Source organism: Staurois parvus, unplaced genomic scaffold (assembly GCF_062004578.1).
Source record: "Staurois parvus isolate SC_StPar_1 unplaced genomic scaffold, SC_StPar_1.0 ptg000149l, whole genome shotgun sequence".
NCBI classification, from domain to species: Eukaryota; Metazoa; Chordata; class Amphibia; order Anura; family Ranidae; genus Staurois; species Staurois parvus.
This window is the reverse complement of record NW_028317945.1, coordinates 3,048,092-3,120,180: the sequence shown is the minus strand read 5'-3', so window position 1 is coordinate 3,120,180 and position 72,089 is coordinate 3,048,092. Positions and strand designations below refer to the sequence as shown.

Below are 72,089 nucleotides of genomic sequence, written 5' to 3'. Positions count from 1 at the left end.
GATCCATTCAGCATCACGGTATTAACAGGATTAAGGCCTGGGAGCAGTGGGAGCAAGGAGGACAGAGTAAGTACATTAGCACACCCAGGGATTCACAAGAAAGACTGCCACGCGTAGCAAGCTTTCAAAGGATAGCGCTGTGCTTAATCCTTTATCCTTGTTCTGGGAGATCTATAGAGCAGCCAGGAGGGCTGGTAGTGTCTGTAGGCTATGTAGCTGGGAGCAGTTCTACAGGGGAAAGGAGACACCTCTGCATGTAACTAAAAATTCTTCCTGCGCCAATGAAAAAAACTACTACAGGATCTATCCTGCTGCTGTGCAATGTGATGAACACAAAATGTGATAAATATAAATAAACAGCACAAACATAGACCTCTACATCAAATCAATATATAAAGTGCATAATATATAATAAAAATTATATTAGTAGTGAAAGTCCATCATGATAATAGACAGATAGAGTGGAGCGCACGCTGAGCGGTGCGTTCCAGCGGCCATCTTTTGGGATCTGTGCATGTTTGTTCTCTGTGGAGCTTCTGCTGTATCCTGGAGCTGTGATGTGAGATTCCTGAGGAGGTTGTCTGACATTCATTGTCCATCTGGAAGAAGCTTGTTCTAATAAATATGCCTTTTTAAAGTGATTTAAATGTGAGTGGCCTTAATCCTTGATTTTATTTAAAAACGGTAATTTGCAATATCACACTATTTGAGATTTTCTCTCCCCGGTTGTATGGTGGAGCCTATACTGATGGTGAGGATTCCTATAGAGTGGATACGAAAGAGGGTTTAGAATCCCATAAAAATTCCTAAAAGGTGTTTCATTCACCTAAATCTGGTGAGTGTATTTGATGTTGGTTTGCACGGGTGGAAGGTGGAAGTTTCTTTGCATTAGAAGAATTTTTGATCTTTTTGCACAAACTTTTTGTGATTCACGAACTTTTGTTGTCTATTATCATGTTGGACTTTCACTACTAATATAATTTTTATTATATATTATGCACTTTATATATTGATTTGATGTAGAGGTCTATGTTTGCGCTGTTTATTTATATTTATCACCTCTGCATGTAGTTTGCAACAGTCTAAGCTAACTTTCAGAATGGCTGAGAGTCCCTAGCCCATAAGGGGCTTTTGCTACTGATCCCTAAAGACTGGCAGCATTCAAAGAGACAAACAGTCCAGGATCTGCTTCTGTAAATAGGAAGGAAACTGTCCCATTGCATTTATTCAGTTAGGTTGGGCATCCCATAATCCCTATTACCCTATCCAGGTTATTTCCTCTAATAAAATAACCAAAACCAAGCTCATGGACTTTTCACTGACTGTGGATGCAAATATGGAAAATGCATGTTGCCTGGCTGTGCAGAGCTTAGAGGGACCCAGAAACACAGTGGCCCTCAAGAGGGTAGCGCAACCATTGATATCTATTGGGACACATTGGCTGCACAGGCATAGTCCAATATGAAATCCATGTGAGTGTGCGTTCCTGATCGCAAAAAGTGTGTATTTGGGGTGAAACATCCACACTCGCATGGATGTCACATTGGGACACAACAGCTGTGTCTGTGCAGCCACTGTGTCCCAATAGACATCAATGGGATTGCTTGCACAGGGATGCACAGAACACCTGTGCTTCCCCATGCAGGTAAACACAGCCCTTCATGGGCATACAGTATTGTATTCCTTGTTTGAATGAGGCCTTATAGGAAACAACACCAGGGGTAGTTGATCCAGAAATATCCGATTGCCACCTGAGGAGGAGGGATGTTTTTTCCCTGCTGCAGATAATTGAATCATGCTTTACTGCAATTTTTTTGCCTTCCTCTGGATCAACTGTGGGTATAGGATTGTGTTATATGGAAGTTTTCTGTTTGTTTTTTTTCTATTAGTTGCAATAGTTGGACTAGTGTCTTTTTTCATCCTGACTAGCTATGTAATATGAACGCTGTAGGAACCAATCACATCACTCATGTTTACAGATGTACCTCTGAATGAGATAATGCTGCAATATGTCTGTGCAGAGAAGAAGCAACTAGTGTCTCCTCTGTGAGACATTTGAAGTAAAAGAAAGTGAAAAAATATTTGGTGTATAAAAACAGTATGTGTGTGATAGTGGGTATCTATGTTGCTCCATTTAATGTTCCATTAAAAAAGCATACTAACAAGGATGTCACATTCATAATGTTAGGGTTAATGGTCGTCATCTGTCTGTTCATCTATCTGTCAAACTCTCTATTTAAAAAAAATATATACAAATTTTATTTTTTTTAATGTTAGGGTTAAAGCTAGTGTTTGTTCATCAGTTAGCCTGTCCACCCTTCTACCTGTCCATCTGACCATCCATTTATTAGATTGTTTATCTGTCTATATAAAAAAAAAACAAGCTCAATTTTGGTTAATCAATAAAATCAATTAACCGTTGCAAGCAGTCCATAATACAATTGTGTTAAAAATATAAAGTGCAAGTGATTCTAAACCTATGTCTACCTATACATCATATCCCTCTGAGGAAGCCACATGACCCTGTGGCATAACACGTAGGGGAGGGGCTTGATGACGTCATGGCGCTCACAGTACCAGACAGAGAGGGTTCAGTAACACGCTGACAGTATTGTATTGGGAGTTCTAACAGGCTAATATATCTAGTGTGACTGAGCACCAAAAGCATGTGAGTGGCTCATTTGTATTTTTTAAATAAAGGTGTTTTTAGTGATAAAGCACTATATTTTGCATATTTTGATATTTATGCTGAACGGTGGAGTGTGAAGGACAAGATTGTCTACCATTGAGTCAGAAGGAGAAAGATACTTCAGGATACACCTCTACTTAGTCCATTTAAAAGGACACAAGTGATATCTGACCAAACATTGTATATGTGAGGTCAAAAGCTCCGGATGAAAGCACATCGGGTGTATTGGTGATGGTGCACAAATTTTGGGAGAAGATTTGAATCTATGGATGGAATATTCACAGATGTGTCACAAGATGATCTTTTGAAGGACTATGTGAACTGATGTGAATGTACAAAATATATATATGTGTAAAGCGCTGCGTAAATTGACGGCGCTATATAAGTACCTGAAATAAATAAATAATTGCTGGGACATTTGTTTCTAAGCACATCGTTTGTATATATTCAGTTTATATAGTATTATAAGTTTAATCATAGGATGATTATGAATAAATGTTGTAGATGGATATGCAGCATTGTGTTTCAAATTAAATTTGATTTTCATTCACAGTGGTGCATTGCGTTTGCGGTGGGTGTATGTGCAGTTTAGGTTGTGTGTTTTTGCTGCGTTAGGTGTGTTTAGGTTATGTGTTTTTTATGCATTTTCTAAAAGAGCATCAAAAGTCTTGCATGCCACATCTTTGGTGTGCTTTTAGAAAATACAACAAAAATGTACAACCTCATCAATGGAACAGCAGCCAAGACTCAGCGCACCAGTGTGAACTTGACCTTAAAAAGTCTTCCAGTTTTGTTGAGAAAAATAAACAATCCCCTCTGGGTGGTCAGTACACTGTACATTGCAAGGATTTTTAATAAACGTTTTAGTCCTGTTTCTGCTCTGAAGAAATAGCTGTTTGTTCCACTTTGACTTTGGATACTAATTCTGAACGGGAGTGACTTTTTCATTGTCAGTCAGCTGATGTACTTGCCTACTCTAACAAAGAAACTTGCTGTGTCAGCATCTTTTTTAGAAGCAATTAATCCTTTGGGAGTATCTCACCAAAAATGATGTTTTTATTGCAGAGGATGCCTAAAATCTGACTTGTATCTTAGTGCAGATTTTTGGGAACATCATTGAGCCAATCACACAAGCAGGAAATTACATTTTTAAAGGTGTATCAGACACCATCTGTTTAGAGAACGCCTCCAGGTTGCCATTTTGCATTGAATTTTACAGAAAATTAAAAAACCGTTTGTGTGCTGCTCCCCCCATAGACCACCCAATACTTACCTGAGCCTCAGCCCGAACCAGTGCTGTGCACTGAAGTGTCAGCTCTCCCAGGTCTCTCTCTCTTCAATGGCTGAGAAAGAGCAGCAGGAGCCATTGGCTCCCACTGCTGTCAATCACAGTGAGTGAGAAGTGAGCGGGGGATGGAGCTTACAGTCATATAGACACATAGAGTGGGGCTTTGGAATGAACATGCACAAGTGCCTCCAGAGCAAGCAGCTTGCTCTGAGGGCCCTCAGTAGGGGGGAGAGGTCAGGAGCGCCGGCGGGGGACCCAAGAACAGGAGGATCGGGGTTGCTCTGTGCAAAACCATTGCACACAGCAGGTAAGTATGACATGTTTTTTATATGTTTAACTAGTTCACGCCCCACCTATAGACACATTATGGCCAGGCAGGAGCTGTCTTGTTCTGAGTGGATGTCATATGACATGCGCCTTGCGTGGGTCACACTGCAGCGCAATCTGTCACCCGCTGGGTCCACTGATCACAGCCAATGACAAATCACTGTATCAGCCTGTCACGGAGTGCCCGTGCCTTTCCCACCCCCCTTTGCCTGCTGTCCCTCTGCCATATCCCTCCACCCCTCCCTCACCCCCTGCAGATTCCTCCCTCCTGCCAGCTTACATGAAAGGGCTGTGCAGGACGGGAGGAAACGCCCCCTGTGGTGCGTTTAGCACCTCTCCTCTGGCAAAGCAGCCGGAGACAAAGGCCACGCTCCCCAACCCCCCCCCCCGGGGGGGCATGCATCCTTGCCCTGGCAATGTGGTGCTGGGCCAGCCGTTGCTGGGGCAACTCAGCAGCATCCCGCACGGCTTTAAAAAGGCTGGCGCGGGAAGAAGCCGCTCTCTTTGTTCCTGTGCACGCTGCTGGAGTCGCCTACCTCCCTGGAAGCCGCTGGGAGGCCCGGGTGGGGGGACCTCCGCAGCCATCCCCGCTGCGCACTCTGCAGACACCCAAAAGGTCAGGACTGTAGCCCTCTGCAATACCCCAGGGTTGGGAGTACCCGCTGCCCTCTGCTGAATGCCCCAGGGTGGGAGCCTCCGCAGCTCTGCATGAGCCCCCCCTCAAAGGTCAGACCCCCCAACCATGACTCCTGCTGCTGTTCCCAGCCGCTGTGAGGGCCCCTGCCTGCTGATCAATGGGCCCCTGGAGAATCGGGCTGCTGGGAGGGCCCCTGCCTGCTAACCGCTGCTGTCCCCTGAAAAGCTGGCCGCTGTGAAGGCTGCCGTCCATTGCTGAGGGTCCCTGGGAAGCCGTCCTGTCTGCTGATCGCTGGGCCCCTGGGAAGCCGCCCTGTCTGCTGATTGCTGGGCCCCTGGGAAGCCGTCCTGCCTGCTGACCGCTTTGTCCCTGGAAGCCGCCTGCTGCTGAGTGTCCGCAAGTTGTCTACCCCCCTCTGGAAGCCGCCTGCTGCTGAGCACCTGCAAGACGCCTATCGTAAGTGTCCCTAGAAGCCATGAACTGTCCCTATTGTGCGCACAGCCACCCCTGTCATGAACTGTCCCTATTGTGCACACAGACCACCCGTGGCATGAACTGTCCCTATTGTGCGCACAGACCACCCGTGGCATGAACTGTCCCTGTTATGCGCACAGACCACCCGTGTCATGAACTGCCCCTATAGCACGCCCAGACTACCCTTACTTGAACTGCTCCATGGCGTGCCCAGAGTATAGCTACCTGTGATGCCCCTGAGTGCTTGAGCCATCACTACCTGCTGAGTCCCCGTGAGCCTGATGTCGTCCCTAGCACGCTGTGTTGAGGCCAGACTCCACAGCCCAAGTCCCGTTGAGTCCCTGTGAGCCTGATGTCATCCTTAGCACGCTGTGCTGAGGCCAGATTTCACAGCCCAAGTCCCGTTGAGTCCCTGTGAGCCTGATGTCGTCCCTAGCACACTGTGTTGAGGCCAGACTCCACAGCCCAAGTCCCGTTGAGTCCCCGTGAGCCCGATGTCCCTAGAAAGCTGGGTGGGAGCTGTGCTGAGTCCAGACTCCACAGCTAAAGTCCCATTGAGTCCCCGTGAGCCTGTTGTCGTCCCTAGCACGCTGTGTTGAGGCCGGACTCCACAGCCCAAGTCTCGTTGAGTCCCCGTGAGCCCGATGTCCCTAGAAAGCTGGGTGGGAGTTGTGCTGAGGCCAGACTCCACAGCTAAAGTCCCATTGAGTCCCCATGAGCCTGTTGTTGTCCCTAGCACGCTGTGTTGAGGCCAGACTCCACAGCCCAAGTCCCGTTGTGTCCCCGTGAGCCCGATGTCCCTAGAAAGCTGGGTGGGAGCTGTGCTGAGGCCAGACTCCACAGCTAAAGTCCCATTGAGTCCCAGTGAGCCTGATGTCCTCCCTAGAATGCTGTGTCGAGGCCAGACTCCACAGCCAAGGTCCCGTTGAGTCCCTGTGAGCCACCTTACTGTGGGTGTCCCTACAAGCCGCATGTCGCAGAGTGCCTTGAACTGTCCTGATTGAGTATCTTTCATAGTTCAATAAAGCTTTGTGTGTTCCCCATCTTCTTTGCGTGTTCTGTCCTGCCTACGCTTCCGTCACACAGCCCCATGTGATTGGCTGTGATTGGCCCTGTATGTACCATGTGATAACTGTGACCAATCACAGGAGATCACATGACAATATTACACAATGGATGGCTTTAATTCATTCCATCCATTGTGTAATATTGTGTTGCTCGCTGTGATTGGTCACAGTGATCACATGGCACAGACAGGGCAAATAACAGCCCATCTGTACCATGTGATTAGCAGACACAGCCAATCGCAGCTAATGACAACAAAACACACTGAACGATTTCATTCTGTAAAAATTACTGATTATAACAGTGAAATTCATAATGTGTTAAAAAAAATTCTGATCGCCTCCCCAGAGTAGCACAATGTTGCTACGGTAACAATATTTCTCTGGTCATAGTATGCAAAAAAAAAGAAATGTAAGGAAAAAAAATTTTTTTTCTTTTTTTACATACTGTCACTAGTCAGTGACACCACCAGACCAGTCATATGATGACGCTGTACTGCACTGGTGACGGTATGTTAAAAAAAGTGTGCGAAAAACTACTTTTTTGTTATTTCTTCATTTTGCAAAAAATTATGACAAAAATTACAACTTAAAGAAACTCGCTATGCCAATTACTAAATAACATGGACTGTCTACTTTCCAAAAAGGGGTAATTTGGGGGGCATTTGTACTGTCCTGGCATTTCTGGGCCTCAAGAAACGAGATTGGCCACCAGTACATCAGGATTGGTCAATTTTCAGGTATACATACTATAGTTTGTAGACTCTATAACTTTCCTACAGACTAAACAGTGATTTGATTTATTTTTACCAAAGAAATGTAGAATACATTTTGGTCTAAATTAATGAAGAAACATTACTTATTTGCAAAATGTAAAAAAGTTCTTTAAAAATATGTATGTAATTGTTGCCAATTAACTGCATTATGGCACACAGGATATACAGCGCTGTGGAAGCATATGAAAGCATGTGCTTAAAAGAGAAGTATGGGATTTAATTTTTTTTTTTTCCCCAGCCATATTTACCTAGGTGGAGAAGGGTGAGAACTCAGGAATCACATGATTGCTGAACACTGAGTTCTCACAGTCTCTGAGTAGAGAGTGGGACTGTAAGTCATCGCTCTCTGCTCTGATATACCGAATTATGAATTTTTATCAGTTATCTGTAACTGATACAATGAGGAAATCGGTCACCAGAGAATATCTATGCTCAACAGTTTCTGACAGTCTGAATGACTATGGGCAGTCTTGGGAACCCATGACTCTGTCAGAGCTGAAGTTATTTTTGACTTCTACATTTTATATGAGCCTCAATAAAAAGCCTAATGTTGGATTGTACTGGTCTGCAAATCCCATTTATAAAATGCCCATCTATTCGGAACATTTATGCAGTTTTTACTGTGTTTATGAAACTCATCACTGAATTGACGCTTTCTTTCTTTAAAGAATTTGTATTTTAATTTTTTAAAATGTTGTGCCATGTGCATTCTAAATATTTGGGGTTTAAAGTCCAAGGTATACCTCTGTTTTTCTAACTAGTCATGTTAGGGTAGTTTCTGGGGTTCTGCCACTTCTGATCCACTATAAATGCAGTATGGTGCCATAAAAAAACAGATACGACAGGTTTTAGCTATTGACAGCCAGAATGCACTCCCTTGTTTCTAAGCTTTGCCACGTTACCACCAAGTGAAGGTAGCAATGGATTTACAAGCAGTAAGGCCATGTTCGATGGGTACCCAGGGTGTCTTACCCACTAGGTGTAAAAAGATTTGCCATTTGTGTTGGCAGGTCTCATACTGTGTGGTCAAATACCTGAAGGTGAGGTGGTATATTCTGCATAAGTGTAAGCTGAGAGGAACTCCTCTCAAAATGGTCAATTGAGCCCCTGGGTGGAAGAATTACTCCTAAGCAGCAGGTGCAGTGTGCATCGTGGGATCCTCCAGCATGGCAGCACCCAATGTGCGTGATGATATCACACGTCGCCACACTGCCAACATGCATGTATCAGTCATCACGCCCCGAAGTGCGTGATGATGTCACGCAACGCCACACCGCGAAGCTGCGTGATTTTGCAGGTTGAACACAGGAAGACGTCACAAAGGGAGTGATCAAGACCCCCCATCACCAGTGACTGATAAAAAGGTGGTCCCCTCCAAACCATCTCAAGATGAGACAGGAAGGACCTGGGTGTGCTGGGCAGTGAGCGTCAGATCCATGGGCATACCGACATGGCGCTCCCCGGTGGTGGGTCCAGGGACTCATGGCTCAAAAAAACAAATAGGCTGGAAAATAATGAAAATCATACATCTAAATAATCCTTAATACAAATGTGGAAATAAGTAATTAATTCCTAGAACTAGAGCATACTGTATACATACAGTATATAGGGAAAATAGGATGAAAGATGTTACAATGAAATCAGAAACCTTTGCCAAAGCATATGGCTGAAAAATATAGTATTCCTAACATATCAATCAAAAGAGTGCTACAGAGATAGATGATACATAAATACTCCTCATGATTTACATAACATAGAGCTCTAACTATACATAGTCCGCTATCTGATGTATACATATAGGAGCAGACTGTAAACTAATATAATCCCTTCAAAGGTCCAATTCACAACCTCCTGAACTGAACCCTTTTAAGAGGGGTTTGAAATTAAAGGTCTCTGTAACGAACATGATGCCCGAGCCCTGCCCTTCCAAACCAACTCATAACCAAGCACCAGCCAACCTCACACTGTGCTGTCATTAGCATAACAATGCCACTCTGCACAAAGATTTTCCAGCTTGCAGGACCACAGTCTAAGAGCTAGCAACCTGAGATGGATTTCCACTGGGTTAGATTAATTAGCAATTAACCCTTAAAACTTCAAACTGCCACCAGATAGCTTTGGTCCTATCAACCTCTCTCACAATGTTAGCAAGAACAAATGTGAACAATAAATGTCTGTAACACACACTGTCACCACAGACAGGTAAATTCAGAGGATTATTATACACAGTAGCACTCTTCAAGAGACAGGGATTCTTTAGTTTGCATTAAAAGCCTTAGAGATAGTTTTAACACTTTTCAAAATAGGGTTTATTAATGAAAAGGTCAAATGGTGCAATTAAAATATTTACAGAACTCCATAAAGCGTTTAACAGTTTATCTTGGGACTATCTATTTCAGATGTTGGGTAAGTTTGGGTTTGGCCCCTCTTTTATGACTTTAAAGGGGCTCTTTATTCTAATCCTTCAGCTCAGGTTTCCATTCGTGGATACAAATCAGCTCCTCTGTCTATTGAGCGAGGTACTAGACAAGGCTGCACCCTTTCCCCTCTACTTTATGCTTTGGCATTGGAACCACTTGCCATTGCTATCTGCTCTGATCCTACTATTCCTGGCATCTACTGTGGCCAACGAGATCATAAATGTGCCTTATTTGCTGACGATGTCCTTATGTATATATCTACCCCTCGAACATCTTTACCTAGTCTCCTCCACTTATTTCATCATTTTTGTACAGCCTCTGGTCTTACTCTTAATTCCTCTAAAACAATTGCTTTAAATATTTCTCTTCCTGATTTGGAGGTTCAATATCTGCGGGACAACTTTGATTTTCAATGGGCCTCTCGCTCTCTCCCTTATTTGGGGATATATCTCACGAACTCTATTTCGTCGCTATATAAGACCAATTACCCCCCTCTCTTTAAACGACTTAAGACTGACTTACATGATTGGGAGGATCTTCCTTTATCCTGGTTTGGTAGAATTAATTCTGTTAAGATGACCTTTTTTCCGAGACTATTATATTACTTTCGGACTTTGCCGATCATAGTACCGAAACGGGAACTCTTAATTTTACAAGCAGCAGTCTCTAGATTTATATGAAAAGGAAAACGTCCTCGGGTTAACAAGTCAACTTAATTTTCCCTAAAAAAGCATGGCGGTTTGGGACTTCCTAATCTTCTGACTTATTTTCAGGCAGTTCAGATAGCACAGCTCTCTTGTACTACCTCTAAGGGTTATGTTCCCCAGTGGGTTGGCATTGAGGCCTTATCTTGCTGTCCCTATGCTGTTGGTGCTCTCATGTGGTTTCCTAGTCGGTTCCGACCTCCTATCCTTTGTCCTATGTTATCCTATTCTTTAACGGTCTGGGATAGATGGCAGGCACTCAAACCTCTCTATTCTCCACACACCCCTTTAGCTCCAGTCTTTTGAAATCCTGGGTTTACTCCTGGCCTATCATCATCTGTGTTGCAGTGGGGGATCAATAAGTTTTTTGCGTATTGGGGACTATTTAGATGGACTTCGTCCTCGTTCTCTCCAATACTTTTTGACAAATTGCCAGTGGTCCTCCAGTGAACTGTTCCGTTGCCATCAAATTATATCTTTTATCACCAGTAAACTCAAATTACTTGTAGAACCCTGTACACTCACCCCTCTAGAGATCTCCTGTGGGGCTACTGGGATGATGAAAGATCAATTATCCACTATTTATGTTTCCCTTGTCGATCCACTTACTAAGCTATCCTATATGACTCAGTGGGAAAGGGATTTGAACAGCTCTCTAGCTATGGACACTTGGCAGACTATGGCCAATGCTCTATCTAAAATTTTGATTAATACTACTCTTATCGAATCCAATTATAAAACACTTCTTTGCTGGTACCTAGTTCCTACATGTCTTGCTAAAATGTACTCATCTGTGTCACCTAATTGCTTTTGACACTGCCGACAAGAAGGCACTATGCTCCACATATGGTGGAAATGTCCGGTGGTTCATAGGTTTTGGATCCGAATATTTAACTTCATTTATTCAGTAATGGGAATTAATATTCGTTGATCACTGGAAGTAGCCTTATTTCATCTGTTGCCCACTGATATTCCCAAGAAATCAGTTAAATTAATCCTTTATCTTTTGTTGGCAGCACGAATTACTATAGCTAGATGTTGGAGACAGTCATCAATTCCGCTAGACTTGGTCAAACAGAAACTTAATTGGATTATGATAAATTATAAACTTACGGGTATCGTTAATAATAATACTTCTAAATTTGAGGTTACATGGGAACCATGGGTTAAGCATATCTCTATTATCTAATGGACCTATGGCTGGCCCTCTTCTCTTTTCTTTCCTTCCTCCTTCTTTCTTTCTTCTCTTTTGTTTTTTTTCTTCCCATTATATTCTTTATTCTCTTTTTTCACTCTTCTGTTCAATTTTTTCAGTCTCTTCATTTTGTCAGATGGCTATTTGAAACTGCCCATGTTTACTGACGGATGGAATATGTGCTACCCTACTGGGGCTGTGTCCTCTTGTTTACAACATCATTGGTTGATGTACTCTTATGTGCCTACATACTCTATGAATCTGTTTGTTCGCCACAACTCACCATGTAGGTGGGCTGTTTCCTATTTTTCTGTATAATACTTTCTACAGTTTTTCAATAAAAATATTGAAATATAAAATATTTACAGAAAAGGATGTTACAAAGACATAAAGAGAACAATAATGCAACAGAGAAATAAAAGAAGATGAAAATTGAGAATACTTGCAAAGTCCTGGTTTTAGCAGAGTCTAATTGTCCAAGCAAAAATGTTGCAGTGGCTGTCTTGGGAGATCCTTGGTTTATGTTAAAACGAGAGCTTCCTTATTAGGTCCTGTCATTGCATTTTCTGTGACATCAAAGGGGTGTGGACTGAGACCAACTGACCAATCATTCGATTTAAAAGATGGGTGCTGGGAGGTCACCAAGTTTATGAACAAGTCCCAAATATAGTTTAATACTAATATTAATAACTTCCAATATGTGCAGGTGGTATTCTAGAAACTGGCAGATTATTATTCAGAATTATATTTCGTAACCAGGGGTACCAAACACAGCGTACCTTGGACGGATTTGTCACCCAGGAGGGAGGAGACTGCTTTCTCCTCTTTCGTATATATGCTTACATAGTCATGTATGACCTTGAATTGTTCAGTATGATATTCCATATTCAAATATATACCTAACATTAATGTGTACTTTTTTTTTTTTTTTTAAATATTTATAAATTTTTCAGATAAACAAGTTATACAAACATAGTCATTAAAACCTTAACATATTATCAAAACTTTTATCGTTTCATCCCTTCCCCCCCCACCCCCCCCCCACCCCAATCTATATACCACCCATCCCCCCCTCCTTCCAATCCCTAACCCCTTCTGCTCTGCATTTTCTTGTTTATTTCTGGAGATCGTAACATTAATGTGTACTGTTCCTGTTGGATTTTACAAATTGTGTGTGGAATTGTTAAGCTGTGAAATAGACATTTTATGGCATGCTCTGCATTCCTATAGCTTTAATTGTCTTACATGTCATGTGCAACAGATTTAATTGAGTTATTATTGTTTTACGATAGGTCAGAGGGAAGTCTTTTTCATGATTGCTGGAAACAGACATCCTGCAGACCTCAATTAATGTTTTACAGCTCTGACCAGGTCTCTTTGCTGTGTTCTGTTGTCCCTGATGGAGATAAGAGGCTTTCTGAAGTTTGTTAAAAGTACAAATTCCATAGTTTGCAGGAGGAGGGAGGGAGTACGATCACTGCACATGAAAACAAAATGTGTGAGACCTTAACAAGATAGCTGTCTCCTACAGCTTCTATGTCCCTATTAGTCACAATCATTACAGCCTTATTGAGGTCAGGGGGTGCTGTAGCGTTGAGTGTGAATATCCACCTTAGTTCCTTTTGGAGGAGGGATTTATGGAAGTCCCCTCCCCTGGAATCAAAGTAGATCTGGTCCAGTGCTAAAAAAATGCACCCTCGGAGTGGAGGACCCATGAACAAGGGCTGCATGACGGCCTAATGAAAAAATCATGGTCTTCTTCACATATAGAGGCTAGATATCGGTACATATGTCTCCAAAACTCCAATTTGGTTTTTCCAATGTAAAAGCACCCACATTCACAAGTGAGAAGATACACTACCTCTGGGGTTTTACATTTAGTAATCCGTTGGTGAGTTTGATATAAGGCCTTAGGTCCATAAATTCATAGTATGGGCCACACTGAAAAGTTTCCAATCTTTTATAGGGATCTCCTAGGAATTCACTGTGGACAAGTTTGTTTCCTATGGAAGGGACCCTTCTGTATGTGATCGCAGGTTTGTCAGATAAAAAAGTTCCCACTGATTGATCCATGGTAAATAAATACCAATATCTTGTGAAACAGGAAATTATAACAGAAGTCTACTAATCTGTAAGTGACGTCTGATATTTCCTATTAATATTGTAACTGGGATAATGCGTGCTAGCAGGGTGGAAGGTTTTGTGCAGTGCGCAGTGTGCCGCATGTATGCGGCAATGGAGCAATAGCTCCAGAATTGATACCTCTGTGACAGATGTGAGCAGGTTGCCCTTCTGGAAACTCGCGTTAGAGATCTGAAGGAGAAAGTTTCAACACTGGGCAGAACTGGCAACCTTGACAGGGGTCTTCTTCTCCCTGAGCAGGTAGCTAATGGGATTGATGTGGAGGGCGGAGGGGCTAATCAGGATTATCAGGTAGAAAGATGGGTTACTGTAACGAGAGGGAATGGTAGGGGCTCACAGAAAAGGAAGGCTGGCCCTGGGTTTGTGCACCCAAACAGATTTGCCAAGTGGGGTGAAGATGTTGGGGTGGCAAGCTCAGGGGTGGCAGCCCTTTGATGTCACCGCTATCCCTAACAGCAGGGAGAGCAGACCATCTGGGAGTGGTGGTGAGGGTAGTGCAGGAAGGCCTAGACAGCCTGTGGTAGTAAGGGATTCTATAATCAGAAGGACTGATAGAATTATTTGTTGCCAGGATTGCCTCAACCAAATGGTGTGTGATCTCCCTGGTGCCAGTGTTCGGCATGTGGTGGACCGGGTTGATAAATTACTGGGAGGGGCTGGGCATGACCCAGCTGTCTTGGTCCATGTTGGAACCAATGACAGAATACATGGAAGTTGGAGGCTCCTTGAGAATCTATTTAAAGAACTAGGCTGCATGTTGAAGAGAAGGACCTGCAAGGTGATATTCTCTGAAATATTACCCATGCCACGAGCAACTCAGGAAAGACAGGGGGAGATTAAAGAATGGCTAAAGACCGGGTGTAAGAGGGAAGGATTTGGGTTTCTAGAGCACTGGGCTGACTTTTCGTTGGGGTGCAGCCTATATGCTATAGATGGTTTGCACCTAAATGGAAGGAGGTCTGCTGTCATTGAGGAGTACTTCAACTAGGATCAAGGGGGAGGGAGAATTCGATTATAACGGGGTAGACAGATCAGACAGGGGTCAGTACTTATTGGTGGGTGGAATGGGGAAAGATGGGGGGAGGGCTATGGCAGATGATAAGAAGGTTCCCATGTTACAACCAACCAGTGGAATTGGTACCATTTGTAGGAAAATAAAAAAAATAAGCATAATACGTGTAAACAAGGTGTCAATGAATTAAAGTGTTTGTTCACCAATGCCAGAAGTCTGCCTAGCAAAATAGGTAAGTTGGAAGCTTTGGTGCATGAACAGAACTATGATTTAATTGGTATTGCTGAATCTTGGCTTCATTGTTCACATGACTGGGCCATTAATATTCCTGGCTATGTTCTCTTTCGGAGAGACAGGGTAAATAGGAAAGGTGATGGTGTCTGTCTCTATGTGAGAAGTGATCTCAGAGTGAGTGTGAAAGAGGACCTAGTTGATGGAGAGTGTGATGAGGCAGAAGTATTATGGGTGGAACTGCACATGGGGGTGCGTACTACAAAGGTAATCATTGGAGTTTGTTATAGGCCTCCTGTAACAGCGTATTCCCAGAGATGGACGCGGTTCAACCATTTTGGCTTCAACCTCCATCTTGGCAAAGGGATTAACTATCCTGACAAATATATTTCTCCCTCATTCTTCCTCTCTCCCTTTCTGAGAGTCCCAGCGACATTTGGCCAGTGTGTATGTGTGTCACAGAAGGGTCATAGGAGCTATAAAGCCCCCCAAGGGAGCCGGGGCCTCCCAGTCCATAGAACCTGCAAATTGTAACATCTTGTAAGAGATAAGGCAAGCTTTCCCAGGAGTTGAAAGAGATTCCAACCTAATAAACCTAACTCAGCGTATGGGACAGAATCAGATAAACACTTTTCAAATCCATTTTTCCCCTATGTCTCATATCTTGGAATATGAGAGACTTACATAAAAACCAGACATATCGTCAGATTGACTAAGAAAAGACAAACAATTTGATGGGTCACTTGCCTTGTCTCGAATACATAGGAAAGCAGAAAAATAGATCTCGTGAACCGCTCAGTATTGAATTACATATTTCATCTCTAATCAATCCTCAGACGTGTCTGCATAATAATCTACCCGTGGGTGGAATGTCACTTGTGCATAGGAAAAGTTATGAGCCCAAATGTGAACTATACAAGATTTTGGCTCTAGTTTAGGTCGACACCCAGACCTCCACGCCCTACATGGGGTATTGGTCCTTGACGTCAGAGACACCCCCTGCAGGGGAACTACAAATTGGGCTGTCAGGCCTAAGAGAGTTAAGTTGAAGATGTCTCCCATTTTAACATCAATACCACCTGGGGAGACCCGTGCCCTTTTGCTCTGAAACTTGGATCTGCTAATCCAGGACTTTGGCAAGTACCTTAACCCTTTCACCTCTCTCTGATATCTCTTTGCTGTGCTGTTGGTCTCTGTATGTTTATATTATATGTAAATATTTTTATTGCACCCGTTTGACCTTTTAGTAATAAATCTTTCCTTCTGAAAGTGTAGAACTGTTTCTATAGCGCTTTATTGCAATTTACAAATTCCTGCCTCTAAAGAGAACGCTACTGTGTTTGTTTAACCCTCTGTATAACCGTGTTATGCAGACGATTACCTCAACCATTATAGTGTTATTGCTGAGATTGCCAAGTTTCCTCTTTCTCTGTACAAAAAAGGAGGTGGTGGCAGTGTGAAGGGTGAATTGTATAATTAACCTGACCCAGTAACAATCGCTCAGGCTGCCGGTACATCGATTGTGGTCCTATTAGCTGGAAAATCGTTGTGCAGGGTGCAGCTGGGTGTGGCATTGTTACGCACGTGACATCGCGGTTTTAGATCGGCTAGTTCTTTGGTCACGAGTTTGGTGAGAAGGTCTGGGGTCTGACGCCGCGATCGTGACACCTCCCAGTGTTAATGAGGAGGTGGCTCCTTGTACAGATGGAAAAGGCAGCAAGGGCTGGGACAGTGATAATAATGGGGGATTTTAATTTTCCAGAAATTGACTGGAGTAATGGTACTGCAGGAACAGTTAAAGGGAAAACGTTTTTAAACCTACTACAGGACAATTTTTTAGTACAGTTCATAGAGGCCTCAACTAGGAATGATGCTCTGCTGGACCTGGTAATCTCAAACCATGCAGTGTTTATTATGAATGTCCATATAAAAGAACATTTGGGTAGCAGTGGCCATAACATGATTTCATTTATTGTTAGCTGTAAACAGCAAGCACATATGGAAAAAATAAAACTGCTCAATTTTAACCACTTGAGCGCCTGAGGATTTACCCCCCTTAATGACCAGGCCTCTTTTTGCTACTTGGCGCTGCACTAATTCAACTGATAATTGTGCGGTCATGCAATGCTGCACCCAAACGAAATTTACGTCCTTTTTTCACACAAATAGAGCTTTCTTTCAGTGGTATTTGATCATCTGTGCGCTTTTTATTTTTCACGCTATAAACAAAAAAAGGCCAAAAATTTTGAAGAAAAACAATATTTTTTATTTTCAGCTATAAAAAATATATAGTAAACTCAAAGTTGGTTATAAATTTAGGCCAAAATGTATTCTGCTACATGTTTTTGGTAAAAAAAATCCCAATAAATGTATATTGATTGCTTTTTGTGGAAGTTATAGCGTCTACAAACTATGGTATAAATACTGCAATTTATGCCATTTTTCTGTTATACAGCGCTGCGCTAGTTTAATGGACAATTGCGCGGTCATGCAATATGGTACATAAATGAAATTTACATCCTTTTTTTCCCCACAAATTGAGCTTTCTTTCGGTGGTATTTGATCGCCTGTGCAGTTTTTATTTTTTGCGCTATAAAAAAAAAAGGCTGACAATTTTGAGGAAAAAAAAACAATATTTTGGACTTTTTGCTATAAAACATGACCAGTAAAAAAAAAATGCAAAAATCAAATTTAGTCATAAATTTCTGCCAAAATGTATTCTGCGACATGTCTTTGCTAAAAAAAACCCAATACGTGTAAATTAATTGGTTTACGTGAAAGATATAGTGTTTACAAATGGCGGGAAAGATACTGGGAGATAGGGTTTTTTTTATACTGATAATGGCGGCGATCAGCGAATTATGGCGGCGACCAGCGACTTATGGCGGCGACCAGCGACTTATGGCGGGACTGCGGCGGACATTTTGACATTGGGGGGTACTGACTTGGGGTCACTGACATCCCCAAAAACACTAATACAGTGATCAGTGCAAAAAAAAAAAAAAAACTGACACTGTACTAATGGCAATGGGGAGGAAGGGGTTAACTTTATTTAGCAGGGAAGGGTTATAGGAGTGAGGGGAGTGTTTTACTAGGGGGCGGGGGTGTGTGCTGGGCGGGACAAGGCTGATCGAGAAAGAAAAACTATTCTTTCTCGATCAGCTCATCCTCGAGCTGTCAGGGAAGTGACAGACAGCACAGCTACTGCAGCTGTGCTCTCTGTCACTGTTTGCCGCCGATCGCCAGGATATAGCCGCTAAGGAGCGGCTGTGACCCGGCGACTGACATCTGTGGCAGAGAACCGCGGGACAAATAGGGCGGTGGCACGCCCCCTATTTGTTTACAAAACACACATCTTAAAACATGGTTTTGCCTGTGAGTGCCGCCCTGCCGCCGTATATGTACAGTGGCTGGGCAGCATGCGGTTAAGAGAGCTAATTTTCCAAGGCTGAGAGATGCTCTCTAAGAATTAGACTGGGAGGGAATATTGGCATCAATGAACACAACACAGAAATGGGAGTTCTTCAAAAAGACTGTATGTGAACACACTGCAAAATATATTCCCATGGGCAACAAATTTAAAAGGCAAAAAATCAAACCTATGTGACTTACGACCAAAATTAAAAAAGCTATAGATAATAAGAAAAGAGCTTTTATTAAATATAAAAATGTAGGAACACTATCATCATTTAAATATTACAAAGAATATAACAGAGTATGCAAAAAGGAAATAAAGGCCGCAAAAATTGAAAATGAACGACAGCTTGCAAAAGATAGCAGGACCAACACCAAAATTTTTTCAAATATATTAAAAGTAAAAGATCCAAAAATAAGTGGCTCTGAGGAAGAGGCAAGTCCTCGAAACGCATTAGGCTTTTGGATGTCTACACTCCATATTGGGGACTGTTACTCAGTGCGGTGTTGACCCAGCTGTTCTTTTATGACGTGCCTTGACTTTATTGTTGTTTGTGAGTACAACACCTACTTTATTTCTTATTAAACATTTTTTATGGAAAAGCACTAGGCCTGTGTGCCCTCTGTTCTTTCCTCATTCAGTATATTTGGATTTCCCCGGTCTATTGAGGGCAGCAAGGTGTACATGTTCCAGGACATTCTTAATGTGGTTGTAGCCTGCATCGAATCCATCCCCATGCACAGGAGCATTTGTGTTTGCTGGTTCTAACAAGATGGCTGTAACGTACAGCATCCATGTCTCTATTGCACACAATCGACACAAGGGGGCGTACAATTGGGGGGAATCAATGGTGGAGAAGGATCTGGGGGTTCTGGTAGATCACAAGCTTAATAATGGCATGCAATGCTAAGCTGCGGTTTCTAAAGCGAGCAAAATCTTACAAAATCCTATCTTGTATTAAAAGAGGTATAGACTCCAGAGAGAGAGAGAGAGATATCATTTTCCCCCCCTGTACAAATCATTAGCAACACCTTATCTGGAATATGCAGTTCAGTTTTGGGCACCAATTCACAAAAAGGACACTGGGGAACTGGAGAAAATACAGAGAAGGGCAACTAAACTGATAAGAGGCACGAAGGAACTCAACTATGAGGAAAGATTAGAGGAACTAAATTTATTCTATATGAGAAGAGGAGATTACGGGGAGATATGACCAACATGTATAAATACATCAGTGGTTCATATAGTGAACTCGGTGTAGAGCTATTCACCCCAATGTCATCACAGAGGACAAGGGGACACACTTTACGTCTGGAGGAAAATAAATGTAATCTCCAAACACAGAAAGGTTTCTTCACAGTGAGAGCTGTGAAAATGTGGAAGAGACTCCCTCAAGAGTTGGTTCTGGCCAGCTCAGTATATTGCTTTAAAAAAAAATGCCTGGATTCTTTCTTGGATACACAGAACATAACTGGTTACTAACATTTATAGGTAAAGTTGATCCAGGGAATATCCAATTGCCTCTCAAGGGATCAGGAAGGATTTTTTTCCCCTGCAGGAGCAAATTCAGTCATGCTTTGCTGTTTTTTGTTTCATTCCTCTGGATCAAGTGTGGATATAGGATAACTTTTTTTTTATATTGTTGAGCTGGATGGACTTTTGTCTTTTTTTCAGCCAGACTAACTATGTAACTATGTGACTCTAAAGGATCTTTTCAGAATGTGTCTAATTTGATTATGTTGGACAAAACATTTAGTAATAATTCTAGTAGTGTTGTCCTGTTTGACTTTCTTTTTGGAGAATAACAAATCGGGCATGAGAATGAGGAGAATGACATTGTACATGCGTATCTATAGGCTTTTTTTTAGGAAGGTGTTGGTATAACCATTTTCAAGAAGGCGTTTTCTTAAAAGATTAGCCTCCTTTTGAGATGAAGCATCGTCCAAGCAATTATGTTTAACTCGCAAATATTGACTGTATGGTATAGAAGCTAAGAGGGGTTTTGGATGGAAGCAAATAGCGTACAAAAAAGAATTCCCTGCAGTTGGTTTCCGAAAGAGTTGACTGAGTAGTATATCATCAGGACCGCATACATCAAAAAAAGTAACATCAGATGTGCTGTATGAAATTAATGAAATATAAATTGAAATAATTGTCATTCATAGACATCATGCATTGGTTTAACAGGTCCACCAATCCATTCCATAGAATTAAAATATCATCGATGTAGCGGTGGCATGCTATACTGTGGTTTGCATACATCGAAACCTGTCATCTGATCGTAGCTGACGCGCCCACTGCCCCAGGTACAGATTGGCATAATAAGGGGCACAACATATCCCCATAACCACGTCCTGCACCTGGAAGATGTGGGAGCCGTTAAAAGTGAAGGCATGGTGCCTAGCAATAAAATCAAGCAAAAGAAGAATTACTTTGTTCATAGCAAAGTCCTGTTTTCCTCTTTGAGAGAGTATGTAATGTATTGCAGAGAGACCCTTTGAGTGTGGTATCGAGCTGTAGAGAGTCTCTATGTCGACCAACAACGTGTTACTATCCACATGGGTCCCCTCCAAAATCTGCACCAGATGAATAGTGTCACGGACATAGGAGAGTAACCTGGTGACAAACGGTCTAAGATAGTTATCCACCATATGACTTAGGTTTTCAGTCAATGCCTCTCCCGTGAGGATTAAGAGTTTTTATGCACCTTAGGGAGGGCATAGAATGTGGCTATTCTAGGAAAGCCAATTCTGATGAACTCCCCAGTATTTTTGGGAATTACATTATCGTAGTAAGCTCAGTCCACAAAGATAGAATTCCTTGTTGAAATTTTCAAAAAGAGATTTACAGCATGCTGATGCCTTAAGAGTTTCCTTCACTGGAACTAAGGGGCCAAGGCCAACCCCTGAAAAACATCCCTACACCACAATCCCCCTTCCATAAAACTTTACACTTGGCACAATGCAGTCAGGCAAGTGCCATTCTTCTGGCAACCGCCAAACCCAGACACATCCATCAGATTGCCAAAAAAGCGTGATTCGTCACTCCAGAGAACATGTCTCCACTGCTCTAGAGTCCAGTGGCAGCTTGCTTCACACCACTGCATCTGACAATCTGCATTGCACTAGGTGATGTAAGGCTTGGATGCAGCTGCTTGGCCATGGAAACCCATTCCATGAAGCTCTCTACGCACTGTTGTGCTAATCTGAAGGCTACATGAAGTTTGGAGGTCTTTAGCTATTGACTCTGCAGACAGTTAGTTACGTGGCCTACCACTTCGTGGCGGAGTTGCTGCTGTTCCTAGTTGCTTCCACTTTGTTGTAATACCACTGACAATTGACCGTGGAATATTTAGTAGCATGGAAATTTCACGGATGGACTGATTGCACAGGTGGCAGCCTATCACGGCTCCATGCTTGAATTCACTGAGCTCCTGAAAGCAACCCATTCTTTCACAAATGTTGTAGAAGCATTCTGCATGCCTAGATGCTTGATGTTACACACCTGTGGCTGTGATTGGAACACCTGAATTCAATGATTTGGAGAGGTGTTCCAATACTTTTGGCAATATAGTGTAAATAATGAACTGAAAAAAAATCTGAACAACCATTCTTTATTTTTAAAAAAAATGTTTTTGTTTCAATTTGAAGGCAACCAAAATATAAAATCACTAACAGAAAATGTTCAAAACGTACACCATGTAACACTTCAGACTGTCTTCTGTACAAAATGGTGCCATTTTTTATTTTCAAAGATAGGACTTTTGTTATCATGTTCATTGTATGAGAAAAATTATTTGTAAATAGTATGTCATATATACACTGCTGTTCCTATACCATTTATTTTCCTCATAACTGGGAAAAAAAGCTCATAAATGAGCTCTCCTGGGTTCCCTGATGCCATAACCTGTAATAAAATATAAGGTCAAAAGAGAGACTACTCACCAGTTGTCAATTTATAGCAAAATCAGCATCTACAATCATTATCCTGCAAAATGTTCAAATGAGTTATGACAGCAGTCCCACCCCTGCCTGGTCCAGCTAGCACCAAGTTGTTTTTTCCCTATAAACTGTATGTTCAATGCAGAATTGACTGGCTTCCTGTTCTTTTAGGAAGAAAAATTCCCATAACGTCATTTAAAATGCTTTTCAGCAATATCTTCCTTCATATAGTATGACTGCTTGCAGATCATCTAAATAAAGAGAATCTAGGTGCTAGGATTTACATTTACAAATAAAGAGCAAGACTTGGATGCAGTACAGTAGCTACATCTACAATGAACAATACATACACATTATGCACACAACAGGTGCAGTGTGGGAAGTGGGTGGTTATCTCATAGCTTCAGTTACAGCAACAGCTGCAGTCTTACCCACAAGTTTTATGTTTTCATTATTTAAACCCTGGGGACGCTGAAGATCTACAGTATCTGAACAACATGAAAAAGATCAAAGATCGCCAGGGTGCAGTGTGATTTGATTGTTAGGAGATAGGATAGCCTTAAAAAGTAAGGAGGATTTGAAGAAAACATAATAAAACAATGGCACAGTAAAAATATAAACGTATCCTACATTTTCAGCTTCAGTGAAAAACTTGATATTCAGCTTTCATATACCTTTTTCTGTCACCCCAAGTCTGATGCAGGGATTAGGAGTATGTAATGTACAATGATCACAATGCAGGAGTTGGAAGTGTGCAATGTTCAGAATGCAGGGATTGGAATAGTGTCTGTGCCCTGTTTAAAGGCTTGCCTCTGGAACATGTTACATATTCGACCAAAATTTAAGGTGGAACATGTAACATGTTCCAGTTCCTGCCTCCTCTCTCCACTATCCCCTCTTCTCTGTGACAGCAGACAGGGGATCTTTTCCCTGCATTCACTTTCAAAATTTAAAAACAGTGCAGCTGTATGGGGCTCAGATTCCTGTAAATGAATGCCTACAAGTACTGTCAGCCATTGTGGCTGACAGTTAGCATTTCTCAATGAACTGTGAAGGTGCTGGTGAGAGCTCTCATAGTCCATTGATTCTTCCTGCCATTCAATAACTGCCTACCTGTACGAGGAACGGGCAGACAGCTTACTGAGTGTCTGCAGGATCCAGGTATTGCACCCGCAATCTCCTGATTCTGAATCCATGTGTCAATGGCATAAGTTTTAGATGCTTAGATTGTGCAGAATTCACTAACAGGCGCATTTGACCTGCAGTTGACCACCTGATTTGCTTCAAGTGAACAAAAGCCAGTTGGCAGATCCTTACCGCTGCACAGAATCATACTTGCATAATAAGGTGAGTGCTGCCAACCGGAGTTCCGTGGAACCCTAGGGATCTGCGAGAGGTCCCCAGGGGTTCCACCGTAAATCAACATTGTGGCGGATATATACCGCCCAATGTTGTTTGCGGTATTGTTCTTAATGCGCGCTGACAGTCAGTACTGTCAGAGCGCATTGATACCCATTCCTTCCTCCTTAGTTTCAGCTCCTGTGAACTCAGAGGGAGGCACCTGGAGCACAAATAGCAAGCCCGTGACTGGAACACTAGGTGAGATCTCTTTATGACTCTGTGTAGCAGTGCCAGCAGAGTGCAGGGAATGGGGTGCAGAGAGACGGACCACTGTGGGTGTAGGGCAGCAGTCAAAACAGACTGGAGGTTGAGCAGAGAGAAGGAACACATGGCTAAATCAGGAGGTGACATCCAGTGTTTGGCAGCAGTGATGTACACTGCAGGGCGGGGCAGCGCACAGTTGAATGAGACTGAATGTAGCAAAAGGTGAGATCATATTAGCTCTATGTTATGCCATAACTGTACATAAAGCTATTATGATCTCACCTCCTGCTACATTCAGTCTCATTCAGCCATGTGCCCTTGCAGTCTTAATTCAGCACTGCCATACACTGGATGTCACCCCCTGCTACATTATTCCATGTGCTCCCACTCTGTGCTTCCCCCCTCCAGTCACTGTTGCCATACACAAGATGTCACCTCCTGATCAAGACACGTGTTCCCACTCTCTGCACTCCACTCGATGCCACCCTCTGAGCATAACAGCTTCCCTGCACTGCTCTGCATTTTTTGTTAATTGTTGTTATATCTACAGCTCACTGATCAGATCCAATGTCCTGTGAGCTGTAGATCTGAACATTTTTGAGGGGATTCCCTGAGATCTCAAACTTTTTGCCAAGGGTTCCTCCAAGGTAAAAAGGTTGAGAAACACTGCCCTAGAGGGTATGTGAACGCCTTAGCTCACAGGAAGTGGGTTGAATAACTCCAGCTTCAATGAACCCAGAAAGAAGAAATATCTGCTAGAGAAGTAGTCTTTCTGTGGGAGACGAGGCAGTGTCAGGGTGAGTATTACAGTGAAAGCTGCCTTTTTAGAATTTAACTAGGTCAGGGCAATGTATTTTTTCAATGGAGTTGGACTTTAAAGTGTATATCCAGGCAAACATTTTTGTTTTTTTTGTTTTAGATTTGAATGAGGAAAGAATAGCGCCCCTGGAAACGGTCTTATTTGTACCTGAAGGATACATCCAATATGGATCAGTGAGATGTTGAGGTGGGAGGTGGCAGTTAGGCTGACATCAGAGCAAATTCTGCAACCATTGCAGTAATCACAGCCTGCTCCTGCTGCATTGGTGCTAGGCCCACATTCTTCTCCTCACAGCCTGAGACCTCAGCTGCTAATCTCATACCATTGGAGGACAAGAGAGGGATCAGCAGAATGTGCAGCGGCAGAAGAGGAGAAGGTAAGGAAACAGCAGCCAAAGGATGGAGGGAGCGGCAAAACCAGAGACAGAGACAGACTGTGGGACATTTATCATTTATGTTGTAAGGCAAAGCTACTCAGGAGCAGTGAGATATTTTTGAGACACATTTATGATGAGTAGAAATTCTGAAGACCCTCTGCACACTGGTATATACCCTTTCAAGCAGACTATGCAATAAATAGGGATATTTTGTTCACACATATTGCAATACATGCTTAAGCTGGCCAACTGCGTCAAAGTAATCCCTCTATGGCCAGTCCTACTCTGCTCTGCCTACGCAAATGCTACTGTGGACACAATGCTAGCATAGTGGAAAAGACACAATGGGGAGAGCTACAAGGTTCAGGTCTGGCTACTGACCCAACAATACAACAAACAAGAGATCCCTGTGCTCAAATCCCAACAGCTAGTGCATGCATTTATCCATCAGGTGCTAAAGGGGTGTAACCACATATTAACACTAGAAATTCTGAAGACCCTCTGCACACTGGTATATACCCTTTCAAGCAGACTATGCAATAAATAGAGATATTTTGTTCACACATATTGCAATACATGCTTAAGCTGGCCAACTGCGTCATTTATGATGAGATAACATCATTCCTAAATTTCCTCCTTTGCTACACTAAAGTAGCAATGGAACAGCACAAAAGCTGACCCTGACCACTTCTTGACATGAAACCTGAACTCAAAAAGTGAAGATTCGCTGTTATAGGGAACATCTAAAATGCTGATTGTGCCTTTTTGTCTGGTATTAATCCTAGTCTAGCAATGCACTTCCAGATATACAGGTAGGCATTCCTGTGCCTACAACCACATAGTATATATCTGCAGTGTGAGAGCTGAGGTACCGTGCCAGTGACCGCTAGTCTCATAAGATTTGGCAATATCACCATTCTACAGTGCCTTGAAAAAGTATTCATACCCCTTGAAATTTTCCACATTTTGTCATGTTATAACCAATAACGTGTTAGAATGGCCCAGTCAAAGTCCAGACCTAAATCCAATTGAGAATCTGTGGCAAAACTTGAAAATTGCTGTTCACAGACGCTCTCCATCCAATCTGACAGAGCTTGAGCGATTTTGCAAAGAAGAATGGGCAAAAATGTCACTCGCTAGATGTGCAAACCTGATAGAGACATAGCCAAAAAGACTTGCAGCTGTAATTGCAGGGAAAGGTGGTTCTACAAAGTATTGATTCAGGGGGGCTGAATACAAATGCATGCCACACTTTTCAGATATTTATTTGTAAAAAATGTTGAAAACCATTTATCATTTTCCTTCCACGGCACAATTATGTGCAACTTTATATTGGTCTACCACATAAAATTCCAATAAAACACACTGACGTTTTTGGTTGTAACGTGACAAAATGTGGAAAATATCAAGGAGGTATGAATACTTTTTCAAGGCACTGTACAGGTGAAACTCGAAAAATTAGAATATCGTGCAAAAGTTCATTTATTTCAGTAATGCAACTTAAAAGGTGAAATTAATATATGAGATAGACTCATTACATGCAAAGCGAGATAGTTCAAGCCGTGATTTGTCATAATTGTGATGATTATGGCTTACAGCTCATGAAAACCCCAAATCCACAATCTCAGAAAATTAGAATATTACATGCAATCAATAAAACAAGGATTGTACATAGAACAATATCGGACCTCTGAAAAGTATAAGCATGCATATGTACTCAGTACTTGGTTTGAGCCCCTTTTGCAGCATTACTGCCTCAATGCGACGTGGCATGGAAGCTATCAGCCTGTGGCACTGCTGAGGTGTTTTGGAAGACCAGGATGCCTTCAGCTCTTCTGCATTGTTCGGTCTCATGTCTCTCATCTTTCTCTTGGCAATGCCCCTTAGATTCTCTATGGGGTTCAGGTCAGGCGAGTTTGCTGGCCAATCAAGCATAGTAATCCCACTGTCATTGAACCAGGTTTTGGGGCTTTTGGCAGTGTGGGCAGGTGCCAAGTCCTGCTGGAAAATGAAGTCAGCATCCCCATAAAGCTCATCTGTGGAAGGAAGCATGAAGTGCTTCAAAATCTCCTGGTAGACGGCTGCGTTGACCCTGGACTTAATGAAGCACAGTGGACCAACACCAGCAGATGACATGGCTCTCCAAATCAACAAAGGCTGTGGAAACTTCACACTGGACTTCAAGCATCTTGCAGTGTGTGCCTCTCCATTCTTCCTCCATACTCTGGGTCCTTGGTTTCCAAATGAGATGCAAAAGTTGCTCTCCTCAGAGAGCAACTGTTTTTCTTTAGCCCAGGTAAGACGCTTCTGACGTTGTTTGTTGTTCAGGAGTGGCTTGACAAGAGGAATACGACATTTGAAGCCCATGTCCAGTATCCGTCTGTGTGTGGTGGCTCTTGATGCACTGACTCCAGCCTCAGTCCACTCCTTGTGAAAGTCCCCAACACTTTTGAATGGCTTTTTCCTGACCATCCTCTACAGGCTGTGGTCATCCCTGCTGCTTGTGCACCTTTTTCTTCCACATTTTTCCCTTCCACATAACTTTCTATTAATGTGCTTTGATACAGCACTTTGGGAACATCCAACTTCTTTTGCAATTACCTTTTGAGGCTTTCCCTCCTTATGGAGGGTGTCAATGATGGTTTTCTGCACAACTGTCAGGTCAGCAATCTTTCTCATGATTGCGGTTCCTACTGAACCAGACTGAGAGACCATTTTAAAGGCTCAGGAACCCTTTGCATGTGTTATGGCTTAATTAGCTGATTAGAGTGGGACACTTTGAGCCTAGAATATCGCACCTTTTCACAATATTCTAATTTTCTGAGATTGTGGATTTGGGGTTTACATGAGCTGTAAGCCATAATCATCACAATTATGACAAATCATGGCTTGAACTATCTTGCTTTGCACGTAATGAGTCTATCTCATATACTAGTTTCACCTTTTAAGTTGCATTACTGAAATTAATGAACTTTTGCACAATATTCTAATTTTTTGAGTTTCACCTGTACTTGTCTGGAACTGTGTCATTGGGTCACCTGCCAGTGGTGCTGTTGTTCCCAGATTCGAAAGGCACAGTTCTGGTGGCCACAATGGGTGTCTCCCAGCAGCTGGGCTGTCCAAGTAATTAGGCTACACCTGATGTGGGCTGCTGATAGGTATATAATTCCACCCTTGACTGAAGTTTAGTGCTTCAGTGTTCTTCCTCCAAGCCGTGTCCCTGTCTGAGCCCGATCCTTATTCCTGTACCTTCATTTAACTTTACTCATTTAACTTTCCTTCATTTAACTTTTCTCAGCCTGGTCCCTGATTTCTTAAGGTACAGCCCACTTAACTGGTCATCCTAGCTGGATACCTGCTGTTGGTATCCTTGACAGTACTGCTTACTGTACCCCTTGCTGGATGCTCTGAAGTTAGGAAGCAAAGCCCAGTCTCTGCTAAGATGGCAACCTCCACACAGTGACAGTGCAGACCTAGATATGGTAAGTCAGTATTAAGATAAAGATCAGCTTCTGGGGACCACAGGCAGTACTGCCGACTAATCTTTTGGACACAGCTTCCTTAATTCAGTTGCTCTTTTAGTGTTCATCTATTTTGAATGAAAATCTGTCTCATCTCCATGGATAAATCTGTTGCAGACCTATCCAATCAGTCTCAGTCAGCTGCCCAGGATTACAGACGTAAGGGTTGCAGATACGCATGGGCAATTATTTACTAAATCTGAAAAGTGCAAAATCTGATGCAGCTCTGCATGGTAGCCAATCAGCTTCTAATTTCAGCTTGTTCAATTAGGCTTTAAAAAAATCTGGAAGCTTTTTGTTTTCTGTCCATAGGTGAACCAGATTTTGCACTCTCCGGTTTTAGAAAATGAACCCCATAGACTTTATTATATACTATGGTAACTGACAGGCTGTCCAACAAAATTTGTTTATTTGCCTAACAAATGTTCCTCATTGTAGCTCTGGCTGTTTTGGTTTGCAATGGAACAATGTTCCTGGCTAGTTACTTTATTTACTATATATAGGATGCACGTTTGTGCAAAATACGAGTGAAAGAGTATTCGCTGGGGCTTCGCTTACTGTCCTTGCACCAGGCAAAGTAAGTCTTCCATGTGTGATGGCAAATATTGCAGGAGTTGGATTTTCTTGTGCATCAGATGGGAAAAAATGAGTCAGAAATATCCCTTATCCTTTAGAACCTGGGTTTCAAAAGCCATGCCATTAAATCCAGCAACTGAGAAGCAGGATGGAATATGGGACCTTGGCCCAGTACGTCTGGTTTGTTTGGAAGAGGTCAAGCTCATCCACTAGAAGTCTGAGTATGTCTGTATACCAGGTTCTTCTAGGCCAATTTGGTACAATGAGAATCGCCAGCAGCTTTTACTCTTAAATCTGCACAGTAGTCAAGGAAGGATCTTCATTGGAGGGAAGGCATAAACCAGTGAGCAGTTGAGTCCAAAGAATCATCAGAGCATCTATTTTGAAGGTTAGAGGATCTCTATTCTTGGCCACAATTTTTTTTTCAGCTTGTCATTAACCCTGGAGGTCAGAATGAATTCCCGATCTGTATTTCTCTACCTTTGACAGAGATTTAGAAAAACTGGTTACATATATCACTCCCCCAGGTCTATGTGGTTTAGAAAGTCGGCCTGCTAATGGATTAGTCCAGGGATTTGGAAGGCTCAGAGAACTGAATTGTAAGCTTTCACCCAATGAGTGTATCAGACTTCTTTTTGGTCAGCTTGACTACTGGGGCCCCTTGATGGTTTACGTAGGCCACTGCTATGGTGAATTCACCATGATTGATGACTTTGCAAGAGGCAAGCCAAGTGCTGAAGATATTATTTCATGGCTCTTTCGTTTTAGAATGTTGATGGGAAGCTTCGACTCCTGTAGAGACCATGTTCCCTGGACAGTTGGAGATCCACCATGTCAGGGAGAGCTTTGTCTGGCTGTACAGAAGCATTGGGCAATCCAATAATTGGATTCACTTTTTCTACATTATGGGCATGTTGGATTGAGAAGGTCTGGAGTAAAACTGTGCAAAAGTAACTGCCTTCAAGGAGGCTACCATCAAGGCCAGAACCCTCGTGCATAAGTGGACTGATGGGGTGCAGTTTTGACCTGAAGATTTTTGTGGGTCCTTAGGGGGAAACAACTTTCTTATGAGGATGGAAAATTCTGGATAGGGCTTTTCCAAGATTAGACTCAGGTACTCCCAAAAGTTTAAGGAAGCTGGAGCGTAGACTTTGGAAAAGTTGATTATCCAGTAAAGTTTGAAGGAGCCGAATTGCCCTTTAGAAATTGACTGACAAAGTTGGGTCTGAGAAGTCCTTCGGCAAGAAGTCATCCAGATAACTTCAGAAAAGCCAAAAGTGGGGCAAGTACTTTTGTGAACACTTGTGGTGCAGAGATGAGCCCAAATGATAGTGCTACAAATTTAAAGTGTTCATCTCCCACAGCAAAACACAGAAAGCTCTGATGTGAGGGGAAGATGAGAATTTGTAAATAGGCATCTTGTATGCCTAACTGATGCCAGAAATTCCTTTTTCTTTTTGTTTTGAGAAATGCAACAGATCTCGTTGATTCCATCTTGAATTTTGGTACACAAAAAAAAAAAAAAAAAAAAAAAAATCTATTTAGAGATTTTAAAGAGGAACTCTGAAACCACACCTAAAATCAAAAGCCAGCATCTACAAATGCTGTAGCTGCTGACTTTTAATATTAGAGTACTTACCTGTCCAGGGAACCAGCAGTGTCCTCACTCCGAGCCGACTCTTCAATCAGCTGACGGGTGCCATCTTCACTAGGAGAAACCGGCAGTGAAGCCTTGCGGCTTAGATGGTTTCCTACTGTGCATGCTCTGCACTTTGTGAATTGGCTGCAGTCCTCTGGGACCTGTGAAATGTCCTATAGGGCTGCAGGGGAAAGGATAGGGAGCCGAACATCCGGGTCAAATCGACACGGCGAACTGTGCCAGAAATAGGAGATAGGGTCCCTGTCAAAGCCAGATACCCACTCCCCTCCAAAGAGTGCCAAATGTGGCAACAGAGGGAGGTAGGAGGCAGTTAAGCAGAGCTTGCACCTTTCGGTGGAACTCTGCTTTAGGTCCAGTATGGGGCAGATGCCCCTTTAGGGTTTTGGGACTGTGAATAGGTGAGGAAATAAACCTTAAAAACATGGTGCAATGCGATTGTTAAATCTGCTCTCTTCATCTCAAGCTGGCAGGTTGGAAGGGAAACAGAGAGGAGAGGTAAAGATAGAAACTATTTTGTACCCTGTTGAATTGGACCCAAAATGGCGCAAACACTATCAGACTCCCCCCCCCCCACTTGAAGGAGGTGGGGGAGCCCCTTCATTGTGAGGAGGGTTTTGGTCAGGCTTGGTGGACTTAGGAGTTCAAGGATTTTGACTAAATGAAGCATTAATGTAGTATAATACCTTCAGTATAATGTAGTATAATACCCTCAGCAATCTTTAGCCTAACATAATAAGCACAGTAAAATTAACATTCCCTAGAAAACCATTTTAAACAGCAAGTGTTGGGGTAAGAATTTTAACAATGCTGCTGGCTCCTGCTCTCTCTGAACATCCTTTCTCCACAGGAAATAGTAAACAGAGGACAGTGCAGTGTGGAGCCAGTCAGCTTGGAGAAAGGGGTGGGGGTAGGAAGAGGGAACTGCCTTGACATCTAAGGGTATGAGGTGGTTTTTGTTTTGATACACATGCAGTGTAGGGGGGGGGGGGGGGGACAATTCAAAAGTGACTCCATAGGATGCTGCAATAGAGAGGAACCATGCTAAAACAGGAAACTTGAATCATGGCATTAGCTTATATTAAAAGAAAGAAACCACATACTCAGTAAGTGATTAAATTAAAAACTGATTGTTTATTCTTGCAGAAAGCTAAAAGACCCCTTTTGCTGAGTAGTAGTCTTAGGAGTAAGACGTTTTCTTGTGGAGTAGGAGTACCGTTCCCCCAGTGACTTCTTTGATGAGATGATATAAGGATGCCCCGCATAGGAGTTCAGCATCAAAAGGCATGCATAGGGATTCTTTTTTACAAGCAGGTTCAGCAGACCATACTTTTAACCACAAAATCATGTGCATATTGTAACTATTGTGCACAATAGGGACATGGAACCTGTACGCGACAGCCATTTTTGTTTTTCATAAGCAATGATCTTCTTCCCCTCCTCCCTCCTGAAAAGTGGAATTTATACCTGTAACTTTTAACAAACTTCAAAAGAACTTCCTATCTTAATTAAAACACAAATAGACCCAGTGAGCAGACATGTCCAGGGCTCTAAACAGCCAACTAGTCTTGGTTAGCATGTCTGTTTCCAGGAACCATGGAAAACACTTTCCTCTGCCCTATCATAAAACAATATTAACTCAGTCAAGCAGTCACACATGACCTATAAGGCCTTTAAGGCTCTAGGAATGCAGAGCGTGCCATAAAACATGAATTTCACATGTAACCATTTCACATACAATTCGTAGAATTCAACAGGAACAGGGCACATTAATATTAGGTATATATTTGAATAGGGAAGATCATACTGAACAAATCAAGGTCATACATGACTATGTTAGCACATAAGAAAGGGGAGAAAGCAGTCTCTTCCCTCCTGGGTGACAAAGGTACACTGTGTTTGGTATCCCTGGGTTCAAAATATAATTCTGAATAATAATAAGCCACTTGATAGACACCTGCACATATTGGAAGTCGTTAATAGGAGTATGAAACTATAGTTTGTAGTGACTTTTGGGGGACTGTTTATGAAAAATTATAATATCCCAAAATTGGGAATCCTGGCTGACTGTTAGGGGTTAACATTCTGGAGTGAATTTCAAAGAATATTTCAAGAGGTTCTCTCACACAATGAGTGGAATTGACTTGTTCAAGACACAATATCACTATTTCAATTTCTACAGGTGATCAGAGTACCAGAAAATGACAAGGGTGGGATCTGATTCTGGTTATTCTAAGACCTTGCAGTTGTATGTCATCTAAACAAGTACCATTGTCTATTGGAAGCTAGGAGATACTTCAATTGCAGGGAACTTAATTATAGGTAGTCAAACACCACTATTTGGACTTCTGCAGGTGAACATATACAAGGTCTGGAAGTGACAATAGGGTAACCAAACCTGATTGTCTGAGAGCTCACACAAAACCTTGGAAAGTGTGATGAACAAACAAACTTCTTGAAATGTGACAATATGCCATTGAATACTGAGTTTAACTCCAGTCCAGTCTATTTATCCTAATTCCTACACAATAGGGCAGGTAAATAAAGGTTTTTCCCAGTCATGTGAACCTTGCGGTGAGAGCTGGGTCATTGAAAATAAAGTTTGATACATACCAACAGAGACATTATCAAAAGGCAGATTACCAACACTTTGTATCAAGGGAAAATATCTTTGAGAAGGTTAGGTATTGCATCCCACTCAACTAAGTTTGAAATAATGAAAATAAAATGATTTGTGAATTGGGGTAAATTGTACATTTCCAAAAGAAATCAACTATTCCAATACAGTTTAAACATCAGGAAAATGAGAAACCGAATGTATGTATATCTTTCAATGGTCCTTATCCAAGAGTTAGTAATGAAATCAACTATACTTGAATAGGACATATAGATTTGATACCTAAAGACATTTTGGTTTCCATCAGAGTATGAGTCATCATTAAGACACCAATTTTTTTTTTGTGATACCTGGCTGTCCATAGTGGACAGGTGAGAAATATCTCTATGTACGCACACTTCTCAACCGGCCAATCATCAAGCCTGTTGGGAGGTTCCCTTGAAACAAAGGATTGTATGGTATAAATGCCATACACCTCAGAGAAAAACACTTAAAAAAAAAAAAAAAAAAATCTTCAAATCTTCTAAACTTCAAACACTTCTACACTTCTTCTATGACACTTCTGATCTAGACATCTATCAACACGTCTATGACTATACTGAACTACTCCTGATATACTTTACTTTTATAATAGTTACACTCTAAACACTACAATCAAGACTGCTAAAACTTCCAAAAGATATATTATCTATCCTTATTGCTAACACCTACTGCACTATCCCTCACTTGATAGCTGCGGCCATTGTGCTGAAGGAGTCCAGCTGCCATTTTGTCTTGAGGACCATTTGAAGGCCCAACTGCATCCCACTGGGGAGGCCTCAAACTCAAGGTTCTGGGAGTGGTGAGACTGCTAGGATATTGTATTTTATTTGATATTTCCAATTTACCAAAGACTTATAGCATTTGTATTGTGTGTTTAGGAATTTATTAAGATTATATACATAATTATCACTAAAAATTATTTGATTTGGTATTGAAATTAAATATTGCATATTAACTGATTTGTAGTTTTGTTGTAGTGCAATTTATCAGAGAATACTTTCTTATATTCCTATGGCCACAGCATATGAGAAATAATTTCTGAAGCACTATAAGGTTACAACTTATACCTAAATTTGGTTTTTCCTATATTTACCGTTATCTGTAAGCATCTATTGTTTGATCATATAGAAATTAGCCTATCATATTTTTGATTGTATGTACAAGTATAAATTTATCACCAGAATTTTGCGTTTATAATATATATATAAATTTTGTACATAAATTTATTTATCAAAAAGGCAATTTGTGTATATGGTACGAAATCATACTGGCTAAAAGGACTCAAGGTATATTATTAAGTGGTGATCAAATTATTAAGGTGTCCACATTATTGGTTCATTAAATATTTGCCGTATTTTAACGGCTGGAGGCACTGCGATATTATGTTTAAAGGAAGAGGACACCGCCCTACATATTTAGAATACATTTTTACATAAACCACCACAAGTTGGGATCTGGTCATAAATTTGGTGGCCTCTGAGCAGGCGACACCACTTTGATATCATAGAAAAGGGACTGACCGGATCTAGTATTGAGCTCTCGTTTAACATCAACTAAGGAACATCTTCATGGACTTAAGAGCCATGGCAACATTTTTTGCTTGGACAATTGGACTCTGCTGAAAAGACTTTGCAAGTATTCTGCCTTCTTAACTCCTTTCTTTTATCTCTCTGTTGCATTTATTGCTCTATTTCTTTGCAATATCCCTTTAAATATTTTAATTGCACTACTTGATCTTTTCATTAATAAACCCCATTTTGAAAAGTGTTTAAATGATCTCTAATGCTTTTAATGCAAACTAAAGAATCTATCTGGTGGAAGTTTGGAGTTGGAAGGGTTAATTGGATAATTAACCTAACCCAGTGACAAATCGCTCTCAGGCTGCTGGCACATAGATTGTGGTCCTGCGAGCAGGAAAATCTTTGTGCAGGGTGCAGCAGAGAGGGGCATTGTTACACAAGTGACAGCGTGGTGTGAGATTGACTGGTCCTTTGTCACCAGTCGGTGAGAAAGGCAGGGGTCTGGCACCGCGTTAAACACACATATGCATAGAGATAAGAGGCATTCTTCTTGGTGAATAACATTCTCTAGAACTTGAACACAATAAGGCTGAGGGCATCAGCTGTAATTGTTCTAAGAGAGTAGGGTCATCAAAGATCACTGTTCATTTCTCTTGTCCATTTAGTAACGGTTTGGCAAATAGACACAGCAGTGATAGCTGGCTGTAGTGCTGAACCTGCAAAAGCAAATAAGGTCTTTAAGAGGTTTTCGTAACACCCATCAACAGAATCCTTGAAAGAGGGAACTTTCCCAATAGGAAATGTAAGGTTGAGAACTGAAATGGCAGAATCCATTACCAGAATAGACTATTTCTTCTTAAAATCCTCTTCCATAGGATTATTCCCAGCAAAAAGCTTAGGAAGAATAGAGTTTCCTCTCGAGTTGTTCCAGTACTCAAATTAAACAATCTCTGTGTGTATTGGAAAAGGTCCAAGTCGGGTCCATACACACTGGCTTATAAACTGCTGCTTCTACAGGAATTTTGTGTTTTGCTTGTAGCAGCTCAATTTTATCGAATGTCTGTGTATATGTGAAGGTGTGTGTATCGAATGAAATTGCAGAAAAAGGGGAGACCTCTCTGTGTCCTGTGATGCACTTCAAGAAATGGATTTTCAGGTAAGTAAAATCCAATTTTCTTTATCATACATTATGGGACACAGAGTGGGTGTCAGGGACCGCCGCGGCGCCTTCCCCGGCGCACGCGCACTAGCGGCAGTCTGTGCCGGGATACAAGCACCAGGTCCCGGCGGGCCGCGGCTGACAGGAATTCGCGCATGCGCAGTGGGAGCCGCGGGTGCGCCCTGGGTGGCCAATGACAGCCAGGGGCGCGTCCTGGGCGGCCAATGACAGTGCAGGGCACGATATTTAAAGATGCCCTGCACTGTCACAGATTGCCGCAAGGTCTATCTGTGATCCTGAATTCCTGAACCTGTGATATTGACCCTGACTACGCTGCCTTCTCCTGTGTTTGACCCGGATTGTCCTGACTACACTGCCTTCTCCTGTGTTTGACCCAGATTGCCCTGACTACTCTGCCTTCTCCTCTCCTGACCCCCGGCTTGTTTGACCTATCTGCGGACTGACTTATCCTGCTGACCCTGCGTGACCTGACTACTCTCCGCCTGCCGATTCTGTACCTCGCTTACCCCACGGGACCACTGCTCGTGATCCATCCTGCTAGGTCCTGCCGGCCTCCTCACATCTGGCTCTCCCGGTACCTATACATCCCCGGAGGTTCCCTCTGCCACTGGTGGGCCTGCTCAGAGGTCGTGACCTGGTCCTGGTCTGTTACAAGTCCATCCCCACCATCAGGGGCCCTGGTGAAAGCACAGACCGGGACTTAGACTCCACGCTTTGGGTAGGTCTGTCAAGTGGGCAGCCAGAGGCACCACCTGGCGGATCATAACAGTGGGCTATGATAATGACTATGTGGGATGTCCTAAAGCAATAAAAATCTGAGGGGTGGGCGACACCATAATAACCACTGCCATAAATCCCAAAAGGACCTACTCAGCCATCCGTAATACTGGGGCTAATGACAGAATCCTCCGCGGCTCTGACATCCACCTAGTAAAACCCTGTGAATGTATGAACCGAAGACCATGTAGTGGCCTTGCAAACCTGAACGCCTGATGGCAGATAGCACAAGATGCCCCCACACTCCTGGTAGAGTGTGCTCTCACCTGAAAGGGTGGGACCTTGCCCTTTCAAATCATAGTTGCCCTTTCAAATCATAGGCTTGAGTGATTAACTGGTGGATCCAATGAGAAATAGCTGACCTGGATGCTGCCTGCCCTTTCTAGGGCCTTCTAGAAAAAAAACAAAAACAGAAAAAAAAACAACAACACAGGATTCCTTGGCCTGTGCTGCCAAACTCAAGTAAATCCTGACAACCCGAACTACATTCAGAGTATGCAGCGATCTTTCCCCTGCGGACTGTGGACTAAGACAAAGAAAGAAAGGCAAGACACTGTCCTGATTCAAATGAATACTAGAAACCACTCTAGGCAAGAAAGATGTATGGGAACACAACATCACCTTATCATGACGAAAGACCAGGAATGGCTCCTTACATGAAAGAGCCGACAGCTCTGACACTTTTCTTGACGAAGTGATAGTAGCCAAAGAAGCAACCTTCCGAGTCAAAGGACTAACGGTGTCTCTCCAACTGGTTCAATAGGTGGCTTCTGCAAGAAAAGCCAAGACCATGTTCAAGCCCAAAAAGACACAAGGGTGGCCTGACAGACGGGACTGTCTGCGTTTCACCCTGCATGCAGTACTAATCAAGGAGTGAGAAACAATCTCTGGGAAAAAATGGCCAATTTAATTTCCCTTCCTGATTGAAGAAAATACAAAAAAAAATCTCCCAATCATTTATTTCCGTGGGTGCAACTTCCTGGCTTCACACCAGGCATACAGTCATGGCCGAAATTGTTGGCACCCTTGATATTTTTCCTGAAAATCAAGTATTTCACACAAAAAAGGTATTGCATTAACACATGTTTTGCTATACACATGTTTATTCCCTTTGTATGTATTGGAACAAATATAAAACAGAGGCAGAAAAGCAAATATGACATAATGTCACACAAAACCCCAAAAATGGGCTGGACAAAAGTATTGGCACCCTTAACTTAATATTTGGTTGCACACCCTTTGGAAAACATAACTGAAATCAGTCGCTTCCTATAACCATCAATAAGCTTCTGACACCTCTCACCCGGAATTTTGGACCACTCTTCCTTTGCAAACAGCTCCAGGTCTCTCTTATTGGAAGGACACCTTTTCCCAACAGCAATTTTAAGATCTCTCCACAGGTGTTCAATGGGATTTAGATCTGGGCTCATTGCTGGCCACTTCAGAACTCTCCAGCGCTTCTTTGCCATCCATTTCTGAGTGCTTTTTGACGTATGTTTGGGGTCATTGTCCTGCTGGAAGACCCAGGATCTTGGACGCAAACCCAGCTTTCTGACACTGGGCCCTACAGTGCGACCCAAAATCCTTTGGTAATCCTCAGATTTCATGATGCCTTGCACACAGTCAAGGCACCCAGTGCCAGAGGCAGCAAAACAACCCCAAAACATCATTGAACCTCCACCATATTTTACCGTAGGTACTGTGTTTTGTTCTTTGTAGGCCTCATTCCGTTTTCGGTAAACAGTAGAATGATGTGCTTTACCGAAAAGCTCTATCTTGGTCTCATCTGTCCACAAGACGTTTTCCCAGAAGGCTTTTGGCTTACTCAAGTACATTTTGGCAAACTGTAGTCTTGCTTTTTTATGTCTCTGTGTCAGCAGTGGGGTCCTCCTGGGTCTCCTGCCATAGCGTTTCATTTCATTTAAATGTCGACGGATAGTTCGCGCTGACACTGATGCTCCCTGAGCCTGCAGGACAGCTTGAATGTCTTTGGAACATGTTTGGGGCTGCTTATCCACCATCCGGACTATTCTGCGTTGCAATCTTTCATCAATTTTCCTCATCCGTCCACGACCAGGGAGATTAGCTACAGTGCCATGGGTTGCAAACTTCTTGATAATGTTGCGCACTGTGGACAAAGGCAAATCTAGTTCTCTGGAGATGGACTTGTAACCTTGAGATTGTTGATATTTTGCCACAATTTTGGTTCTCAGGTCCTCAGACAGTTCTCGTCTCCTCTTTCTGTTGTCCATGCTTAGTGTGGCACAGACAGACACACAATGCAAAGGTTAAGTGAACGTCTCTCCTTTTTATCTGCTTTCAGGTGTGATTTCTATATTGCCCACACCTGTTACTTGCCCCAGGTGAGTTTACAGGAGCATCACATGCTTGTAACATTCTTATTTATCCGCAGTTGTGAAAGGGTGCCAATACTTTTGTCCAGCCCATTTTTGGAGGTTTGTGTGACATTATGTCGAATTTGCTTTCTTTCCTCCCTTTTTTTGTTTTGTCCCAATACACACAAAGGGAATAAACATGTGTATAGCAAAACATGTGTTAATGCAATACGTTTCGTGAGAAATACATGATTTCCTGGAGAAATATCAAGGGTGCCAACAATTTCGGCCATGACTGTACAAGATTTCCAGGTCCCATAATGAAAGCTCCCTGAAGACATCTTCCTGGCACTCAACAGTGCACAGATAACAGGAACCAAGACCCCCCCCTTCCAGACCTGGGTTTCAATAGCCAAGCCTTCAGTCCTAGCGATCGTAAAGCAGGATACAATTACTGGACCCAAGACAATAGGTCTGAGCAGATTGTCCACTGCCAGATACACTATGTTGGTGTGCCAAGCCCTTCCTGGGCTAGGTCAAGCTATCGCTATTATCAGTTACCTCCTCCCAGAATCTGCTCAAAGATGTGGCAAGAGTTGAGAAGTCGGGGAGAAGGCACAGATTAGGGAGAACTGGTCCTAAAAGGTGTTACCAGGGCATCTCCCGTATTGCCAGTGGGACTCTTGACCTGGACACAACCTGTCTAACTTGCTGTAGAATCTGGAAGCCAGTAGATCCACATCCAGAGTTCCCCAAAGCTGGCATACTGCCGAGAATGTCTCCGGATACAGGGACCACTCTCCCTGTATTAGCAGCTGATGACTGGGTGAAAACCCTGCTTTCTATACCTGGAACATATACTGCAGACAGTGCAACTGGTTTGTCCAATAATTCAGAGCAAGGCGTACTGCCTGAAGCTCCAAGATATTGATAGGAGACCAAGTAGCCTGAACTGTAGCCATTTCTAAAGCAGCCCCCAACCAGATAGACTGGCATCAATGGTTACTATGTTCCATATCCCTGGAAAGAAAATGACCCCTTCTCCAGATTCCGAACAACCACCAATTTGGACTCAGCAATACCACTGGGACAAAGCCCTCCAGCAATCCAATGATTGGATCTTCATGATCCAGACAGACAGACAGACAGAATGTTCCTCTGGGGTGGACCTGCACATACGACCCGCTTCAACGCAGATACCTACTCTTTGTGCAGAGACGCATCAAAGGATACCATTTGCTTCCTATATTTTTAACTTGGAGCAAACTCTTCCCTAAGCAAAGGAACAGTAAGGTATTTTGAGATTGACACACCCCTGCGTTCACAGCAAGCCCAGCACCAGGGCTAGGAGCTTTGTGAACACTCGGGGGGCTGTGGCCAGCCCAAAGGACAGTGCCCAAAAAAAGGAATGGCGATTCTTTACTGTAAAAAGCAGAAACTCTTGATGAGCCTGAAAAGATTGGCACAGGAAGATATGTGTCATTGAGGACTATGGACACCGGAAATCTATCTTTTGCAGCACCACCACTGATTAGACTAATCCCATTCATAACAGGATGTTTAGACTTAGATCTAGTAACTTGAGATGTAAGATAGCCCTTACGCCCCAGTTTGGCTTTGGGCCCACGAACCTGTCAAGTGTCTTACAATAACGAGCCCATAATTTCTGCTCCAAGCGAAAATGCAAGGCAAAAGCCTAATAACTGTGATGAACCCAGAAGGTCCCAAGAGATGTACTTAACCTATTAGGTTTCTGCCACTAAAGCCGGAGCAGGTCACCTCAGAGACTGCCCTAGCATCCTCTGCCTGAAATACTTGTCAAAAACACAGCAGCTTTAGGAGGCTAGAGGGGAAAAACTTACAGCACCTGGTATTCCTAGGCAGTCTCCCCTACAAGTACTGACCAAGGCTGACCCTCCTCCAAGTTCCGAGGAGATCAGGTACGTTGAGGATGATGTGGCCACAGTCCATTCCAGCTCTGCCACCAGGAACAGCTGCAATGCTAGACAACGCAGTGGCCCAGATACACCTGACACAATTGCATTTTACGTATACATGTACAGATACATTTATGTATGTATGTATGCATGCATGCAGTTTATGCACGTATGCAGATTATGCATTTAAATATGCATGCACATATACAGTTTATGCAAGTATACGTATGCAGTTTATGCATTAAAGTATGCATCTACATATGCAGTTTATGTAAATATACAGTTCAAATATTTATGCAGGTATGCATGCAATAATGTAATACAATGGTGCACCTGCCCCACTTTGTAGAAGCATATTGTTTGATCAAAGAACAGTGTCAAAATTAACTGCACTGGGCGCTATACTAGTTTTACAGGGCTTGCCAAGCACATATGCAACAAACGCAGCCTGAATGTAGCCTCTATGTTGCTTCAGTGCAGTCTAAATGTAAGCTCCTACAGATCAAACGCAAGCTATTCTGGAGCAACAAATCTTAGAAGTGCACAGATACCCGTGCAGGGATGTATCAGAAAACAGTTGTACAGGCCCCCCCCCCCCGGATTATGCACACTAATGCAGTGTATACTCGTGTCCTGTCTGGTCATGCAGTTCCAACTCAAAGTACTCACACAATCATCCAGTCATAGATTGCTCCCTGCTATTTCTCAGAAGCCTCACTGATCCTTCAACCCACCTGACTTCAACCATAAGCCAAAATGGCCACCCCTCTACTTCCTGCCTCCACTGTAAATGTGTACGCTATAGAGTGGTCTAAAGGCTGGAGGATAAAACTGCAACCCAATACGCCTTCAGAGACACACAGTGCATGGCCCAGCCAGACCAAACAGCACACTGCCCCCAGTGTCCAAGAGGTAATGACCAGTCAGATTTTCAAAGGAATACTACAAATGTAAACAATTGCCATGCCCACTGCAGAACTCTGAATCATAACAGGAGTCCAACCTTCACCCATCACGACAGGCTTTGTCAGAAAACACCTTAAAGAACTTGGTCCCCCTTACATCTGGGATCTACTCCCTTGGACCTGTATAGCACCCTGCTGGAAGTCAGAATGCTATTTTTTTCTTTGTCTTTGTGCTGGTGTACTGACATACTGCATCAAGTAAAAAATAATGTTTATATTTTCTGATATTAAAGTGTTACTAAACCCACAACAGTAAAATCAGTCTGTATATGCAGTAAAGCATGCTTGTTATACTCACTATGGAACCTAAGGGGTTAATCCTCTGCATTGTGTAAAAAGACTGTTTGATCCTTTATTCTCTTTTCCTCCCCTTTTTCAAGCGACCGCCACTTATCTCCAGACTGAATCATATGCATGCAGGTTTGGTGTACATGCTAGAGAGGTTTTTTTTTTTTTCTTGGGAGAGTGCATGTGGTCAGCACAGGGCCAATCAGCACTGTCCAGACAGAGGTCAGGGGATTTTCATCCCCAAAAGCAGAATGTAAACTCCTCCTACAAGCTTTAGGTAGTGCTGGGCTGGACACAGAAGCCACAAGACTGCTCTAACTGCTGAGAAGAAAAGGTATTTAGCAGTTTATGTTTACTAAAATAACTGCATTTCCATGTTCTGTGTGCTGTGGGAGACCAGATATAGTGGAGGCCAGGCCCTGAATTTAGTAACACTTTAATCACATTATCCCATGTTTAGAATTCCATAATCTGATATTAGTGTGGTCTCTTAATGAGTATGACACCACCTCTTTTTGGGCACCTGTAAAATTGGCATAGTTATTGACAAACTTAAGTCTTTAAATATTTGGAGCATTTTATTAAAACAATAGAGTCCTTCCAAATTTTGACTGTGTACTTGGAAGTTGCATTTGACCTCCAATCCTTATAAATATATTGTCTGTGTGGATTTTTCAGGGCTTCTGGCTCATCTTCTTTAAGGTCTTGTTTAACTATATATAAAAAAAAAAAACTAAATTAAAAAAACAAAAAAGATTTCTTTACATACAGCTAATTTCTTGAAAATTCATGCTATACAATCCAAACACATTAAATATTACCAGATTAGCCGAGTAGTAAATATTACACATGTAAAGCTGCCCACAGACATAGCTAGCTGTGCGCAGCTGTAGTTGGGCGTATACATGTATTACAAGAACAGAGTACGCCTGCACTCTAAAACGAGTATTTACACATGCACCAGGGTATACCCGAGTACAGCCATAAATGTCTCTGGGCGCCGCAATACAGCCCCTGGAAGGGTAAAATATGCCAGAATCTACATATCATTGGGCTCAAGGTGAACATGTGCAAGCGTACACTTAATCTAAATATGATAGGTGGCTATGGTCTGTATGTACTGAAGTGCATTTGGATTAGTTGATCCCAATGTAGGCAGGATACAACAAATTTGCTGCAGCCATCTGCAGAACTGAAGAATGTGTCCACAACGTCTTCTTTAAAGTTTTTGTAACTTCTCAAGGTTTTTTTTTTACCTTGGTGCATTCTATGCATGAAGGTAAAAAACCTTCAGTGTACAGCAGTGCCCTCAGTCCCCTCAATACTTACCTGAGCCTCATTAAGATCTAGCAATGTGCATGACAGCCTCCCTTATTGGCTGCGATTGGCTCCTGCTGCTGTCAATCACAGCCAGTCAGCCAATGAGGAGAGAGGGGGTGGGGTCAAGCAGCAGCTCCGTGTGTAAATGGACACAGTAGCAGGTGCCCCCATAGCAAGCTGTTTGCTATGGGGGCATCCGACAGAAAGAAGGAACCAGGAGCGCCTGCAGGGGACTCGAAGAGGAGAATCCAGGCTGTTCTGTGCAAAACCACTACACAGAGCAGGTAAGTATAGACATGTTTGTTATTTTATAACAATAAAAAAAAAAAAATGAACCTTTAGTATCGCTTTAAGTTTTCAAATTTGGAAATGAAGGAGCTAGAATATGATCAGGAATGCACAACAGACATTTTCTTTCCTACAGATTTTTTGAACGGCCCTCCTTCTGGTTTAATGTTTACCTTTTTAATTATTCTGTAAAAAGATTTATAGACATGCAAAGAAAGATTACCTCTTCAAACTTGTGTATCTGTCTAATAAAGAAGTCTCCATAGCGCCGAGCCACTTTGGTGTCAGCAATGTGAATCATATCCTGGAGGGGGGGGAAAAAAAAAAAAAAAAAAAAAAAGAAGCGTTAACCAGTAAAACCTCTAAAGTGTGATTTCTCATTTGCAATTTAAGCTGTTAGAATATCAGAACTTTATTTTAGGTCTCTTCTGCTAGCAAAAAAAAAAAAAAAAAAAACTTTTCCCGTCTCTCGCAGCAATTTTTAAAATAGTGTACACTGCCTGCAGTGCATGTGCAATGCAGCGTATACCCTGGCACATCTTAGAAAGGATCCCAGCATTGCCCCCTAAATGCGCATTAAAGGAGAACTAAAAACTCTCTTAATAAACATGGACTAATTATTCTATCATTAGTTAACCACTTGCCCTTCAGAGGATTTACCCCCCGCCCCCCCCCCTTAACCAGGCCATTTTTTGCTGTTCAGCACTGCGCTATTTCAGCTGTTCAGCACTGGTAATTGCACAGTGCAATGCTGTACCCAAACAAAATTTATGTCCTTTTTTTCACAAAAATAGAGCTTTCTTTTGGTGGTATTTTATCACCTCTGCGGTTTCATTTTTTGCGCTATAACCAAAAAAAAAACCGAACATTTTGAAAAAAATGTTTTTCACTTTTGGTTATAAAATATATCCAATAAACTCAAAGTTTCATAAATTTAGGCTAAAATGTATTCTGCTACATGTCTTTGGTAAAAAAAATAAATCTCAATACGTGTATATTAATTGGTTTGTGTGAAAGTTATAGCGGCTACAAATATATATATATATGAATTTACGTAGCTTTTACTTTCTGACTGCCTATCACATTTCTTGAGGTGCTAAGATGCCAGGGCAGTACAATTCCCCCCCCCCCCTCAAACTATCCCTTTTTGGAAAGTAGGCACCCCAAGGATTTTGCAGAGAGGCATTTTGAGTCCATGAAACATTTTATTTTTTGCCAAATATATTGAATATGACTATTTATTTTTTACACAAAGTTGTCACTTTAATGATATATTGCTCATGCACGCCATGGGTATATGTGGAATAACACATTCTCCTACTTCTCCCAAAGTATGGGGACACCACATGAGAGACTTTTTGGCAGCCTAGCTACATACAAGCCTCCAAAATCCAATGACCACATCCAGGCTTTCAAAGGTCATTTTTCCTCATATCACTTCCCCATTACCTATCACGGTTTCAAAGGCTCTAAAATGCCAGGATAGTACAACACCCCTCCCCCTCCCCCCCAAATGACCCTTTTTTGGAAAGTAGACACCACAAGGAATTTGATAAGATGCATGGTGAGTATTTTACAGATATTTTTGTCACAGGGTTTTGAAAAAGAAAAAACACATTTTTGTTTTCTCTTTCTTCATATTCCAAAAACGTGGCAACAAATTAGATCTGCAAAACACTCACCATGCCTCTTAGCAGATACCATGGAGTGTCTACTTTCCAAAAAGGGGTCATTTGGAGGGGTTGCTTCTATTATCCTGGCAGTTCAGGGCCAACATTAGAAGCTTATGCCACACATTACCCACTCTTGAAGACCAAGCCTTTTGACACTTTTTTTCACATGAAAAAAACTTTTTTTTTGCTAGAAAATTACTTTGAACCCCCAAACATATTTTTTTTTTAAAGCAGAGGCCTTAGAGAATAAAACAGTGGGTGTTGAAATTTTTTACGTCACACAGTATTTGCGCATCAATTTTTTAAAAGCAAATCTTTTCGGAAAATTATATTTTTTAGAATTTTAATGCAAAAAAAAACAAAACACTATATTGCCCATTGTTTGATAAAATATAAAAGAAGATGTTACGCTGAGTAAAGGGATACCAAACATGACATGCTTTAAAATTGCGCATGCCCCTGCAATGGCAACAAAGTACATACATTTTTATTATCGATAGGCGATGCTTTAAAAGCCTTTACAGGTCACCAATTTAGATTTACACAGGAGGTGTAGTGCTAGAATTACTTCCCTCTATCTGACGTTCACGGCGATACCTCACATGTATGGTGCAACATACCAGCACAGGGTCAACGCTTGATTTTTGAAATTATTTTTACACTGTCCCTTTAATTTTTTTTTCCTTTTTATCACTTTTAATGCTACCACAGGGAATGCAAATAGCCCCTATAACTTCAATGGGCATTGTCATATATTCTTTTTTTGAGAAATCTGGGGTCTATCAGGCTCTAGATATCTCCCCTGCCCTTACATTATCTAATCTCACCAAGAGATGGGTGTCATGCTGCGCAGTGATCATGTAAAGGGGGGGGGGGGGCATGCTGCCCTTGTGTTAGTACAGCCAAAGCCTGTACCTCCTGCCAGGCCGCAGTAATTGTGGGTAGGCAGGAAGTGGTTAATCTATTAACCACTTCCTGCCCACCCACACTGTACTGGAAAAGTTTATGATATTCATGTGTTTTAAAAATGTTTTTTTTTCTGCCTGCAAGCTTTACAGTTCAGATGAATTCCAGGAAGTAAATGCAACATGAATCATCTTCCCTTACTCAAGATGGCTGCAGCCAAAATGCTAGGGGGTGTTTTTCAAAGAGATTTTGCAGCAAAATAAGTTATGGAGACATGGATGGGTGGGTGAGTTTGCTTTAAATATTAAGTGAATTAAATAGCATTTTCTGTTCATGGTGCTCAGGTGCAATTTAGTTCCGCTAATGTAAAAAAAGTAGCATGCTTTCTCCTCCATGTTTTTCTACAGACAGGGGTGTGAGCACAATGCTTTTCACAAGGAATAGTAAGATATGCTGTATAATAACAGTGGTGGCTAAACAATTAAAATGTAAAATATTTAAAAAGGTATTCTCAGAATAAATTCATTTAAAAAGTGGAACTGTGGAAGTCCAAAACCTATGCAAAACAGAAAAAAGTAAAATGTTCTAAACTTAGAACACACTAGTAGTCAAATTATGCTATTTTCACATCTGTCTTCTCAAAAACCTTCTTTATTTACTAAGATTTCTGCTAAAGCTGGTACCATCTCATCCCAGCCTTGGCTTCAGCTCCCAACAATCTGTCCGGCCCACCGATAATCCATGTGCAAAGGAATAAATAATGAACGCAAAATAAAGCAAAAATAATGAGCTGTCTGATTATCAAGCTCCTGTACTATTATTTTTATTACTAATTGCTAGAGTAGTCGACTACATCACCCTAGCATTCAGAAAGGCAAGATATGGCAACTGCCCAGAATTACAATTTTAAGCACATGCACAGAAGGAAAACACATAAAATAATCATGTAATGCTTACAAGCAGCTAAAGTGATTGCTAAGCCTTAACATATTTTTTTTGTAAATTATGTCTATACTTACCTGCTGTGTGCAGGGGTTTTGCACAAAGCAGCCCAGATTCCCCTCTTCTCTGGTCCTTCGCCAGCACTACTGGCCCCTCCCTCCTGTCGCATGTCCCCAACAGCATGCAGTTTGCTATGGGGGCATGTGAGCATGCACACTTCCCAACAGCTGCTCTGTGTGTCCATTCTCACATGGAGCCGTGGCTTGGCTCTCTTCTCATTGGCTCACTGGCTGTGACTGTCAGCAACAGGAGCCAATGCTATCTCAGCCAATGAGGAGAGTGAGTCCTGGGATAGCCTTGACTCCAGTGCACAATCGCTGGATCGAGAAGGGGGCTTAGGAGAGTGGGGAGGATGCTATACATAGAATGACGAAGGTAAAAAAACCTTAAGCCTTTACAACCACTTAAGGTTAAAGAAATGGGCTCATGGCTTAACATAGATGTATATTTTGTACAAGACTTACCTGACTCTAGTTCGTGTCTTTCACCTTAAACCATCCCACAGCCCATTTTGCCCCCTATGATCAGCAAGCATGGGTACTTTTTACTATCTTAGGTGGCCGTGCCCATTTGTACAGACTTTTTGGACCCAAATAGTTCAGTTTCTCCATGACCAAATGGGCTCTCCTCTCTCCCTTACCTAAAAACAATACCTGCTTTGTCTCCTCCTTGAGATCGATAAGTTTCTACCATATTTCTACACAAAACTCTTTAGTGCACACACAGTGATTGTGCGGAACTAAATGCAGGCAACCCCACCTACAATTCAAAGTAGGTTACACAGAGGGTGTCCTTCTAAATATAACAAGGTTTGGGATACATGGTTAGCGCAGTCTGCCACGTGTGTTTAAGGCAGCTCACCTGAGTGTTTTTAGAATCTATCTTATGTAATGGATTTTAATTAAGGAGCGTTCCACTCTGTGGGCCGTAGGTGATTTGCTAACCTTTTATCTGTGGGTTATTTCCCTGCGGTACTTTCCTCACTTCCAGTCCCAGGGACATTGCTATATGTATAATGTTTTTCCTCACACATGGCTTTTCCGCAAGCAGAAAATGTTATATTTCTTCGAATTTTTTTTTCGTTTTAGTGATGAAATCCCCTTGATACCTCTTTAATTTCCTTTTTCTGTGCTATCCATTGGCATTATGTTATACACGATTGGCTTTAATCTAAAAGTTGTATTATCCTGTCATTGTATTGATCTCAAAGTTTGTTTTTTGTTGTTTTTTTTTTTTTTTTTTTTAACATGGAAGAAATAGGTTCAAGTATCAGGATGCCATTACTCCATTTATCACAATTTAAGCTTAAAGCACAACTGCAGCTTTCAGACCCCCCTCTCGATTCCCATTTTTAAAACATTTCCAGCATACATACAGTACCTTATAATTCTTTTTTCTCCCAGCCCTTAATATAACAAAACAGAACTGGCATCCCTCAGTGCTGCATAGAACAATGCTCACATAATGACATGTGACAGTCTATGCAGTATTTACTATGAGCCCGGGCTGTTTGATAATGCAGGAGCGGTGTCAATTACAACCTTCACTTACAATAGATGTTCAGCGCTGGACCTAGAGAAAAGCCACTAGACGACCAAGTAGAATGTCTGTAGAGGACTGGGCAGGGGAAAAAGGAGATAATTGCCCCATCACCTCCCAAATCAAGAAAGTTGACCACTACTGCTATAAATATATATTCCAAGTAAGACATACTATTCTATCTTTATCAGATTTTCACTTTCAGTTTTTAAGTTATCCTGTACTGTAGTCACCTTATCTATATAGAAGTCAACTTCTGAGGCAGACTGAAATTCTCCTTCCAATGCAGAGATGCCACTAGTCCAAACGAGATTCTTCATCTTGTGTTTAAAAACAAGTAGCTGAATCCGAAACTCCTGCTCTGGAAGATCCAAGAACCCAGCAAGCTTGGCTACAGGCATGGTGGTGTAAAGCTTCAGGAAGCTGAGGGCAAGAGAGGGATATGAAGTAACAGGACACAGAAATAACATACCCCTGCAAAGTCTGCAAATGTGACTCACCTACGGATAGTGGACAGCTGAGCTTGCTGCTGAACTTCATCCAAAAAGACTTTTAGTTGTTGTAGATAGGGTTCTTTGTGATAATTTGGGTGAACATTATCATAGTTGGGGACTACTGGTGACAGGAACTTGGGACATGCAAAATTAAACAGCTCTTCATAAATCTGTGCATCTCTGTTTAAAAAACAAAAAAAAAAGAAACCACACAACACAATCAAAAATCATTTCTGTTAGCAACACTTCAGGGTTTTAGTACACATACAGCTCTGCACTCAGTGGGCATACTCCAAGCTACCTCCCTGCTTTCCTAATTAGTATTACACTCCTACCTCCTTTACAGAAAAGCACCTGCTGTTTCTGTTTAACAGTACTGGAGGCTTTCTGCACACATTCGGCTTCACAGGCTTATGGTTCTTTTCTAATCTCCCTCTCTCTAACCAGTGTGGCTCCATTTCTGTTCCACCCCCCATTGCTATTCTGTGTTCCCAACTACACTCTCAGGGATGTTCAATTCATATTGCCTGATGCCCGGAACATGTAGTTCCGAGCGCTGGGCAGGTAGTGCTTTTCAACCTTTAGCCCTGCTGCAGGCAAGCAGCAGGGCTCACCTGTCGGTTGGAAGCATTTGGGCGGTGCCAGCCTCTCCTTTGCCGTGAGGTCTCCACTCGCCCATCTGCGAGCCCGGGACACCGCTGTCGGCTACAGGGGACCCAGAAGTGAGGTTGTATCGTCACTTCCGGGTCCCCATTGAAATATTGTGCACTGTATCACATCCTGGGGAGCACAGGGGAGACATGCAGGCTCTTTTAGACCCTGGATATCTCAATAAAAGAGAACTTGTCCCCAGTAATATGCTGAATTCTAGTGATGTTCAAATGTGCTCGTGTGCATTAGCTCTAATACCCATTCAAGAAAGTGACACACTCACACACTCTTCTAGTTCCAACTAAAAAGCAAATACTTGACTATATATATATATATATATATATATATATATATATACAGTCATGGCCGAAATTGTTGGCACCCTTGATATTTTTCCTGAAAATCATGTATTTCTCACGAAACGTATTGCATTAACACATGTTTTGCTATACACATGTTTATTCCCTTTGTGTGTATTGGGACAAAACAAAAAAAGGGAGGAAAGAAAGCAAATTCGACATAATGTCACACAAACCTCCAAAAATGGGCTGGACAAAAGTATTGGCACCCTTTCACAACTGCGGATAAATAAGAATGTTACAAGCATGTGATGCTCCTGTAAACTCACCTGGGGCAAGTAACAGGTGTGGGCAATATAGAAATCACACCTGAAAGCAGATAAAAAGGAGAGACGTTCACTTAACCTTTGCATTGTGTGTCTGTCTGTGCCACACTAAGCATGGACAACAGAAAGAGGAGACGAGAACTGTCTGAGGACCTGAGAACCAAAATTGTGGCAAAATATCAACAATCTCAAGGTTACAAGTCCATCTCCAGAGAACTAGATTTGCCTTTGTCCACAGTGCGCAACATTATCAAGAAGTTTGCAACCCATGGCACTGTAGCTAATCTCCCTGGTCGTGGACGGATGAGGAAAATTGATGAAAGATTGCAACGCAGAATAGTCCGGATGGTGGATAAGCAGCCCCAAACATGTTCCAAAGACATTCAAGCTGTCCTGCAGGCTCAGGGAGCATCAGTGTCAGCGCGAACTATCCGTCGACATTTAAATGAAATGAAACGCTATGGCAGGAGACCCAGGAGGACCCCACTGCTGACACAGAGACATAAAAAAGCAAGACTACAGTTTGCCAAAATGTACTTGAGTAAGCCAAAAGCCTTCTGGGAAAACGTCTTGTGGACAGATGAGACCAAGATAGAGCTTTTCGGTAAAGCACATCATTCTACTGTTTACCGAAAACGGAATGAGGCCTACAAAGAACAAAACACAGTACCTACGGTAAAATATGGTGGAGGTTCAATGATGTTTTGGGGTTGTTTTGCTGCCTCTGGCACTGGGTGCCTTGACTGTGTGCAAGGCATCATGAAATCTGAGGATTACCAAAGGATTTTGGGTCGCACTGTAGGGCCCAGTGTCAGAAAGCTGGGTTTGCGTCCAAGATCCTGGGTCTTCCAGCAGGACAATGACCCCAAACATACGTCAAAAAGCACTCAGAAATGGATGGCAAAGAAGCGCTGGAGAGTTCTGAAGTGGCCAGCAATGAGCCCAGATCTAAATCCCATTGAACACCTGTGGAGAGATCTTAAAATTGCTGTTGGGAAAAGGTGTCCTTCCAATAAGAGAGACCTGGAGCTGTTTGCAAAGGAAGAGTGGTCCAAAATTCCGGGTGAGAGGTGTCAGAAGCTTATTGATGGTTATAGGAAGCGACTGATTTCAGTTATGTTTTCCAAAGGGTGTGCAACCAAATATTAAGTTAAGGGTGCCAATACTTTTGTCCAGCCCATTTTTGGGGTTTTGTGTGACATTATGTCATATTTGCTTTTCTGCCTCTGTTTTATATTTGTTCCAATACATACAAAGGGAATAAACATGTGTATAGCAAAACATGTGTTAATGCAATACCTTTTTTGTGTGAAATACTTGATTTTCAGGAAAAATATCAAGGGTGCCAACAATTTCGGCCATGACTGTATATATATATATATATATATATATATATATATATATATATATATATATATATATACACATACATACATACACACACACACACACACACACACACACACATACATACACACACACACACATATATACACACACACACACACACACACACATATACATACACACACACACTTTCCTTTCAGACTCAAAATTTTCTATGGGACACTATAGAAAAATACTATCACAAATGCAGGCCATTGATTGCAAACCCCTGCAGGCCATTGATTGCAAACAAGATTTGTTAATTTGCACACACAATCTTAGGAACAAAGCTACATTTTAGACAACAAAATCCTAATTAACAAGAATTCAACTACAGGTAAGTCTAATTATTCATTAAATCGGTATCCAGCTGACAATTGATTATAAAAGGGCGTTACTTAAAGAAAACCCCTTCCCATTTCATGCTGGCAGCACATGGAAGAGAAATGTCACAAGGCCTGAGAAAGAAAATAATTTCTTTACGCAAGAAAGGTGAAGGCTACAAGAAGATCAGCAAAGCTTTACTTATCAGTCAGAATACTGTAGCAAAAGTGATACAAAAATGTAACAAAGATGGAACTGCAACCATCTCAGAGACGTCCAGGCTATTCACAGAAGGTAACGCCTCGACAGGAGTGTCTTCTGCTGAGGAATGAAGAAAATCGCCATGCAAGTTTACTATAGTTAGCTAAAGCAGTAGAAAGCCAAACTGGGGTGATTGTTTCCCACAACACAATATGGCGTACACTGCAGAGGAATGGCATGCATGGTGTTGTCCACGAAGAACGTCTCTCCTAAAACCCACACACAAAAAAGCCCGCCTATAATTTGCCAGGGCCCATGCTGAAAAAGACGACTACTACTGGGACTCTGTACTCTGGAGTGATGAGACTAAGATAAATGTTTTTGGTACTCATGGCTTCAAAAACTGTATGGCGTCGCAAAGGTAAGGAGTACCAAGAAAAATGCATGGTGCCTACAGTGAAACATGGTGGTGGCGGTGTCCTTCTGTGGGGCTGCATGAGTGCGTCTGGTGTCGGGGAGCCGCATTCACTTGATGGGATCATGAATTCACAGATGTACTGCTCTATATTGAAAGAAAATGCTACCATCACTCCGTGCCCTTAGTTGTCGTGCACTTTCCAACATGCCAATGATCCAAAACATACATCTAAGGCCACTGCTGCATTTCTGAAGAACAGGGTAAAAGTGATTCAGTGGCCAAGTAGATCTCCTGATCTGAACCCAAACGAACACCTATGGAATATGGAAATCTGCAGAGAAGTTGAGCATCGCTCTCCATCCAGCATCCAGGCTCTAAAAAGATAAATGTTGCAATATGTTGCCAACTTGTTCATTCCATGCCTAGAAGACTTGGTGCTGTCCTTACCATGGAGGTCATACAAAATACTAGATTTAGTTTTTGTTGTGGGGTGTATTCATTTTTGCATCAACTAATTTGTGTAAAACTAAAGATTTTTCAATCAAAGTAATTTTATTAACCTTACTTTCATGTAACGAGCTAAACAAATGTTCTACAAATCTCAGTTTTGTCAAAACTTTGGAAATTGTTCTTGTGTTCATTGATATATTATATAAAATCTTACTTTTTTGAAAAGGGGTGTACTCATTTATGCTGAACACTCTGTATGTGTGTATATATAAAAATTTAATCCCCTGCAGATTTTGTAAGTTTGCCCACTTATACAGAAATGAACGGTCTATTATTTTTATCATAGGTGTATTTTAAATGATAGAGACAGAATATCAACCAAAAATCCATAAAAAAAACACAGGATACAAATGTTATAAATTGAGTTGCAGTTCAGTGAGTAAAATACGTTTTTGATCCCCAAGCAAAACATGACTTAGTACTTGGTGGCGGAACCCTTGTTGGCAAGCACAGAGGTAAGAGGTTTCTTGTAGTTGGTTAGCAGGTTTGCGCACATCTCAGGAGGGATTTTGGTCCACTGTTCTTTACAGATCTTCTCTAAATCCTTACGGTTTCTTGGCTGTTGCTTAGCAACTCGAAGTTTCAGCTTCCTCCATAAATTAAGGATCAAAGTCTGGAGACTGGCTAGGCCACTCCATGACCTTAATGTGCTTCTTCTTGAGCCACTCCTTTGTTGCCATAGCAGTGTTTTAGGTCACTGTCATGCTGGAAGAGTCATCCACGACTGATCTTCAGTGTTCTGGCTGAGGGAAGAAGAGTCGCATCCAAGATTTTACAATGCATGGCCCCGTCCATTGGCCCCTCAATACGGCAAAGTCAGCCTGTACCTTTAGCAGAGAAACAGCTCCAAAGCATATTGTTTCCACCTCTGTGCTTGACTGTAGGGATGGTGTTCTTAGGGTCATAGTCAGCATTTTTCCAAAACACGGCAAGTCGAGTTAATGCCAAACAGCTTAATTTTTGGTCTCATCTGACCGCAGTACTTACTCCCAATCCTTCTCTGAATCATTTAGATGTTCATTGGCAAACTTCAGACGGGCCTGTACATGTGCCTTATTGAGAAAGGGAACCTTGCGAGTGCTGCAGGATGTCAATTCATGGCAGGTATTGTGTTACCAATAGTTTGTTTGGCAACTGTGGTCCCGACTGCCTTGAGATCATTCACAAGCTCCTCCTGTGTAGTTCTAGGCTGATCCTTCACTTTTCTCATGATCATCCTTACCACAGGAGGTGAAATTTGCATGGAGCTCCAGACCGAGGGTGATTGATGGTTATTTTGTATTTCTTTTATTTCATTAAAAGCCATACAGGGGATTGGTCCTTGTAACTGCCTCCACTACTGCGCCAATATTCCTCAATCCTTCAGTTTTTTTCCAGTGTCCCCCCTGTGTGTTCCTCAATGCCCAGCCCCTCCCCCATCATCTGCACCAATAGGAGAGGAGAGAGGCTGAAGCCAGCAGCTCTGTGATGCTTCTGACTTAGCATATGAGCCGGGAACCATCCATGTGCGTCCGACCTGCCTTCCTTCCCTCCCTTCCTTGTTTTCTTTCTTTCTTCCCTCCCTCCCTTTATGCTGCATAAAACATTTAACAGTGCCATCTCATGAGATAATTAACAAGGGTGTGTTTAGGGGTGGGGCAGGGTAGATGTTGGGTGGGGCAACTGGTGACAAGTGACTCATAAGTCCTGGCTAGTAGCTTAGGATTTGAAGTTTTGTCTCTCTCTCTCTCCCTCCCAGCAGTAAATAATGGAAAAAAGCAAAAACGTAAGCACATTCATGCCCAAGTGACACAAATTGTCCAAAATTTACCACTCTGCGTTGATGAACCCGAGTAAAGATCACGAGTCAAAAGAGAACATATGAATAGAAGCCTAGTTGCACGAAAATAGAAATCTTGTTTTCACCCATTTTTGTTTAAAGAAAAAAAGTGAGCCAAGGCAATCAGCAACACTGTCTGATAATGAGTTTATAAGGAAAAGCACACTTTAAAGCTATATGCATGAGCTTGAATGTTTACTAGTTTTCTTAGACGTTATAATAATTGGTTTTGGACAAACAAAACCCAGCATGAATTCTTACCCTTTCTGCATGCGCAGCATTTTGTCACCATATTTCTCTCTCAGCTGTGTGTGAATACTCTCATCAATGCGCATAGGATACATGGTTAAGGCAATTGCCAGCAAGGCATGCATCTGCTCATTCTGCTTATTAATCTGTAAAGAGGCAAGAAGGCAGGTTAGAAAGACTAACAGAAAAAAGGTTTTGAAAGAATCTGAACCGCAGAGGCTTCTTCTCACCATCTCATACTTGTATGTTGTCCTCTGGAACATACTTTTGGTCCTTTGAATGTAAAGCAGGATGTTAGCAAAGACACGTATTGCATCCTGATATCTTCTCATCATGAGATAAGCAAAACCAACATAGTAATATGTGGTGACCTGGCATTCTGGTACACGGGAGTACATACTCTGAAAGGACAAAATGAAAGAGCAAAATAGACAACCGAAAATAAATTACATATCAGAATGCAAATAGAAAATAGGGAATCAAAAGGAAACCTAAACTTCGATCTGTATGTGCCTTTTCAGTGTGATAATAGGCTCATGGCATGCAAGGAAAAAAACACTTTCAATAGTCTCCTAGATTGTAAGCTCGAAAGAGCAGGGCCCTCGATCCCCTCATGTTTTGCATTGTATTGGTATTGTTCTGTCACATGTTCTGTTCCCCTCTGTAATTTACAGCGCTGAGCGAACTATTGGCGCTTTATAAATACTGTATAATAATAATAATAGTGTAATAAAATCCAAAACTCTATATTTTATTCCACATAAATTGAGGCTCACCAAATTCTTGAAACTCAGCATGTTACATATGACATAAATCACATGACTGCTGTATGTACATTGATTCAGTAAACTCACTCTGTTTATGTCCATCCACAGCCCAACATGTTTCGTCTTTACCAATAGCTTCTTGGAAGAAGACTGTCACACCTTTTATGCCTTTTACATAAGCAGATAGGCATGTCAGCTATACGGAGAGTCCTCATTAACCTATTTCAAGTCACATGACAGCCACAGCAGACTGGTTAAAGTGAATAAAGTCAACACTGTAATTAGTGCCCACAAAGCAGAGTTGCTGAATGCAGTTTGACTTGGAACCCCCAAAAGGGTTTAACCAAAAAAAAAAAAAAACACATTTGTAATTCATGTAGGTTGTCTTTATGGAGGCATCAAACATCTAATGCCATCTTAATGCCTCAAGTCAAGCAGATAGAGAAAAGAGTTCCTCATTTGCCACTAACCTGACACCACTAGCTGGGATTTGACAGATTTGAACCCGGAATGAGAACCTTAGCACTTCCAAGCTCATTGCTCCCCGGAGAGATTTGAAAAAAATTCCTTCAAAAGGGGATCATACCTTCTTGTTCAGTTCTATATTTTCCAACACCTTGATGGCCTGATAATAGTCTCCCAGCAGTGAGTGTAGACGCAGTAATCCAACCAAGCTAAAGTACCCAAGCATCTTGTAAAGAGAGTGTCTGCCATATTCTCCGGCCACGCTTTCGGGGTCCCCTGTGGGGCAAAAAAAAAAAAAAACACATTCTGGGCTTAGCAAGTATAGTAAGATAAAGTCAGTGGGTTGGACAAAATGTAAAGAATTCAGGAACAGCAAAAAGCAAACATGATGTCATGGAGCCAAAAATCATTAGAAATAGTTCATGAAAAATATGTTCTGGAAAGTTTGACACTTTAAATCTGTTTTCTAAGATTTGTCCAAGCCAGTCTAGTGTACTAAAAGTACAAAAATAGTTTAAGTAGATGCAAAGCATTTTCTGTTTATGCTATTTATAAGCAGAGCAGTACATGCAATAAAAAAAAAAAACAAATTGCTAGAAGATTTTTTTTTGCAGAAGCGATGAGCAAAAAAGTTTTGGATATTTTTAAATTCTCTATGTGCACAGTATATCCCCATTCATGTTTTGCAAGCAGAGAAAATAATATGTGGTCGTGGCCATGTAAGTCCTGCACGCAAGTGTAGGGGATTGTTGTGAGACCCAGAAGAAGCTGCGAGGACGACAGCGGTGGTGGTGAGTGATGGAGTGGCGACTTGAGCCTGGACCTATCAGGTACTGTGCCATAACATGCAAGTACGTTCTGAATACTTGAACATTATAGCAAGAACTCCCACAGCTCCATAACACTCAATTCTGCTTTAATATATTTATTTTGGTATGGGGAACCTCAGATGCACATGTGTTGCGGCTATAAATGAGCGGATAAATATCCAGGTTAGCTTAATCTGGATTCATTTGCGTACACATTAGTAGGCTTATCTTCATGAGTCTGCATTGAACCGATTTGAGCTAACCACTAATGAATTAAATGTTTCTTGTGACAAGTAAAAGCGTGCATTCTAGTGAAGGTTATACAGCTGGAAGCCATTAGCACAGTGATGGACATGCAGCTCCATTCTGTGTGGTCAAGTTGCTGAACACATTAAAAACTGTGCTCAAATGCAAGAGAACAAGACTCAGTACATTGCCCTCCATTAAGCTATTAGGGGCAGTCTACATATTTTTTTTCTCTCTGAAAACTGCAAAAAAGGCACACACTGACTCTACAGAAATATTACCCCCCTTTCCACCAACTAAGCACCCCTTTATCCCCTAGTGCCAACAGGACGAAAATCCTTTCTTCTGCAAGTACTCTGCTCAAAATCTACATTGGATAGGAGCACTGGATCATTCCCTTACCTCCACTGGTATACACCTCCAACTGACGATTGATGTTTGATTTGTCCACTAGAGAATGCAGGACATTCAGAACACTGTGCACATTCCAGATTTTAGGGTTAGAGCGTAGGAATTCAATCTCTTCCTCTGACTTCTTGGCAGTCTTGCATCGATACTGGCTGAATGACTGGAACTAAAGTATTGGAAAGGCAGCTCAAGCTAAATTCTTAAACCCAATATTTCCATATCAAAACAAACAGACTAAGTGAGAATAAAATCACATGAAAAATTAGATACAGAAGCGCTTGTAATTTTTTACCTGGTATATAAACTCATCAATAATGTCCCACAGCCATTGGTTAGGCAACTCTAAAGGAGCTGGACCGTCCGCATCTACAAAATTAAGATGAAAATTTACACTGTTCTTCCATTTAACATATTCATACAATTTGTTTCACCCAGGTTTTTGAAACACTTACTAAGAATGTAGTTAAAAAGGTTGCAGTAGTTGTAATAGGATTCAAATCTTTGCTCTAGCGTGGGTCCTCCCTACAGACACAAAACGCAGTCAGTTAACTGCAAACCAAAGACATCTAGGCAAGCATTTTTATGGCGTGTCCTGTATGAAATGGTGTGCAGATAATAGCACAGCAGATCAAACAATGACAAATGCTACCTTTCTCCCTATACCCCTTACACCAATCCCAAGGAATACTTACACTGACTTTGGCATATATGTGCCTGTAGTATAGTTCTTTATATAATATTAGGAACACTGCATCTGAAAGAAAGTAGAAAAAGCTAAATACAGGAACAATAAAATAACTAAGAAATTCTTAAACAAATATATCCAAGTAACTTAGCAGAGGGTGATGACAGTTTCCAGTCTGTGAAGACTGATGGATTTGAAGTAAAGTTGAACTTAAGATACAAATACTTTTATGTAAATAAATTCCTCAATGGCCATAACAGGATATAATATTTTGTGTTCACCAAATGCCTTTGCAAACCCAGATATTTCATTGTAAAAGGGTGGTGACATCACTATTCTGCAATAGGCCTTTGCAAAGAGCAGCGCTGTGGGTGGGAGGTAGCAGGTATATCCACTACAGGCTGCTCGCAGACAACTAGGGTGGCACAGTACAGAAGTTGTTTAGTGGGCAGCACAGTGGTTAAATGGTTAGCACTTCCACCTGGCAGTACTAGGGTCGTTGATTCTAACCCCAACCATGGCACCACCTGCCTGGAGTTTGCATGTTCTCCCTGTGCCTGCGTGGGTTTCCTCCAACACTCCAAAGACATGCTGATAGGTTGCCTAAATTGGCCCTATTATGTGTTTGTATGAATGTACGTTAGGGGCCTTAGATTGTACGCCCCTTGAGGGTCAGGGACTGATGTGAATGTACAATATATGTAAAGCACTGCATAAAATGATGGCGCTATACAAGTACCTGTAATAAATAAATAGTGCTGAAGTACTACACAAATCTGTACAGCAAAGTGCATGTACTAATATTAATGCCTCTCTAGACATCTTATAATTAGTCTAGAGTTCACCTTTAAGCACAACTGTTGTGGCATTGATTGGCAGTCAGCCTGCATGTTTAAAATTATCTCCAATATAAAGACAGATAAAACAGTTTCTCACGCTTACCATTTCCAACTTGGGGAGCAATGGCTTCTGCTTCAGGCCAGGGAGAATTCTTAAAGAAACGTTCTGTTAACTTTGTCCAACTGTATTACAAAAGGAGTGCAAATTAGTTGAAGTACACGTCGAACGTGCACACAAAGAAACATAACACATGGGCGTTCCAAATACTAACATGAAATACCACATCTGTCAAATCACAAAAGCAGCATGTTTGCCTGCAATGGATTGCATGGTACAGAAGTAAAGAGTTTGCAAAAGTAGTGCATGGTAGTGCAGTGCCATTTCAGCCTATTCAAAATGAATGGGCTGCAATCACACCCCACAGAACTGCATGTGAACTGCACAGCTCATTCCTGTGTGATTCCTGGTGCAAACCAGCCTGCAAAGTTTAACTTCGTTAACCACTTCCCAATCTGTAAATAAATTCCCCTAGTTTAAATTTCCATGCTGGGAATACGTTCATAAAAGTTTCCTTATGAAGGCCAGCAGCACCCTACATTTTGCTTGGGTGTTGCCTCTCAATCTCAGCTGTCACTAGCAAAACTAAAGGGGTTCCTGATCATGTGATGACACTATATAAATCCTGAATAATAATAACAATATCAGCCACCATATCTAAAGACTGGTAAGCTACAATACATTTTTGTTAAAATAAATGGTTTCACTTTTGCACGGTTTTCACAGCATAAAAAAAATATTTTTTGTTGAAGTAGTGTAACAAATAAAAGGCTTATATGCCCTTAAAAAAATTAGGTATGCAAATTAGTTATTGCAAACTTTACCCAGGCATGCCAATTCTGGGCATTTAGGCATCAAAGACCTCGGATCCTGAAAGGGTTACCTTAAAGTGGTTCTAAAGGCAAAAGGTTTTCTTTTACCCTAATGCATTCTCTACATTAATGTAAAAAACCTGCTGCATGCAGCTCCCCCCCCCCAGCTCCCCCTAAATATGTACCCGAGCCCAATCTGTCAATCACAGCCAGTGAGCAGAGAGAGGCGGACGGGGCCAAGCTGCGTTGTGTGTCAATGGACATACAGAGCAAGGATCAAGCCCACACAAGCCACTTGCTACGAGGGAACATGGCAGGGGAGAGAAGCCAGGAGGGACGATAGGGAACCAGAGAAGAGGAAGATATTTTTTTTTAAACTTATTTCAGGTACTTACATAGGGCCATCAATTTACGTACAGCGCTTTACATATTTATTACACATTCACATCAGTTCCTGACCTCAAGGAGCATACAATCTAAGGTCCCTAACTCACATTCATACATACTAGGGCCAATTTAAACAGAAGCCAATTAACCTACCAGCATGTCTTTGGAGTGTGGGAGGAAACCCACGCAGGCACAGGGAGAACATGCAAACTCCAGGCAGGTAGTGCCACGGTTGGGATTCGAACCGACGACCCTAGTGCTGCTAGGTGGAGGTACTAACTACTTAGCCAATGTGCTGCCCCCATGATATGGGCTGCTCTGCGCCAAACCATTGCATAGAGCAAATGTGTATGCCTTATTTGTTAACAAAAAAAAAAAAGTAGGTTTACAATTTCTTTAACCACTTCAAGTCCAGACACTTTTACCACCTTCCTGTCCAGGCCAATTTTCAGCTTTCAGTGCTGTCACACTCTGAATGACAACTGCGTGGTCATGCAACACTGTACCCATATGAATTTTTTTTGGAGACAGATAAAACTTTATTTTGGTGGTATTTATTCACCACTGGGATTTTTTTTTTATTTTGCTATATAAATGAAAGTCCAAAATTTTTGAAAAAAAAAGTGTTTTTCTTATAAAATTTATAATCTTTCTTCATAAATCTTGGCCAAAATGTATTCGGCTATCAATTTAGTAAAACAAATAACCCTAATTAGTTTATAAGCAAAAATAACAATTTTTTAAAAATTTGTTTTACATTTTTATTTTATTATTTTTTTTTTTGTTGTTTTTATTAAACATACTTTCACCCTAGTGCCACTGTACTACTTTTGGGGGGTGATGAAGATTTGTTTTTTTTTGTTTTTTTTTAAACACACATTGCTTTTACACCCATAAAGGCTGTAAAAGCAATAATTTCTCCTCTCTGACTGCATTCTTGCAACCATTGAGAAATACTGTGAGAGCTGTGATTGGTCACAGCTTGTCACATGGTACAAGACTGTTGTGAATAGCTTTGTACCATGTGACCTCTGTGATCATTCACAGATTTCAAAAGTAGTAAGCAATGATGTCACCAAGTGACATCATGCTTACTACTATTCATGTGATCGCTAACTGGCCAATCAGCGATCACATGATCGGGACCTCACACAGAAGTCCTGTACAGTGATCGGGGTTCCGCTGTGTACAGAGGATTGCAGTGCCGCACGCTCCCAGGGAGCGCGCACAGCCTGTAAATGCGGGCGCCTTTTATGAGCGGCAACCCGCTCCTGCACTGCTCCTGTCCAGCCATTTATGTACATGGGTCGGACGGGAAGTGGTTAAAGCAGACCTTCACTGCAAAGTAAAAGCAGGAACTTTTTTTCAACAGAGAATAGCTCCTACTTTCTCACGGCTTGCCTTGGCAACAATGACACACACTTAGGCACGGCACATGCCCACACCCTCCGCAACATGTCACGGGTCCCAATGGGCTACTAAACCAGTCTGACAGTGCCACGTGATCTCGCACATGTGCAGTGGGGAGTTGGCTGTGATACCTCAGGAAGTCACAGCTGTCTCCCATATCTCAATTGGCAGCACTGGGGATGGCAGGAAGATGGTGCTGGCCTCCAGGGATTGGTGAGTACCCGATTCTTAGAAGTCAGCAACTACAGTATTTGTATATGGGTTATGAAGCTAAAGGGTGGATTAAAGGGTTATTTTCATGAACTAGATAAAGCACTAAGAAACAGCAATGTCATGTACATGACATTGCTATGCTTTATAAATAGAAAGGTATTTTTCATTCAAACCCATCCTATACTGAGGAAAACTATTCTTTACAAACTGAAGCCTCAGTGTTTTCTCTGGGAGACTGAAAAGTGGTTAACATTCACTGTTGCAGATGGGTAGATTAGCCATTAGGTTCACTCTTCATAGCAATATAACAGCTGTTGAGATAAGATATCAACCACATTAGGAGAACAGTGTTTCAATGAGCTGGCTGACTCAAAGAGCTGCACTTTGAGGAACAGAAAAGCAGATCTGCCCTATTTGTTTTTTTTTTCGACTGGGTAGATTAGGTGTTTTAAGAATCAGAGGTCATACCTGTTTTCATATATGTCTTGAATCTCATAAACCTTCTGGTCAATTACATCGCTGGATACTCGGCTGGCTTGTAGTTCATACACCTTTTGGTCAATTAAATCAGACACAGTCTTGTGGAAATATTGGATGAAGTTTTTGATCACCTCAGGGATGACCTGATATGTCTGCTGCTCATACTGGCGCTCATATGCTAGATCCTGTTTAGGATCACCTAAAACACAGGAAGGGAAAGGGAAAAAAAAAATCAACATCCAGATTTGAACAGATCCAAGGTGCTTAAAAATTTTGGCAAACTCTTCAAATTTTCTATCAATCTGGATAATTTATTTTACAAGAATCGATGGCTACAGCTGCATGCTCCAATTGACTTCCCCCAATCTGTCTAGGTGAAAAGCCTTCGAAAGTCAAAGCTTTTTTTTTAGCTGACAAAAAAAAACGAAAAACACAAACAAGTCATTTCAGTAGATCATTCCTCTGATATTACCACCACAAGCAGGAAAGTTACATATGTGCAATTCCACAGCCTGAACGTTCTGAAGACAGCAAAGTTCATTAACTAATGCTCAAAGTACATCTCCTCCTTCACCCTTTGTTGCACACTGAAAACCTCTGGTGCTCCTCAAATTAGTAATATTCATACTATTCCCAAGGGTAGTATAGATATCCTGGACCATCAATCCGCATGTTCTTGCAGTCAATACCACTCTTGCGGCTTTTTCTCACCCTCCCTGTAATCCCCTTTATCTCTCTAGAGTTCCTTCAATGCTCTAAACCTCACCAAGGACTTGTGGACTTCCAAGTGTGCTTACACCATCCCTCAATCATATACTACTACACATTCTATTTTAGCATATCTTAAAATAAAAATATCTTTTTGCCTTGAGTCTGAGAAGGTAAACTCAATCATATAATTATAGACACAGCATAACATGTTAACCGGGGAAGTTATTTTATCTAAAAATCTTGCTGCATTTTCAGGATCTCAGACAAGGCACGGATTAGGGTTTCTCTAATGGTTGCATTAAAGATTACAGTGGCAGTAAGCATTATCCTCATCATCCATACACAGCCACTATTTAAGGGCCCTGTTATCAATTTTTCACGAAATGGTTTCTTAATGTGTTTCTCCCTCCTTTTAATGTCCTCTGTGAGCTCCTGAATTTCTACCTTTCCCTTCACTTCTGTTTCTTCGGAATGGGCAGTGGATGTTAGTTGCAGTCATGAACACTGCTCTGTGCAAGCTACAAAACCCATGGCCCCTAGTCCATCTCGGGAGTCAGCAAGAGAGGGTGCTTAGGTTCTTACATAGAATGGGATGTAACCACCCTCTAACAGAAAGTATGATCAAAATAGCAAAAAAGAAAAGAAAAAAAAAAAAAGGAATTTGGAGAGCTTTGACAGCTCTTTGGTCTTGCCCATGATGGAATGGGTATTTGAATGGAAGAAAGATTCTGTGGACATGTTTTTTTTTTATACACATAACGAGCTGTTGTCAAAAGCACCTTCTTGAAATTGACAGGACTAATCTGTGTACCACATAGCCAGTGTGTGGGAGCCAGAATTATTGTTGGTTGGTAGGGGATCAAATACTTAATTTTACTCGCTGAACTGAAAATTAATTTATAACATTTATAGCGTGTGTTTTTTCTGGATTTTTGCTTGATATTCTGTCTTTATCATTTAAAATACACTGATGATAAAAATTATAGACTCTTCATTTCTTTGTAAGGGAGCAAACTTACAAAATCTGCAGGGGATCAAATAATTATTTTCCCCACTTCACACAAAGCACAGCAAGATTCAAGTATGAACACACATGCCCCTTGTATTTGGACAGTACTTGCTTATCCTGGAGTTCAGCTTTAATGCCACTTTAGGAATGCAATGTATGGAACTTTCAGACTTTTGTAGGAGTGAGTACTTTACTATCAACAGTGAAGTGCATATGCCATTGATCTTTGTGCCCAGCTGGTGACAAGTTTCCAGGGCTATTTTAGCTTTTGCTAGATGACTAGAAATCTTGTTCAGTAAATCACAGCCTCTACCCTTTGCCTCTGTGTGATAGAATTGTTTACTCAGTAAAAGCTGATTTTAGGAGTTCTGATACTCAACTGTTATAAAATGTGGACAATACTAATGCCTTACTTTGTTTGCTGCCCTACTGTGGGTTCTAGCTAGTTATAACCCTTCATAAAATACAAAAGTATTTGAATGCCTCCAGATACTTGACCGGTGCATTTACAAAGCATCCATCAGTGGCAGACTCCAAAAACACAATTGTGAGTCACTGCAAGTGCTTAATTTTAGCAACGTAATAAAGAAAGATCGCCAGCCACTGTTTGTTCCTATTTTCAATGAAAGTTGATTAGGTAGTAAAACAGACAGCTTAAAGTGGAACTAAACTCATCAATTTAACATTTTCAAAAAACAGTTACATTTCCGGCACATTCTGAGAATGTAACTGTCACATTGACTTGTGCTCTCAACTAAACTGATCAAATCATCAAATGGCTGGTATCATAACTGATCACATGTGCAGCATCTTGGCAGTTAACGATCAAACAGAGGCAAAGATGGCAGCTTCCTTGGGTGAAAATGACAGGAGGGTTTAGTTCAGCTTTGATGCACAATCATTGCTTGCTTGCAAACCTATTTTTTCAGGAAACTAAAAACAATGTTTTGGACAGAGTAGAAATTCGTTACATCCCATGTTTTTATTATTTCTGTGTCCTCATAGAATAGGTTCTACCCACTTCCAATTCCAGTGAACAAAGGGTATCCCTTGACAGGAATACAGACATTAAAATCTGACTTACATTTTTTGTCTGGTATTCTATCTGAAAACTTGCTCAATAACAAAATACTGCAAGTAAAAGTTAAAATGTGTGTACAGGTTTACACATGTAATAACAATATGGCATAGTTATTACTGCTACATTACGACAACAAAATATAGATCTACAAAATCCATTTTAAACAATCTAAAAAGTACAGTACATATGTAGAGACGATCATTAACTGCTATAGATACAGTATTAGGAACTGAACACATGGATTCCCAACTGGACCACCTGAAAGCTGTATTCCAAACAAGTAATTGTTTTCATGCACTTTACCACCGACCACTCCAGCGGACTGTGCTGCAAATCTACAAATTAACATTACAGCAACTAAAAAGTAAAATACATATATTTTCATACCTGTGTGCATATCATAATCTGCTTGATAGTTGTAAGGATCATAGGGAGTCTAAAAAAAAAAAAAGTAAACAAATAAAATGTTCAAATAAACATAAATATTACAATAACATGTGACTTAAGAGGGTTGTAATTTTTCCCCTTAGCTAAATAATAAAAACTAATTTCAGACCACGACACCCTGTGCTGTATGTTACAAACTCCTAATACACTGCATAAACTATTCTGTGTTATGTATACTTTGCAGCAAATAATCTATTCTAGAACACTGCACTTTATTCTTTAAACCGCATACTATACTATATGGTGCCACAATAAACGCTGTTCTGTATTTTTATGTAGAAATATGCATGTTACGTCACGTACACAGTTTGTACCCCTGCATTCTTTGTAGTATACCATATATGACATAGTCCGGCCCCCCTGCATTCTGTGTACTATACTGTACATGACATAGTCCGGCCCTCTGCATTCTGTGTACTATACTGTACATGAGTCTGGACTCCTGCATTCTGTGTACTAAACTGTACATGAGTCTGGACTCCTGCATTCTGTGTACTAAACTGTACATGAGTCTGGACTCCTGCATTCTGTGTACTATACTGTACATGACAGTCTGGACCCCTGTATTCTGTGTACTATACTGTACATGACAGTCTGGACCCCTGCATTCTGTGTACTATACTGTACATGACAGTCTGGACCCCTGCATTCTGTGTACTATACTGTACATGACAGTCTGGACCCCTGCATTCTGTGTACTATACTGTACATGACAGTCTGGACCCCTGCATTCTGTGTACTATACTGTACACGACAGTCTGGACCCCTGCATTCTGTGTACTATACTGTACTTGACAGTCTGGACCCCTGTATTCTGTGTACTATACTGTACTTGACAGTCTGGACCCCTGCATTCTGTGTACTATACTGTACTTGACAGTCTGGACCCCTGCATTCTGTGTACTATACTGTACAGTATATGACAGTCCAATACCCCTGCAATCTGTGTACTATATTGTTTATGACATAGGCTGGACAACTACATTCTGTGTGCCATACTGTACATGACAGTCTGGACCTCTGCATTCTGTGTACTATACTGTATACCAGTGATCTCCAAACTGCAGCCCTCTGCTTGATTTTATCCGGCCGTTGAGGCAATATTTTATCCTCCGACACGAATAACAGGGCATAATTTCCCCCCACTGACACCAATGATGGGGCATAATTCCCCCCAAAGTCACAGTTCCTCCCAATGACACCAAAGATAGGGCATAATTCTTTCTACCAAATAACACCAACAATGGGGCACAATTTCTCTCACTGACACCAGAGATGGAGCATTGTTTACTCCCGCTTATGCCTGGACATTTTCTACTTCCAATGGTCACAGTCAAGCCCCCCCCAAAAAAGTCTGAAGGACAGTAAACTGGCCCTTTTGTTTAGAAAGTATAGATACCCCTGCTGTAAACTATACTGCACTTGACAGCCTCAATTCACACATTCTGTGTACTATACTGCACATGACAATCTTGCTCACTGCATTATGTATACTGTGGTGTGCATAGTATGTTCTTAAAAAGAGAAGTATGGGTTTCATATATACAAAAATTTATACTCACCTAGGTGGATGCAGCATTGATCCAATGCTGCTTCTAAGACTGAGAACTGAGCAATCAAAGACCGCTGATCACTCAGTTTTCGGTCTTCTGTGAGCAATGAGCCAGAAACTTAGAAACTGGATCACTGCTCTGCTGCTCCAGCGCTCACTGGAGAACTGGGCTGTGGAGGGGGCGGGAGTGAATGGATTAGACCAGCTGCCAGTCAGGAATCTGGGTGGATCCCAACTTAAAGTCGGGATCTCTCCACGGCTCTGTGATGTCAGTGGGCTAAAGCCACTGTCAGCTGAAAACGGGTCACAGGAGTGCAGAACAGAGCAAAGTACATTCCAGTGATCCATAGAAGTACAGCAAACACAGCTTTTGCCCTACTTCTCCTTTAATCCCCCACATTCTGTATAAGTCAGTCTGGATTCCTCTATTTTGTGCACAGCACTGAACATGGCATAGTCTGAGTTCATGCATTTTGTATACTGTGCTATACAGGAATGTTGAATTCCTATCGCCCGACATGTAGTTCCGGGCACCGGGCAAGTAGTTATTTTTTACCTTCAGCCCTGCTGCGGGAAAGAAGCAGGCTCACCTGTCAGGTGGAAGCATTCGGATGGCAGTGCTGCCGCCCGAATGCTTCCACACAGTGCAAGCCTCTCCGCCCCACCATGTGAAGCTCCCCCAGTCCACTGTCTTCCGAGCTCTGCTTGCCCATCTGCATCCCAGGACCGGCTCACCGTCTGCGGCTGGAGGGAGGAGAGCGGACACATCCACTCCCCTCCCCTTCTTGTCCTAACCCAGAAGTGACCCTGACTATACAAGACATAGTCTGGACCACTATAATCTGTATACCCGATCTGCTGCACTGTACATGTTGTATTCCCCGCTAGTCTGCATAGTAATATAGCATGGTGCAGAAGATTGTATATTTCTATAGTGCAGCATTATCTCCAGGAACTAGGACTGTCCCTGGAAACTGGATTTTACATTACAGAGTAAAGCTCCATCTCACTCCCTCGCCATTCCAACCATAATGATATTCTGTCCTCTCACTGCCACTGAATAAGCAGACTCACTTCGTATTCCTCGTTCCCGTAAGACATGGTCACCAGCTGCAGAAGAACACAGGCCGAACCCCGGCAATACACCACACACAGGGCAGGAAAGAGAGAGCCTCTTCCGGCGATTCAATATTACCTCATTTCCGGAAGAGGGCTACCCCAATCATCGATGTCCTTGCAGACTCAGGGCTCCTGCAAGTGGTTCTCACAGGCGAGCTCATTGGTAGAGGTCGGTCACATGGTCTAAAGGCAGCTGTGCATTAGTAATGTCCCTGGGAAGCACATGTAGTGAAGAGTGCGCTTGCTCGGATAGGAGCTGCTGGTCATACAGACTTAGGGGCGACTATGGTATAGGCTGGAAACAGTGAGCTATTGGAGAGACAGAGAATTGTATTTTCCCAGTGAAGTCTGGTCACGCCGGTGGTGTATTGCATGTTTAACCACGTCAGCTCCCGGACAATTCTGACATTCCTCTACTAGTAAAAATCAGCATTTATTTTGGCAGAAAATCACTGAAGACCCCCAAACATTTATTTTGTAACCACTGCAGCGTCAAGTGATTTCTGGCACTTTTTGTTTTTTTAAAATCAGTATTTTTGCTACAAAACATTATATTTTTTTAAAAAAACAGACCCTAGAGAATAAATTGGTGGTTTTAACATTTTGTATTAAACTTTTTTTGTTTTTTTTTTTAAACACAATTTTGGGAATAAATACACTTTTTTTTATTTTATTGCAAAAAAAAAAAAACAATACATAAACCAATTTTGGTAAAATATAAAAGTTGTTCTGCCAAGTAAATTGATACCAAACATGTCACACTTTAAAATTGCACCTGCCCATGCAACGGCAACAAACAACGTAAATTTTACTATTAGGCGATGCTTTAAAAGCCTTTACAGGTTACCACGTTAGATTTACAGAGCAGGCCTAATGCTAAAAATTATTGCCCATGATTTGACTTTTGTAGAGATACCTCACGTGTGGGACGATCACTATGATGTCAGACCATCACTTCTGGTTTTCTATAAAGGAGAGGCAGATGAGCTGGTTGTGCAGGACTCCCCATGGTAAGGGAGATCCCAAGGGAGCCACAGGAAGGGGGGAAACATTCCTGCCAGCTGCTTGTACAAGCAATGCAGTGGCTAGTAGACCGCTCTGATTGCTTATACAAGAAAGCCAACCGCCGTCTCTAAAAAATGGTACTGGGTTGATGCCTGCAGTTGCAGGCATTATTATTATTAAGGATTTATATAGCGCCAACCGTTTGCTCAGCAATTTGCAATATAAAGGGAGCCAATACAGCAATGAAACAGTTCAATAAAAGAGGGTAGGGAGGGCCCTTCTCCTGGGAGCTTACAATCTAATAGGGAGGGGCTGGTGGTACAAAAGGTAATAACTGTGGGGGATGAACTGATGGGTGAAATAGAAGATTTGGTTTTTAGCTGAAGGCACGATAGGCTCCCCGGAAGAGATAGGTTTTCAGGGATCACCTAAAAGTGGGCAGTGTAGGTGATAGTTGGACAGACAGGGGTAGAGAGTTCCAGAGGATGGGGAAGTCCTGAAGACGAGCATGAGAGGAGGAGACAAGGGAGCTAGAGAGCAGGAGGTTTTGGGAGGAGTAGAGAGGACTGTTTGCGTGATATTTGGAGGCAGAGTTATAAATGGATTTATATGTTATTGTTAATGTTTTGAATTGTATTCGTTGGGCAATGGGAAGCCAATGAAGGGATTGGCAGAGAGGGATGGCAGACATAGAACAGATGGTAAGGTGGATAAGTCTGGCAGCAGAATTTATGATAGACTGAGCAAAGAATAGCCTTCAATTAAGTAGGCCAATGAGGAAGGAGTTACAATACTCAAGGCGAGAGATAACAAGGGAGTGAAGAAGTTGCTTAGTGGTTTCAGTGGATAAAAAGGGACGTACTTTGGAGATGTTACAGAGGTGAAGTCTACAAGATTTGGACAGTGATTGGATTTGGGGCTAAAAGAACAGATCAGAGTCCAGGATTACGCCTAGTACCCTGGCATGAGAGGAGGGACTGATGGTTGTATTATTAATCTTGATGGAGAAGTCAGGAGAGGGGCCACGGACTGGAGGGAATATTAAGAGCTCAGTTTTAGAAAGATTGAATTTGAGGAAGTGGTGTGACAATCAGGGGCGGACTGACAACTCATGGGGTCCCCGGGCAATAGGGGATCATGGGACCCCTGTGTCCTTGCCCAAACTCAAAAAAGCCTGTGAAAAAGGTACCAGGGGCATCTCATGGGGCCCCCTACTGACCCCGGGCCCTTGGGCAGTGCCCGAGTTTTTAAATGGTCAGTCCACCTCTGGTAACAATTCATATCCATCAGTTAGTAATGTGAGAGGAGACTGAGTGGTGAGGAGTAAAGGAGGTAGATTTGTGAGGAGTAGAGAGATATATTTGTGTGTTATCAGCATAGAGATGGTACATGAACTCATGGGAGTTTATCAAGTGACCAAGGGAGGAGGTGTAGATGGAGAAGAGAAGGGGTCCAAGGACAGAACCTGGGGGGACCCCTACAGCAAAAGGAAGTTGAGAGAAGGAGACAGAGTTATAGGTATAGAGTTGAAGGAGCACTGTGATAGGAGGCAGGGGCGGACTGACCATTTGGAAACTCGGGCACTGCCCGAGGACCTGGGGTCAGTAGGGGGCCCCATGAGATGCCCCTGGTACCTTTTTCATAAGCTT

At 41.9% G+C, this 72,089-nt stretch overlaps 1 protein-coding gene across 1 annotated transcript; it reads right to left on the bottom strand.

The window, feature by feature from the left end:
* Positions 1-43,091: 43,091 nt before the first annotated feature.
* Positions 43,092-69,518, bottom strand: EIF3L (eukaryotic translation initiation factor 3 subunit L). The gene is made up of 15 exons (XM_089674245.1): positions 69,391-69,518; positions 66,705-66,753; positions 63,505-63,715; positions 60,260-60,339; positions 59,325-59,386; positions 59,085-59,154; positions 58,925-58,998; positions 58,627-58,798; positions 57,291-57,445; positions 56,168-56,338; positions 55,950-56,083; positions 49,761-49,934; positions 49,494-49,683; positions 44,364-44,444; positions 43,092-43,245 (listed from the first exon to the last, which is right to left on the bottom strand). The coding sequence occupies exons 1-15, from the start codon at positions 69,415-69,417 to the stop codon at positions 43,207-43,209; spliced, it is 1,689 nt and encodes a 562-aa protein (XP_089530371.1). The 5' UTR covers positions 69,418-69,518; the 3' UTR covers positions 43,092-43,206.
* Between the last annotated feature and the right edge of the window lie 2,571 nt (positions 69,519-72,089).

Bases quoted from the DNA above. Each gene is read 5' to 3' on its own strand.
- EIF3L (XM_089674245.1), bottom strand. From the start codon at position 69,417: ATGTCTTACGGGAACGAGGAATACGAA. The intron at 63,716-66,704 runs GTATGAAAATAT...CCTGTGTTTTAG, and splicing joins AGATTATGATATGCACACAG to GTGATCCTAAACAGGATCTA. The intron at 60,340-63,504 runs GTATGACCTCTG...TTTGTAATACAG, and splicing joins CAAGACATATATGAAAACAG to TTGGACAAAGTTAACAGAAC.